This window comes from Mesoplodon densirostris, chromosome 15 (genome assembly GCF_025265405.1).
Source record: "Mesoplodon densirostris isolate mMesDen1 chromosome 15, mMesDen1 primary haplotype, whole genome shotgun sequence".
In the NCBI taxonomy this organism is placed as follows: domain Eukaryota; kingdom Metazoa; phylum Chordata; class Mammalia; order Artiodactyla; family Ziphiidae; genus Mesoplodon; species Mesoplodon densirostris.
In genome coordinates, this window is record NC_082675.1 from 50,810,671 (window position 1) to 50,882,759 (window position 72,089).

General features: G+C 46.0%; 1 protein-coding gene across 1 annotated transcript; it reads right to left on the reverse strand.

Annotated features, from left to right (window-relative positions):
- Nucleotides 1-35,004: 35,004 nt before the first annotated feature.
- INO80C (INO80 complex subunit C) lies at nucleotides 35,005-57,454 on the reverse strand. The gene is made up of 5 exons (XM_060119071.1): nucleotides 57,179-57,454; nucleotides 42,270-42,380; nucleotides 41,192-41,303; nucleotides 40,368-40,435; nucleotides 35,005-35,364 (listed from the first exon to the last, which is right to left on the reverse strand). The coding sequence occupies exons 1-5, from the start codon at nucleotides 57,332-57,334 to the stop codon at nucleotides 35,233-35,235; spliced, it is 579 nt and encodes a 192-aa protein (XP_059975054.1). The 5' UTR covers nucleotides 57,335-57,454; the 3' UTR covers nucleotides 35,005-35,232.
- Nucleotides 57,455-72,089: the final 14,635 nt, after the last annotated feature.

Genomic DNA, 72,089 nt, shown 5'->3' on the forward strand with positions numbered 1-72,089 from the left:
CCTGATTCAGTCTTGGCAGGTTGTGCATTTCTAAGAATTTGTCCATTTCTTCCAGGTTGTCCATTTTATTGGCGTAGAGTTGCTTGTAGTAATCTCTCATGATCTTTTGTATTTCTGCAGTGTCAGTTGTTACTTCCCCTTTTTCATTTCTAATTCTATTGATTTGAGTCTTCTCCCTTTTTTTCTTGATGAATCTGGCTAATGGTTTATCAATTTTTTTATCTTCTCAAAGAACAAGCTTTTAGTTTTATTGATCTTTGCTATTGTTTCCTTCATTTCTTTTTCATTTATTTCTGATCTGATCTTTATGATTTCTTTCCTTCTGCTAACATTGGGATGTTTTTGTTCTTCTTTCTCTAATTGCTTTAGGTGCAAGGTTAGGTTGTTTATTCGAGATGTTTCCTGTTTCTTAAGGTAGGCTTGTATTGCTATAAACTTCCCTCTTAGAACTGCTTTTGCTGCATCCCATAGGTTTTGGGTCGTCATGTCTCCATTGTCATTTGTTTCTAGGTATTTTTAAATTTCCTCTTTGATTTCTTCAGTGATCACTTCGTTATTAATTAGTGTATTGTTTAGCCTCCATGTGTTTGTATGTTTTACAGCTCTTTTCCTGTAACTGATGTCTAGTCTCATAGCATTGTGGTCGGAAAAGATACTTGATACAATTTCAATTTTCTTAAATTTACCAAGGCTTGATTTGTGACCCAAGATATGATCTATCCTGGAGAATGTTCCATGAGCACTTGAGAAAAATGTGTATTCTGTTGCTTTTGGATGGAATGTCCTATAAATATCAATTAAGTCCATCTTGTTTAATGTATCATTTAAAGCTTGTGTTTCCTTATTTATTTTCATCTTGGATGATCTGTCCATTGGTGAAAGTGGGGTGTTAAAGTCCCCTACTATGATTGTGTTACTGTCGATTTCTCCTTTTATGGCTGTTAGTATTTGCCTTATGTATTGAGGTGCTCCTATGTTGGGTGCATAAATATTTACAATTGTTATATCTTCTTCTTGGATCGATCCCTTGATCATTATGTAGTGTCCTTCTTTGTCTCTTCTAGTAGTCTTTATTTTAAAGTCTATTTTGTCTGATATGAGAATTGCTACTCCTACTTTCTTTTGGTTTCCATTTGCATAGAATATCTTTTTCCATTCCCTTACTTTCAGTCTGTATGTGTCTCTAGGTCTGAAGTGGGTCTCTTGTAGACAGCATATATATGGGTCTTGTTTTTGTATCCATTCAGCCAATCTGTGTCTTTTGGTGGGAGCATTTAGTCCATTTACATTTAAGGTAATTATCGATATGTATGTTCCTATTCCCATTTTCTTAATTGTTTTGGGTTCATTATTGTAGGTCTTTTCCTTCTGTTGTGTTTCTTGCCTAGAGAAGTTCCTTTAGCATTTGTTGTAAAGCTGGTTTGGTGGTGCTGAACTCTCTCAGCTTTTGCTTGTCTGTGAACGTTTTAATTTCTCCATCAAATCTGAATGAGATCCTTGCTGGGTAGAGTAATCTTGGTTGCAGGTTTTTCTCCTTCATCACTTTAATTATGTCCTGCCACTCCCTTCTGGCTTGTAGAGTTTCTGCTGAGAGATCAGTTGTTATCCTGATGCGGATTCCCTTGTGTGTTATTTGTTGTTTTTCCCTTGCTGCTTTTAATATGATTTCTTTGTGTTTAATTTTTGACAGTTTGATTAATATGTGTCTTGGCGTATTTCTCCTTGGATTTATTCTGTATGGGACTCTCTGTGCCTCCTGGACTTGATTAACTATTTCCTTTCCCATATTAGGGAAGTTTTCAACTATAATCTCTTCAAATATTTTCTCAGTCCCTTTCTTTTTCTCTTCTTCTTCTGGAACCCCTATAATTCGAATGTTGGTGCGTTTAATGTTGTCCCAGAGGTCTCTGAGACTGTCCTCTGTTCTTTTCATTCTTTTTTCTTTATTTTGCTCTGCAGCAGTTATTTCCACTATTTTATCTTCCACCTCACTTATCCGTTCTTCTGCCTCAGTTATTCTGCTATTGATCCCATCTAGAGTATTTTTCATTTCATTTATTGTGTTTTTAATCGATGCTTGATTCATCTTTAGTTCTTCTAGGTCCTTGTTAACTGTTTCTTGCATTTTGTCTATTCTATTCTATTCTAGAATCTTGGATCATCTTTACCATCATTATTCTGAATTCTTTTTCAGGTAGACTGCCTATTACCTCTTCATTTGTTAGGTCTGGTGGGTTTTTATCTTGCTCCTTTTCCTGCTGTGTGTTTTTCTGTCTTATCATTTTGCTTATGTTACTGTGTTTGGGGTCTCCTTTTTGCAGGCTGCAGGTTCGTAGTTCCCGTTGTTTTTGGTGTCTGTCCCCAGTGGCTAACGTTGGTTTAGTGGGTTGTGTAGGCTTCCTGGTGGAGGGGACTAGTGCCTGTGTTCTGGTGGATGAGGCTGGATCTTGTCTTTCTGGTGGGCAGGTCCACGTCTGGTGGTGTGTTTTGGGGTGCCTGTGGACTTTTTATGATTTTAGGCAGCCTCTCTGCTAATGGGTGGCGTTGTGTTCCTGTCTTGCTAGTTGTTTGGCATAGGGTGTCCAGCACTGTAGCTTGCTGGTCGTTGAGTGAAGCTGGGTGCTGGTGTTGAGATGGAGATCTCTGGAAGATTTTCACCGTTTGATATTATGTGGAGCTGGGAGGTCTCTTGTGGACCAGTGTCCTGAAGTTGGCTCTCCCACCTCAGAGGCACAGCACTGACTCCTGGCTCCTCAATTTGGGATGATTTGTTGTCTATTCATGTATTCCACAGATGCAGGGTACATCAAGTTGATTGTGGAGCTTTAATCCGCTGCTTCTGAGCCTGCTGGGAGAGGTTTCCCTTTCTCTTCTTTGTTCTCACAGCTCCCGGGTCTCAGCTTTGGATTTGGCCCCGCCTCTGCGTGTAGGTCGCCGGAGGGCGTCTGTTCTTCGCTCAGACAGGACAGGGTTAAAGGAGCAGCCGCTTCGGGGACTCTGGCTCACTCAGGCCGGGGGGCAGGGAGGGGCACGGAGTGCGGGGCGAGCCTGCGGCGGCAGAGGCCGGCGTGACGTTGCACCAGCCCGAGGCGCGCCGTCCGTTCTCCCAGGGAAGCTGTCCCTGGATCCCGGGACCCCGGCAGTGACGGGCTGCACAGGCTTCCGGAAGGGGGGCGTGGACAGTGACCTGCGCTCGCACACAGGCCTTGTGGCGGCGGCAGCAGCAGCCCCAGCGTCCCACGCCCGTCTCTGGGCTCCGCGCTTTCAGTCGCGACTCGCGCCCGTCTGTGGAGCTCCTTTAAGCAGCGCTCTTAATCCCCTCTCGTCGCGCACCAGGAAACCAATAGGGAAGAAAACAGTCTCTTGCCTCTTCGGCAGCTCCAGAGTTTTCCCGGACTCCCTCCCGGCTAGCTGTGGCGCATTAGCCCCCTTCAGGCTGAGTTCTTGCCGCCAGCCCCAGTCCTCTCCCTGCGCTCTGACCGAAGCCCGAGCCTCAGCTTCCAGCGCCGCCCTCCCCGGCAGGCGAGCAGACAAGCCCCTCGGGCTGGCGAGTGCCGGTCGGCACCGATCCTCTGTGCTCTGTGCGGGAATCTCTCCGCTTTGCCCTTCCCAGGTACGTGGGGAATTTCTTGCCTTTTGGGAGGTCTGGGGTCTTCTGCCAGCGTTCAGTAGGTGTTCTGTAGGAGTTGTTCCACGTGTAGCTGTATTTCTGGTGTATCTGTGGGGAGGAAGGTGATCCCCGCGTCCCACTTTCACTTTTTTTTTTTTTTTTTTCTTTTTGCGCTATGCGGGCCTCTCACTGTTGTGGCCTCTCCCGTTGCGGAGCACAGGCTCCGGACGCGCAGGCCCAGCGGCCATGGCTCACGGACCCAGCTGCTCCGCGGCATATGGGATCCTCCCAGACCGGGGCACGAACCCGTATCCCCTGCATCGGCAGGCGGACTCTCAACCACTGCGCCACCAGGGAGGCCCCCCACTTTCACTTTTGAAGGGTAGTTTTGCTGAGTATGGAATTCTTGGCTAACAGTTTTTTCCTTCAGTACTTTGAATATGTCATTCCACTGCTTTCTGGCCTGCATTGTTTCTGATGAGATTTAGCCATTATTTGTATTGTTGTTCCCTTACATATGATTAGTTTTTTTTTTCTATTTTCAAGATTTACTCTTTGTTTTTTGCTTTGAAGAGTTTGATATGACTAAGTGAAGGTCTCTTTGTGTTTTTCCTACTTGGGGTTCATTGGTATTTTGGGATCTATGAATTAATGCTTTCATCAAATTTGAGAGGTTTTCAGCTTTTATTTCTTCAATTTTATGTTTTCTGCTCTTTTTCTTTCTCCTCTTATTCCAGGACTCCCATTTTACAGTTGGTATGCTTGGTGTTGTCCCACAGGTCTCTAAGATTGTTTGCTTTTCTTCAGTCTTTTTTCTCTTTGTTTTTCAGATTGGATAACGTTCTATTGATCCATCTTCAAATTCACCGGTTTCTTCTGATGTTTGAAATCTACTGCTGATCCCATATAATAAAGTTTTCATTTTGTTACTGTATTTTTCAACTCTAGAATTTCCATTTTGGCCCTTTTTAAAAAATATTCTATTTTTTGTTGATATTCCTACTTGTTGAGTCATTTTAATAATATTTTCCTGAAATTTCTAAAACATGGTTTCCTTTAGTTTTTTGAAATACTTCAAATAGCTTTGAAGTCTTTGTCTGTTAAATTCAACATCTGCACCACTCAAAAACAGTTTCCATTGACATTCCCCCCCACCCCAAGTATGTCACACTTTCTTGTTATTTTGCATGACATCTAAATTTTTGTTGAATATTGGATATTATAGATAATATAACAAATCTAGATTCTGTTTTCCTTTTATCTTCTGAAATTCTTAGTTGTTACTGTTTTTTGTTTGTTTGTAACTTGCCTGGACTTGATCTGCAGAATTAGTCACCCCGAAGTATGCATCTGCTGATGATTCAGCTCAGTTTTTTGTTTTTTTTTCAATTCTTATTTGTATTTTTTCTGTGGGGGCCTGGCTTCTTTGGGGTCATCTCCGTGTTTGCATAGCTTAAGTCACTCAGTGATTGGTCAGAAGTTGTGCTTAAACACCACCCTCTGCTGGTGGATCTGTGTTTGAATTGGGGGATGTATTCAAATTTGGCAGTTTTCAACTCTGCCCTAGCTGTTACTTTAACACCAGGCCCTCTCGGGTCTCCACTGTGCATGTGCACAGGCTCCCAGACAGCCAGGGTTATGTCAAATGCTTACCAAGATCTCAGTGGCTATCTCATTTCCAGGATCCCCTTATTCAATTTCTGGCCAGTCTTATACTGCTCATCCCAACCAGGGTTGCAACTTCAGGCTAGGAGATCTGCAGACTTTTCTCATTTGCTGCTGGCTGTGGGTTTCCACTCTTCACTCCAGATCAAGTGAAGGCCAGTACTATCCTGGATGAACAGGCTGACTGGGCTGAGATGGAGGATGGAGTCAGTCCCAGGCAAGAAAGCCACATATCCCCACTGTTTTTACCTGTATTCCCACAGTGTTTCATGATTACATGTTTCTTAATTTGTTGTTTGCCTGTGGTCAATTTCCAGAACCCTGAAATGATTGTTTTTTTGCAACTATGTCCAGTTTTATGGTCGATTTTAGTGGGGAGGATTTATTGATCTCTACTCCTAGCTGCAAGTCCAGCCACATACAATATATTTTTAAAGAAATGCATTTTATTATTTTTAAGCATGTTATATTATCATTTTAGCTATAAATGAGTACTAATAATAAAGCTAAATTTAGAAAAACAGAATCATTTCTCAGTCTTTTGGCTAAGATCAAATGTAGAAAAATTGTAGTTCACAATAATGTGACTTTGACATTTTATGATCAGAAACAGGAAAACTTTTCAAAAGGCATTTTGAAATAATTCCTAAGTTTTCAAGTCTTGGATTAAAAATTCTATCTGAATAGCAAGAGTCTCATATTTTTACAGCAGGAAATTATTTCAAACTTTTAATTTAGCAACAAGCATATGAATGAACTGGAGTCTAAATTGAAGAATTCCAAGTGTATCCCTGTCTTGGTTGAGGCATAATATGAATATTTTCCTGGTGTCTTGTGGGGGCGGGGCAGTCACGATTTACATACTTGCCACCCTCTTTTAAATGGATTCAGCTATAATGTCTATGCATCAGGAGAACTTAGAAGTCTGCCTGTAGGCCAGGATTGTGGCCATTTCAGGTGCTCAGCCAGACCACCCTCCCCCTGGGTTCTTTCCAGCTCTCCTCCTTTTCAGCCCATTCCTCTTGCCCCTGCTCTGGATGGGGACATGGGAAGGGGGCTGCAGGATCTGGAGGACATCCAGCCCTGGTCTCAGAGGCCACATGGTCCCCTGAGGGGACTGAGACATTCCAGGACCCTGGAAGCAGGGCAAAGAGTCATCCATGAGGAGGGTGAGAGGACATCTGCTCAGGGCTGGATGGCTCCCTACTGCCTACCCAAGCTAGTCCAGGTCCTGGGTCTTCCATGACCTGGCCTGGCCTTATCTACCCCACTGCCCAGCTGGCCAGTGTGATGGCCATGGGGTGAGGGACAGGGAGAAGAGCAGTCATTCAGGCCTGCACGACCATGACTGCACCACTAACAAAAATCAAAAATGCCCTAGCCTTAGGAGCATAAAAATTCTTTTTACTTGAAATCATGCAACAGAAGCACTCAGAGTAAAGTGTATTTTTAAGGGTATTAGTGGGAGTGATTCAGAGTCAACAGATCCAGGGTGTGAACGTGAGCTCAGAACGACATCTTTGGTGCAAGATCTGTGACTCAGTTCCATGGCTGCCCAGTCCTTTCTAAGCTCTCTTTCTTTCCTGGCATAGCATTGCATTGTGGGTTAAATGTGTGCCCCCCAACGTTATGCTAAAGTCCTAACTCCAAGTACCTCAGAATGTGACCTTATTTGGAAGTAGGGTCATTGTGGAAGTAATTAGTTTGGATGAGGTCCTTAAGGTGGGCCCTAATCCAATATGACTGGAAGACGATGTGAAGACAGACACACAGGGAGAACGCCATGTGAAGGCACAGGACACACAGACACACAGAGGGAAGACAGCCACGTGAAGATGGAGGCAGAGTGAAGCTACCATGAGCCAAGGGGCTATGAGAATCTGGGAGAAGCAGGGAGGATCCACCCCTAGAGACTTCAGAGAGAACAGGCCCATGCTGACAACTTGACTCCAGACTTCTAGCCTCCAGAACTGTGAGAGAAGAACGTTCTGTTGTTTTAAGCCACTCGGTTTGGGTACTTCGTTACAGCAGCCCTAGGAAACTGATAAGCATGGTATGTGTACTTTGTCAAATTTGCTTCTCTCTGTCTTCACAGTTCCCACCTCTGTTCCCAGCCTGGGACACCAGCCCAGCTGCCAGGTCCTCTTCTGGGCCACATGGTCATGCCATGTGTGGGTCAGTGGCTTTGGGAAGCAGGCTCATTTTATAGACTTGGATTTTTAAAAAGACTGTCTTTTTATTATTCCCACAATTTCTCACACTTACCAGCATCTGGTATGTTATAGAGGAGAGTATCTTTCATGCTCACTGTGAAATCACAGCTGTTTCTTGGGCACTACTGAAGGCAGGCCTAGTTGACAGCCTGCATAGAGAAATGGCAGGAGTGTGAGGCTGGTGTCCGGGATACGGAGTGCTGTCCTTGGGGGAGGCCAAGCAGGGACTGGGCTGAATGTTGTGATGCTGGGGCATGACTGCATCTCTGGACCCTGTCCCACCTCCCTGGTTCAGGGCATTCACACAGGCTGCTCCCTCTGCTGGGGACTCTAACTGGGCTCCTAATCCTACTGTATGTCTCAACCCAAGTGTCACCTTCTTACCTAAGGGGGCACTATTGTCCCCCTCCCCATACATATCCTCCCACATTCTTTGCTTGCTTCATAACCTTCATTATGATTTGTCACTATTTTACTTATTCGTCTGCTCCATTGTTTTTGCCATGGTGAGTATAAGAGCTATGCCAGCTTTATCCTCCGCTGCACCCCTGGTACTGGGCACCGGTCCCCAGCACATATTAGGTGCTCAAAACCTCCTGTGGAATGCATTCCTACTTGGAAGGAATAGTGACATACATGTAGACACCTGGACACCACCAAGGGCTTTTTTGGTTTGACTATTCTAAACCACTAGGCTCCAGACCTGCCTCCCGCAGGCCCCGAGGCTCAATGAGTAAGTTGCAGCGTGAGGTTCCTGTCCTTAGGCAGCCCCTCATCTTTACCTTCGTGACCCTCATCCTCAGCTGTGTGATGTGCTCTCTGTGGGTCCCCAGTGTAGACTGGGGGTTTGGGGGACTAAGAAGCTCCTGCACACATTACCAAAGATCTGCGTGCACACATGCCCAGGAGAGTCACAGCCAGGGACTGCCAGGGTCGGGGAAACACCAGGGGTCATCCGGGGTGCCTGCAGCAGCCCCCTCACCATCTCCTTGCTCCTGCCTGGGCCCCTACAGTCTGGCTCCACTCAGCAGCCAGAGAGGTCTGTTACAACGGAAGTTGGCCCGTATCACTGTGCTGTTCAGAACCATCTGTACCTCCCCTGACCGCCAAGAGTGAAAGCCCGGGACCTCCCCGTGCCCAGGAAGCCCCAGCTCCCCCTCGGACTCACCTCCTGTGCCCTCCTCCACACCCACCCTGTCCCTTGGTGAGGCCCCCCTTGAGCATGCTGCGTGCTCTTCTACAGTAGGGCGGGCCTCTGCTGGCGACAGTGTCCACCCAGATAAATGCATCTCTCCAGTCAAGTCTTAGTTCAAATGTCAACTTCTCAGTGGGCCCACCTGGACCACCCTATTTTTTAAATTAAACTTTTTATTGCGAGACAACTGTAGATTCACACATAGGTACAAGAAATAATACAGAAAGATCTCCCATGTCCTTTACACTGTTTACCTGCAACGGTGACATCTTACAAACCTACAACACATTAGCACAACCAGGATGCCGACATCGACACAGTCAAGATACAGAACATTTCCATCCCCACAAGGACCTTCCTACTGTCCCTTTCATAGCCACACACACTCCCCTCCGGTCCCATCCCCTCCAGATCCCCGGCAACCACTCATCTGTGCTCCATTTCTATAACTTTGTCATTTCAAGAATGTTCTTTAAATGGAATCATATAGTATGTAACCTTTCGGGATTCACTTTTTCACTTGGAATAATCCTCTGGAGACTCCTCCAGGTCGTTGGGGATATCAATGGGTTGTTCCTTTTCTTTGCTGAGTAGTAGTTCCATGGCGAGAAGGTGCCAGTTCATTTGATCATTCACCCAATGAAGGACAGCTGGGTTATTTCCAGTTTGGGACTATTACAAGAAGGGCTGCTGTGGAAATTCATGTATAGGTTTTTGTGTGGACACAAGTTTTCATTTCTCTAAGAGAAATGCCTGAGAGTACAATTGCTGGGTTGCACACTAGTTGCATGTTTAATTTTTAAAGAAACTCTGGCCGTTCTATCCTGATCTGTAAAGTCCCTCCCCACACCCAAAAACATCCAACACCTTTTATCCCTGCTTTACTTTTATCTTTTCCTCAGCAGTTCACTTTCTAATGTAGTATATAATGGGTTTATTCATTTATTAGGTGTATTGCATTTGATCTGTCTTCCCCATCCCCCCAGTGTCATGCCGGGCCAGGGCAGGCATAAGGAGCCCCTGTGTAGGCACGGGCCTGAAGTCAGCCCTCTGACCGGTGCCCTGCACAGGGGAAAGCTGGCTGACATCTTGAGTGCACAGAAACACCAATGTGCCCACGAACCTCCTAATGTGGCTGTGATGACCAGGGAGACTGTGCACGAATTCCCCAGCTAAAGCAGTCTGCTAGGTTTACAAGCAAATCACACTGAGCTCAAAAAACAAATTAGTGCTATCCCGAAATAAAACTTACTGAGCAGGAAAGTTTGAACTCAGAAACTCTCTTGATTTATGACCTGACCAAGCAGAGCTGTGGTCCACACAGACCCTCATGCCCCCAGCAGTGCTTCTCGGCATCACCAGTTCCAGGGAAGGGAGTCTTTTTTGCAAATTAGCAGAAAGGATTCTAGTTAGAAACATTCAGAGAGCCCCAGAGGGAGGAGAAGCAAGACAGGACTGTATTTCATGCTGAAAAGTGAAAACCAAATAAACAAAGCTGCCTGTGATGGCAGCTGGCCAGCTCAGCTGTGTAAGTGAACAGCAAAAACATTCCTCTGCCTTGTGGAAGCCCCTGGAAGAAATCCAGAACCTTGTGTACTTAGCCTGACTGGGGGGTTGTTGTTATTATTGTCATTACCATAAATTCATTTATTCTTAATACATTGGTTTCTTTCATTTTGAACATTTGCTTGACATTTGTACTGATTAGGTGAATGCCGGAAGAAATGATTAAATAATATCGTAAAATAATGCTTTGGCCTGACTCAAAGTGGAAATGTTTATAATGTTCTCATTAACACCAGATGATGTCAGCCTGACTATTGTGCTGCTTTCTCAAAAACACACAGGGCTGAAAAAAACCTTCACAAACAATCCAAAATGAGTCAAGGCTCTCAAAGACGTTTTCTCCACAAATACCCTCCTGTGCTATTTGGCCTGTGAGGCTGTTGGGAGCGCCGTGGCTCTGAGTGTTGGGAACTCATATGTCTCGTCATCCGAAGTGTCACCTGGAGAGGTGACTCAGGTGTCACTGTGTATCAGTGCTGCCTGTGTCCCCTCTCAGCCTGGCTCTGTGGGATCTGACGTCTCTGTGCTTTGATCCCGTGACTTCTACTCCCCACTTTTCTTCCTAACCCTTTGTTCTCCTCCACTTTATCCTTCCTCTTCTTCCCTTTCCTCCCCCCAACCCTAGGCTCAACCAACTCAGTTAACCAACTAACTCAACTAGGCCTCGGCCCTGAAGCATCAGTGTCTATAATAGAAATACAGCTGCGGGTAAACTGCCATCCTCACCTGGGAACTGCAACTTCCCAGTTGCCCTGGGCAACTGGAAGGAGGTGTCGAGGCCCAGGGCATGGCTTGGGCCAGGGGGCAGTCCTCAGTGTTCCCCTCCAAGCAGACCAGTCTGTCTCTGCCCAAGCCCACTCCATGCAAGTTCCACCTGGCGGCCCTGGGCTTCCTCAGGGCCCCAGAGGGACCATGGGAACCACAGGAGACAATCACTGTGGTCTCCTAACAGTGTCCTGGGGTGGAGAGAGGGTTCTGAGGAAGGAGGCTTTATTGCCGGCTTCTATATGATCTCTAGGGAAGATTAGCAACTTGTGGGAGAAAAGCAAAACCCATTTCCAGGGAGCCTTCAAAGGCTAAACTATAAATGCTCAGTGAACACTGCAAGCCATGGATGGGAGAACAGGCAGGTGCCTGCCCAGGCCTGCAGCTCTAGGTCAAGGAACCACAGTAGGGACCATTGTCCTCAGAATCAGAGGCCCCAGAGCCTGGATCCCTGGACCAGGCCATACTGGCCAATCTCATGGTGGCTCCTGTATTAGTCTGCTCAGGCTGCCATAACAGAAGCCCATAGTCTGGATGGCTTAAAAAAAAGAAATTTATTTTCTCACAATTCTGGAGGCCAGATGTCCCCAAGATCAAAGTGCAACAGGGCCAGTTTCTGGGGGGCCTTTCTTCCTGGCTTGCAGACAACCTCTTTCTTGCTGTGTCCTCACATGGCCCTTCCTTGGTGCATGCACACAGAGAGCACTCTCTAGTTGTCTTCGTAATGGGACATTAATCCTACGGGATCGGGGCCCCACCCTTCTGACCTCATGTAACCTTAATTACCTTCTGATAGGCCCCATATCTAAATACAGTCACATGGGGGGTTAGGGCTTCAACATATGAATTTGGGGGGACACAATTCAGTCCATAGCAGCTCCCTAGGAACGGGGTGTCCCACTTCCCTAACTGGAAGAAGGCCAGGATTCCCCAGCATCAGTTTGGTTCAGGCTTGCTCATGAAGGATGTCTGCTGCTCTGGGTAGGGGCTGGGACCCTAAAGGGATCAGCGTGCCCTGAGTGCCCCTGTCCTGGCAGAAGCTCAGCTGACAATGGAGAACATTACGATATACGAGTTCCTTCCAAATTAAGCTAAGGTGCAAATGTAGGAGCTATGTGCTGGCCCTCAGTCTTGAGAGCTGGACAGGAAGAAGGGTAGGCCATGGTACATCACAGACAGCCCACTGGCCTGCATGTGAGAAGCCAGGCATCCCCTCCCCACTTCCCTCACCTGTGCAGTGAGGATACATGGTGAATGCTGTGCACCCACAGGGTTGTGTGGTGTTTGCACACGCTCACGTGGGTGGAGCCCTGAGAATTGGAGAGGGAGATCTCAGGAGGCAGAGGCAGGAGGAGACTGACCTCCTCACCTTTTCGTGGTGCCATGGGAAGCTGGCCCCTGGGTTGGCCGTCCCAGGTGCCATCTCCCTCTCTGGTACTATGCCTCCCTGGTATCTGTCTCTAAACCTAGACTCTGAGAGAGCCACCATGTGTCTTGTGACAAAACTTAGAGGCCTTCTCCCCTTGCTGCTGTTGATTGAAGAGCAAACCAGAATGTGGCCTGAAAGTGCAAGGCAGCTTGGTGAAACTTGCAGCTGTCATGGACCAGAGGGAGAGCCACCTGCCTCAAAAAAGAGTGTGAAGTGTGCACACACGTGTTTGTGTGTGTGTGTGTGTGTGTGCACGCACCCACTGGAGATGAGGGTCATGGCCATGAGTCCTTCTAGCAATTGGCTATGATTCTGAGGGGCTGGAAACATGGCCCAAGCTGAATCTGTGATCCAGCATGTTGGGTCCTACTATCCCCAAAGCCTGTAGTCCTGGTCTAGAACAAGGCCCCTAGTAGACTGGGGGAGCCACGTGGGGGTGACATGCACTGCAGCAGTGTCTGAGCAGCATGTCGCCAGAGACCAAGGCCCTCCATGGAAGTACACACACATAGGAGTGTGCGTGTTAGGATGGGGCAGGAGGAGGGTTTGCTTGGTGCTGTAACACTGACCTCCTCTCTCTCCTGTCCTCCTGGGAAGGGATAACCCAAGAAGAAGCTGAAACAGAGACTTGTGACCCTCACTCACGTGGGGTGGGGATGGCAGCCCGGCTTCTCTGCAGACAGCTCTCCCAGCCATGGGAGTGGACCTCTGCTTCCACCCCTGGCAGGACAGGGGCAAGAGGACTCATGCTCTTGGAAAAGGTCACAATATATATATATTGTTTTATATTTTATTTTTGGCTGCATTGGGTCTTCGTTGCTGTGCGCAGGCTTTCCCTAGTTGCGGCGAGCAGGGGCTACTCTTAGTTGCAGTATGTGGGCTTCTCATTGCGGTGGCTTCACTTGTTGCAGAGCACAGGCTCTAGGCAGGTGGGCTTCAGTAGTTGTGGCACGTGGGCTCAGCAGTTATGACTGGAGGGCTCTAGAGCGCAGGCTTGGTAGTTGTGTTGAACAGGCTTAGTTGCTCTGCAGCTTGCGGGATCTTCGTGGACCAGGGATCAAACCCATGACCCCTGCGTTGGCAGGCGGGTTCTTAACCACTGCACCACCAGCGAAGCCCCAGGTCACAATATTTTAAAAGAAGATAGGGCCTCCCTGGTGGCGCAAGTGGTTGAGAGTCCGCCTGCCGATGCAGGGGATACGGGTTCGTGCCCCGGTCTGGGAGGATCCCATATGCCGCGGAGCGGCTGGGCCCGTGAGCCATGGCCGCTGAGCCTGCGCGTCCGGAGCCTGCGCGTCCGGAGCCTGTGCTCCGCAACGGGGGAGGCCACAACAGTGAGAGGCCCGCATACCGCAAAAAAAAAAAAAAAAAAAAAAAAAAAAAAAAAAAAAAAAATAAAAGAAGATAAAAATTACTTAGCTGGAGGCCACAAATAGGGGTCAAGATTCTCCCATATAGTGCTGGCAGCCCTAATTTATGTTATATGAGGTATAGCTAGGCCCTCAGTTACCTGAATTGGTCATGGAATATGCTGTTGTCAACGGGATAATATTTGGAAATGTCCACTTCACCCATGTAACAGGTTTCTATAGAACTCCTGGGCTGTGCTGGACCAGTACACTAGAGATGCATCAGTAAGTAAACCAGACAGAGTCCTGTCCTGTGGAACTTGCACTTAAGCAGGAGGGAATAGACCACGAGCCACTAACAGAGTAAATCAGTGAAGTGCACTGCGTACCAGAGGTCAGATAGGTGTCACAGAAGAAAAAAAGAAAGAAAAGGAAAAAGAGGGATGGGCAGTAACAGGATGGGTGGAGCAGGTTAGACCTGTGGTCAGAGAAGGCCTCATGGGGGAAGCGACATTGAGAAAAGACAGAAGAGCAGGGTAGGCCAAGTAGATATGTGGGGTAAGAGCCTTCCAACCAGAAAGAAGAGCCAGTGCAAAGGCCCTGAGGTAGATAAGATAAGTGAGAGTTCATGGACAAAGTTTTCGTGGACCCATAGGCAGAGTGGAGAGAGGATGGGTGCCCACGAGGATCAGGGTCCTCCTCCATGGCATCTTCAGGAAGTCCCGTCACCTCTCGGTTCTCTGAGCCCCAGGTCTACCCCAGGCCATGAGGCCAGCACTTTGTGAAGACAGGCTTTATCACACTGGGCATCCCACTTAGTCTCTGGAATGGATTCCAGTGCCCTAATTTCAGTCCTGAGCACTCTGCTTCTCAGTGGCTCCTCCTGTCTCTGTCGCTGTGGTGCTCTTCCTTTGTGTCTGCTTTACCCCTCGCTCCTGTTGAGGATCATGGTTCACACTCTTCCTCTAGTTACACCCTGCTTGGCTGCCTTCAACCCCACCCTAGGAAAGGTCTCCAGGCTCAGTCCTAGCATCTTGCACTTCAGAACCCAGAAAACACACTCCCACCCCTGGGTTCTTCCTGGACCCAGAGTCAGGGTCAAGACCATCCAGCCCTCACAGGGCATTAGATTAGATGATTCATTAGATCTTATCATGGGTTGGTACTCCTCAATCCTAAGAGAAATCTCTAAAAGTGTAATGCACTCCTTACTGCCTTAGAAACTGATGTAGTAGATACATTTTATCCTTTCTGCAAAATGCCGTCATAATTACACTATATAGTGTAGAATCCTAACATTTTTGAATTGCTCTTTGGGAACATTTGTTGTCCTCTTCTACAGACAGACAAAGGGGTTATAGGATTATATGTGTCCTGGTCCCAGGAGAGACCCTGACACATACCTGCTTGCAGAAGCCTATGCGTTCAGCTTGTTTTTTTTGTTTTTGTTCTTGTCATTTGACTTGTTCTGAAAACAGTAGAGTGAAGACCTCAGTTCTCTGTCCCTCTGAACAGTGTTATCTAGCAAAACTCATTACTGATTTAAAGAGGCTGTTTTCTCTCAACAAATGTTCTTCCCCATAGTAACTTTTCTTCACTGTTACCAAAACTCTCTGAAGTACACTTGAATTCACACCTTGTATTGTCTTCTGGGCTTCCTGCCTACAGAGATTCTCCTTCCAATTACTCTCCTTTCGTGAAAGAGCAGAACATCCTGAATCTCTGTGTGTGTCCTCTATGGCACTGAGGAGCTATGACATAGCAGGCCCTCAACAGACTTGCTGAACTAACTCTAAACCATTCCTTATGTTCCTGTCAGAAGAGCCCAAATATTTCATCACTTCTAGGGGCCTGAACTCTCAGGCCCCACTGAACAAAATGTCCAAGTCCCACAGCAGAGTTGTACAGAGTTACATTCTTTTTTTTTTTTTTTTCTTTTTGCGGTATGTGGGCCTCTCACTGTTGTGGCCTCTCCCGTTGCGGAGCACAGGCTCCGGACGCGCAGGCCCAGCGGCCACGGCTCACGGGCCCAGCCGCTCCGCGGCATATGGGATCCTCCCAGACCGGGGCACGAACCCGTATCCCCTGCATCGGCAGGCGGACTCTCAACCACTTGCGCCACCAGGGAGGCCCAGAGTTACATTCTTTGTGTGGGATTTGTACTGACATGTAGCTTTGCTGTAAAAGCAGATACCTGCAAAATCTCTGTGGCTTAAAAGGACAAAGTTTTACTTCTTGCTTGTACTCCAGGTATACCATGGTCAGCTGGGGGCTCTGCTTTGTTCTGTGTCACTCACTCAGGAATGCAGGCTGACAGGCTCCCCAAGTTGGAGCATTGCTGTTGTTGGGACAGAGCGTATTCGTTTCCTATTGCTGCTGTAACCAACAATGCAAATTTATTGCCTTCCAGTTATGAAGGTCACAGTCTGAAATGGGTCTCACTGGGCTAAAATCAAGGTGTCGGCAGGACTGTTCTCCTTCTGGAGGCTCTCGGGGAGAATCTGTTTCCCTCTCTTTCCAGCTTCTGGAGGCTGCCTGTGCGCCTTCCTCCATCTTCACAGCCAGCAGTGGAACATTTTCAATTCTCTCTCTGTTACCTCTGCTCCATCGTCACATCTTCTTCCACTCTGCCTCTCCTGCCTCCCTCTTGTGAGGATCCTTTTGATTACACTGGGCCCACCTGGAGAAGCCGGGATAATCTCCTTATCTCAAGATCCTTAATCACATTTGCGAGATCCTTTCTGTCCTGTGAGGTAACATATTCACAGGTTCCAGGGATTAAGAGGACGTCTTTGGGGGGCCATTATTCAGCTGACCACACAGAGGGAAGTGATGGTGTCCAATCACACGCAGGCTTAAATATTCTGCCTAGAAACAGTCACACTTCACTTTTCATTGGTCAGTCAAGTCACATGGCCACACCTAACTTTTATGAGGCAGGAAGTACAATCTCTCATGTATCCAGAATGAAGGGAATAAGAATAAACACCCTGAATTCTTCTTCAGGATTAGGATGAAGGAGAATGCAAAAGGCCTTCACTACCATGATAACAACAAAATAAATCTACAGGAACGAAGAATCATACTTTTCTATTTGGTGAATAGGTTGTAGATGCAAGGAAGCCCTGATTAACTGAATTTCAGGTAGGAATGAGCCCCCCATGGTTGAGCCAAAAGCCCCAGCTGAGGCAAACACCTAGTCTGGTATAGGTAGATAGAAGAGCAGGCCTGCTCTAGAGGAAGACAGTGTGGGCAGGAGGCAGCCAAGATTTACATGGCTAAACAAAAGAAAACAAATATAAACCCCCAGAGCCAAGAAGATGAGCAAGTCATAAGCAGAGTGAACATAAAGAAGATCACACCCAGTCACTTTGTAATCAAAATGCTGACAACAAAGTTAAAAAAAAAATCTAAAAAGGAGCCAGAAGAAAAAGGACATATTATACACATACAAAATTAACCTGACATCTCATCAGAAACAATAAGGCCAGAGACAATCTTTAAGTGCTGAAAGAAAAAAAATGTCTGCAACTTAGAATCTATAAACTACCAAAATATATTATAAAAATGAAGGCAAAATAAAGGCATTTTTTGATAAACAAAAGCTGAGAGTCATCTCTAGCAAATTCACACTACAAGAAATGCTAAACAAGTTCCTTGAGGTTGATAGAAAATAACAACAGATTGAGTAAGTTAACAAGAGAGAAAACACACATTTCAAACATCAGGATTAAAAGGGGGTTATTGTTAGCAATTCTGCAGAGATAAAGGATTAATAAAGGTGAATAAAGGGTTTTTGAACAATTTTATGCTAAAAAATACTAAGTTAGATAAAAAGGACAAATTCCTTGAAAAACACACTTACCAAAACTGACACAGGAAGAAACAGAGAATCTGAAGATCCTCATGTTGATTTTAAAAATTGACTGTGCAATTAAAAACCTTTTGCAAAGAAAACTTCTGTCAAAGATAGTTTCACTGGTAAATTCTATCCAACCTGCAAGGAGGAAATTATACCAACTATACACAAACTGTTTCAGAGAATAGAGGAGAAAATCATTTCCCAATTTTTAAAACTTTTGGCCAGCCCCAAACCTAAGACCAAAACCAGACAAAGACATTACAAGAAAAGAAAACCACAGCCCAATATCCCTTTTGAACATAGACACAAACATCCTTAACAAAATGCTAGCAAACTGAACCTAGCATTTTTTTTAATGACCAAAAACTAGCGTTTTTTTCCTCAGGAATGTAAGGTTGTTTCATTTAAAAATATTAATCAATATAATTCACCATATTATCAAAATAAAATGGAAAAATCATATGACCATCTCAGTAGATACAGGAAAAGCAGCCTACAAAATTCAGCACCTATTCATAATAAAAACTCTCAGCATGCTAGGAATAAAAGGAAACTTTCTCAACCTGACAGAGGTAATTAAAAAAAAAAACCTATACCTAACATCATATATGATGATGAAATATTGGAATTTTCACCTTAATATGGAGAGCAAGGCAATGCTGTCCACTCTCATCACTTCTCTTCAACATTGCACTGGAGCTCACTATTCACTGGGACAATAGGGCAAAAAAAAAAAAAAAAGGCATATAAATTGGAAAGAAAGAATTAAAACTGTCTAGAACTAATAAGTGAATTCAGCAAGGTCTCAGAATACAAGGTCAATATACAAATATAAATTGTATTTCTATACACTAGCAGCAAAAATTAAAAAATTAAATTAAAAAAATACCATTTGACAAATTGGGTCAGATTGAGGGATGTTGGAATTATGTTTATGGCGTGTTGGAATCATGCATATGATGGTAGTAATGAATGATCTGAAAATAAAATGAAGAAAGCAATTCCATTACAGTAGCATAAGTAGCATAAAATAGAATAACATACTTAGGAATAAATTTAACCAAGGAGGCAAAAGACTTGCAGGCTGAAAACTACAAAACATTGTTGAAAGAAATTAAAGACCTAAATAAGTGGAAAGACATCTCATTTTCATGTATTGGAAGACTTAATATTGTTAAGATGACAATACTTCCCAAAAGCAACATATAGGTTCAGTGCAATTCCTATCAAAATCCCAATGGCATTTTTTTTACAGAAATAGAAATGTAGCCTTATATTCAGATGGAATATTAAGGAATTCCAAATCACTAAAATAATCTTGAAAAGAACAAAGTTGCTGGACTCACACTTCCTGATTTCAAAACTTACTAAAAACCTGTGGTAATCAAAATTGTTGTACTGGCATGAGAACAGATATATACACCAATGAAATGGAGTAGAGAGCCCAGAAATAAACCCTTACATATATGGTCAGTTGATTTTCAACAAGGGTCAAGACACTTTAATGTGGAAAGGACAGGCTTTTTAACAATTAGTGATAGAAAAACTGTATATCCATATGCAAAGGAATGAAGTTGGGGCTTTACTTTACACCATATACAAAAATGAACTCAAAATGGATTAGACACCTAAATGTAGGAGCCAAAACTATAAAACTCTTAGAAGAAAACATATAGGAAATGTTTTCATGACATTGGCTTTGGCAGTGATCTCTTGGATATGACACCAAAAGCACAGGCAACAACAACAAGAAAAAATAGATATATTGGACTTCATCAAAATTTTATAAGTTCTGTGCACCAAAGAACACTATCAAGAGAATAAAAAGACCACCTACAGAATGGGAGAAAATATTTGCAATTCATATATCTGATAAGGGTCTAGCAATCAGACTATCTAAAGAACTTTATAACTCAACAACAAAAGACAAGAACCTAATTTAAAAAATGGGCAAAGGACTTGAACATTTTCCAACAAATATATACAAATGGCCAATGAAAAGATGCTCAACATCATTAGTCATTAGAGCAAAACCAAAACACAATGAGGTATCACTTCACACCCACTAGGATGGCTAAAAAAAAAAAAAGACCAGAAAATAAGCAAGTGTTGGGGAGAATATGGAAATATTGGAACCCTCATACATTGCTGGTAGGAATATAAATTGCACAGCCACTGTGGAAAACATTTTGATGGTACCTAAAAAAGTTAAACATAGAATTACCAAATGATTCAGCAAGTCTACTCCTAGATATATACCCCAAAGAACTGAAGACTATTCTAACAAAAACTTGTACATGAGTGTTCATGGCAGCACTATTCACACTAGCCATAAGGTGAAACAACCCAAATGTCCACCAACTGATGAATGGATAAATAAAATGTGGTTTATCCACACAATGGAATATATCAGCCATAAAAAGGATTGAAGTACTGATACATGCTACAACATGGATGAACCTCAAAAACATGCTAAGTGAAAGAAGCCAGATGCAAAAGATCACATATTACATGATTCCATTTATATACAATATCCAGAATAGGTAAATCTGTAGAGACAGAAAGCAGGATAGTGGTTGCCAGGGGCTTGGGAGAGGTAGAAATGGATACTGTTAATGGACACAGGTTTCTTCTGGGGGATGATGAAAATGCTCTAAAATTAGATAGTGGTGATGGTTGCACAACAACTGGATTGTACACATTAAAAAGGTTTTTACTCTATGTAAATTATATGTCAAAAAAATTCTATGCAACATAGGACTATACACCAAAAAGTGAATACTGTCACTATACACCTATTAGAATGGCCAAAATCCAGAGCACTGACAGCACCAAAAGCTGACAAGGATGAGGAACAATAGGAACTCTCATTCATGGGGGAGAATGCAGAATGGTACAGCCACTCTCGAAGACAGTTTGACAATTTCTTACAAAACTAAGCGTACTCTTACCATACGATCCAGAAATCACGCTCCTTGGTATTTACCCAAAGGAGTTGAAAACTTACGTCTACACAAAAACCTGGGTATGGTTGATAACAGCAGCTCGGTCCATAATTGCCTAGACTTGGAAGCAACCAAGATGACCTTCAGTAGGTAAGAAGATAAATTGTGGCACATTCAGGCAATGGAATATTATTCAGGGCTAAGGTCATAGGAGCTAGTAAGCCGTAAAAAGACATGGAGGAAAATTAAATGCATATTAGTAAGTGAAACAAGCCAGTCTGGAAAGGCTACCTCATGTGTATGAGTCCAACTGTATGACATTCTAGAAAAGGCAAAACTATGGAGACAGTAAAAAGACCAGTAGTTGCCAGGGGTTGGGGGGGGGGGGGGGGAGAGATGAATAGGCAGCACACAGAGGATTTTTAGGGCCTGAAGATACTCTGTGTGATACTATAGTGATGGATGCCTGTCATCATACATTTATCTAAACCCTGACATCACACTCAAAATAATTAATTCAAGATGAATAACAAACTTAAATAGAAAAGGGAACCAAAATGCTTTTAGCAGAGAGCATGGGAGAATATCCTCATGACCTTGAGGTAGGCAAAGATTTCTTAGAACACACAACAAAACCCCACTAACTGTACAAGAAATACAGTGATCAATAAAAGGGCAGCAAAATTAAAATTCAGTTCATCAAAAGATACCATTCAGAGAATGAAAAGACTGAACAGCACTGATGAGGATCACAGCCTGATTAGTGACAGAGGGCCTCAGCACTGCTGCTGGCTTCCCACTCACTGCTTCAAAGGCTTGGAGCTTTGCAAAGTCCTTATCAAGTCCTACCCATCTTTTCTCTCGCTTAGATTGATAGATGGACAGGTTGTGAAGGTTGCATTTGGCCCTGACCAATTCAAGAGCTTTTTTGTCTAACAACAAAGCCTACACCTCTACTAACATTTCTGCAAATACCAATCGGCCATGGTTTTCTCAACTTTCTTTTTACTATTCAATTGGTAGCCAAGTGGCACGGAAGGCCTTAAGAGTCATATTTTTAGCATCGTAACGAAATTGACAGTTCTGAAACTGCCTGCATATTACCTCAGCCTGCTCGGAAGCATCTCTGTAAACTTTATACCGTGAATACTAAAGCACTTCATATCTGTAGCACCTCGCAAAGCACATTTACGTGAAATTTCACATAAGCTCCACAACACACAGGGATTATTACCTTCATTTTCAGATGAGCACATTAAGATTTCTGAGCATTCCTGTTAACCTATCCTTTACGTATCTAGTAAGCAGAGGTGTGGAGTGCAAACCCAGATCCTCGGCCTCCAAATCCAGACTTCTCACCTCCTTGTCAGGCCTGGCCCTGGGACATGGTAGAAATAGTCTCAGTCACTAACTCTGCTTCATCAGCATGGGGGTGAATCTGTGTGCAAACAACATTTGACAGAATTTACAGAATGGTGATGGAACCAAACAGACAATTTGCCTGTCTTAACATGAGCTTGTGCCCTGTGAGTAGCCAACGTGGAACCGCCGAAGGCTCTGGGCAACTGAAGGTTTTGTTTCATGAAAGTAAGCAGCGCTAGGACCTCCAAGTATGAGCAGACCAGTCAGATTTTGCTTAAACTGGGGATCCTTTGATCACCAGCTACCAGTGGAAGGGAAGTGAGCAAACTGACTAAAGAGACCAACCCAGCAGGCTCTGGATGTAAGCAATGCTCAGAAACGAGCTTTAAGATGTTGAAGTCATTCAGTTGCTTTGCAGCTTTTTGATTGGCTGATTGTATTTTGAGCCTTCTAATCGTTGATTCGTTTTGAAATGCCAAAGCCCTTGCTAACTAAACGAAACAGATGGGGAGGATCACTTGACAGAGGACTGGGCACGTAGGGGACTCAGTGGAAGTTGTGCCAGCAGCCCCCTGCCCTAACCCTTTTGAGCCAAGTTTTCTGTCCCAACCCACACAGAGTGGAAGGGTATGAAACCAGGGAGAGGCTGGCAAAGTGTGGAAAATGGGTGCCAGGACTGAGGTGTGAGGAAGCCCAAAAGACTAGAGAGCTGAATAGATGGTAGGTAAAACAAAACAGGGAGGTGTTCAGATTTTAGCGGTGGGGCAGGACTGCGTGACAGGGTTCATGGTGCATATTTCAGTTTTTCAAAGGCATTTGCCAGCCCGTTGATTTTCCATTCAACCGAGTCTGCCATAACTTGATTCCATAATGGTGTCATAATGTGTTCTGTGCCACACATAGGCAAGCCAAGGCACTAGTATTGTTTGAGATATTTCTTCAGAGAACAAGAAAAGCTTCTCCCCAAATTTCCCCTGGATAACATCTTTCCCCTTCTCAAATCCCCCCATTCCCCATAAAACAACAACAGCACAAGAAATAAATGAGAGATGAAATCAGAGTAACAAGTACTTATAACTTCACAAATTACTCCAAGAAAGAATGGACCAGACTTCACATACGCACAATAATATACAGAATCTTCTTGCTTGGGGTGTATGGCACCTCGCTATTACCGGAAATTACTGCTTTGTTATCACAATTCCTACAAGGTAGAATGTGGTGGAGTCAGCATTCTGAGTCATTTCCAAAAATGCTTTTATGGGAAGTTTGCAAATAATACTATTTCTTATGGGAGAAAGAATTTTGGCAACAATGTCTTCTTTTCAAGTCATACCATGTAACATATTACTTTCTGAATCAGAAATAAGTCAAACCAGAATTATTTTTTAAATATTTATTTAGTTAGTTAGTTTTGGCTGCGTTGGGTCTTCTTTGCTGTGCGCGGGCTTTCTCTAGTTGCGGCGAGCGGGGGCTACTCTTCGTTGTGGTGCATGGGCTTCTCGTTGCGGTGGCTTCTCTTATTGCAGATCACGGGCTCTAGGTAAGCAGCCTCAGTAGTTGTGGCACACGGGCTTAGTTGCTCTGTGGCATGTGGGATCTTCCCGGACTGGGGCTCGAACCCATGTCCCCTGCCTTGGCAGGCAGATTCTTAACCTCTGTGCCACCAGGGAAGTCCTCAAACCAGAATTTTTAAAGGAGATAGTAATAGTAGTTCTAAATTATTATATCTAGAATATATAATAGATATTTAAAATAGCAGTAAAGAAGGCTAAAGTGGGTGAGTTTTCACTTGGTAACTAATGATACTTTATCATGCCTATAGTTTGAAAGGCAGCATTTAGGATCCACAAGTAAGATTTTCTTCAGTGATATGGGATTCAGCAGTTTCTGCTCTATTGGGTGTTGTAGAATGACTTTTCAAAAAAAGCCATTTTTTTTAAAGCCAACATTTTTTTTTAGAACAGTTTTAGATTTACAGAAAAGGTGCAAAGATAGTACACAGAGTTCCCACATAGCCCACACCCAGTTTCCCTGATAATTAACTTTTTATGTTACATTTATATATATTTGCTAGAATTAATGAACCAATATTGATACATTGTTATTAACTAAACTTCATACCATATTTCAGATTTCCTTAGTTTTTGCTGATGTCATTTTCTGCTGCAGGATCCCATTTAGGACGTCACATTACATTTCATCATTATGTCTCCTTAAGTTCCTCCTGATTATGATGACTTCTCAGACTTTCCTTGTTTTTGATGACCTTGACAGTTTCGAGGAGTACTGGTAAGTTATTTTGTAGAGTGTTGCTCAGTTGGGATTTGTCTGAGGTTTTTCTCATAATTAGAGTGGGCCTGTTGGGTTTTGGAAGGAAGGCCACAGAGGTGAAGTGTAATTCTCATCACATCCTATCAGGGTACATGCTAGCAACATGACTTACCACCAGGATGTTAATAGGATGATGTTTTACTTTACTGGAGAAGCAGGGAGCTCGCAGAAGGATGGGCCAGAACCCCAGCCCCAAAGCGTGTGTAGGAGAGGTTGTAGGGGGAGGGGCCTGAGCTCCAGACACCATTACAGAAGGAAAAAAGCAGAGAAACCTGACGAAGCAGGGACCTGTTCCTCTTGGGAAATCCTGGTGGTTTACACTGCCTAGTAATGAGATTGCTTCCAAAGCGGGAAAGCGTGCCCTGTGCCTGGTCCCATCAGGGGCCTGGTGAGTGGATGCCCTTTGATGCACAGGAAGGGTTTTGACGGTGCTGCAAGGAAGCCCAGGGATCCTCTGTGTTTTGGGGGGAGAGGGGTGTGGGGGTTCAGGTGAGAGTAATTTATGAACAAGGATATTTGCTTAGCGGGCAGGGGCTATGTTTAAAATGTGAGCCCCCTGAAGGGAGCATCCTAAGTAAATTAAGGCACAAGCATTATACAGATATGGCACAAAACCAGCTGGTAGGAGAAACAAGCCTGAGGTTTGAATCCAAGTGTTAGAAGGCGCAGAGCATGGGGACATCCCAGGCTAGGCTGAAAAGGGTTCAGCACAGCTCAGGGCTGCAAGGCTGGAAGGCAGGAGCCAGCTGTGTCTGTAATGAAGCTAGCTGCACAGCACACTGGACCTCAGCTGTGCTTTGCTCCCTCTCTCCACCAGGCCTTGGTGATGGAGGGTTACATCTCTACTCTTTTCCCCTTGTTCACATTCCAGGACTCTGCCTGGCATAGGGGCTGGAATTCTTTCAGGCCCTGGGTTTCTACATGAGCTGCTATGTGGAAAGTTGCCGGGCTGCTCCAGAATGTCCTCTGCTGTGCCCCATCCTGTCCTCCTTATCACAGCTGCAGGCAGCCTGAGCCACATTCCTCCTGCCTGAGTCATTGCCCCAGGCCCCAGGCTGCCTTTCCTCCAGCTTGGCCTAGGGGCCAGCCCCTGTCCATCCCATCTTGTTGCTTGTCCCTTTATTCGTCAAGAATGCTACAGATTTATTTTTATTGCCTGTATGGAATGGCAGTTATTAGCCAAAGAAAATTTTCCATACGTTAAGTTATTCCCTTTCCTTTTCAGCATCCTTCTCAGCAAGATCTAGCCTATCTCATCCCTACTGGGCCCTACTCCTAATCACAGCATTATCTGTATATTTTTTAACTTAGGTTTCCATGACGGTTATAACACCATTTGATCAAAAGTCTAAGCTATGCTTTTAGGTTTAGCCTGTGCACTCCCATCCACCCACTGGTGGACTTCTGACCTCCTCCTTCTTGCTTGTTGATGTCTCATCCCCTAGAGCACCTTACTAACCCTCCTATGGCAGAAGGCTTCCATTCCCCACATGAATGGATGAATGAATGAAAGGGAACAAACACAATGTTGCCTAATGTCTAAACCAAGTGATTTTGAATTTGTTGAATTAACTGGAAAATTTGACACCAGGTGGATCTTATTTATCCTAGATAATTGGCAGTCCCCTGGAATCCTGTCATATTTAATTTCAAGTTTAAAATACCTCTAATACATAATTTGGGGCTAAATTTTGTGCTAATTACTAGATTCTAGATAAGCAACAAGACATTATGGTGGTTTTGGAAAAGGTATGGAAGGAAAACTTAAAATTGAAAACATTCTCTTCATGGCCATTGACATTTTTACCAAGAAATTACAGTGAGACTGTCTAGTATCCCCACAGCATAACTTAAGTCAGGGGGTATTTATTCTGAGCACAACCCTCTTACTTTTAAGAATTATTCTATAATCATTGAATGCCCATTATGTATCACGCAAGTAATTGATTAGTAATTTCTAGTCATTTTTCCCTAAAAGAGGAAATATTCCCTAGTGTACTCACTTCTACTCTCTCCATGGTTTAGTCATCAGATGTTTACCAAGCTCTACCATGTGCCAGATGCTCTCAGTGTCAGGCTCCCTGCCCTTAAAGGGCTCAGCCAGGTGACCGTGCAAGGCATCTAGCATGGAGCCTGTGGACCACCAGAGCTAGCGGGTGTGTGTGTGTGTGTGACAGGGAAGGGACAGGGAAGCTTTCTGGAGGAGGTAACTGCTAAGCTGAGTGCTGAGGGATAAGAGAACTCTCCAAGCTGTAGCAGACAAGGAACGAGCTCGCCACGTTGTGGGAAATGAAATGTTGTGTTGGACACAACTTATTTGAAAGGAGACATTAGGCCAGAAATTTAAATGGGAATTAAGAAGCAGTCTTCCATATCCAGGACATAGTTCTGCGGTAAAGCCAGGATGCCAAGTCTCCATCCTTTCATCAGGATCTGCTCCTCAAGAAGTGGTGAGGCTTGGTGAATGAGGATTCCAGAAAAGCCAGGGCACATCCTCCCAGACACCTTTCTCCTTCCCGGCAGCCTCATGACCAGCTTGGACCATGACTCCTGTGCAGCCCTGGGCAGACAGCCCAATATCCCTGGGCCTCAGTCTCCTTCATTGTTAAGATTGGAGCAGTGGTGCTCCCCAATTAGGAGCTGTTTTTCTGGGTTCTTCTCCCAGCTCTTGTAAAATGCAGATACTGCTAGGCACCTAAATGAGTTCGTGCTGGTCTCAGCGTTGTGTATAGGTAACAGGAAGTGTTTGCCCATGGTGAGGGTGTATGTAGACAGAATGGGGTTGGGCCCTTCCTTACAGAGGGACCTGCACATGGGGTGGGAGGGAGAGGAAGCAGTGCCTGGCTTAGAGCTTTGCTTCTGGCCCCGCCAGTCCCCATTTACTCTGATTTAAAAGACAAAACAGAAGCTATAGTTTCTGGAATGATCCTGGGTCACAGACTCTTCAGAAATGGAAGGTACCTCACCACTCATCACTCCCACCCTTGATTTAGTCCAGTCAATTTCTGTTCTTTTCCATTAGATCCAATGACTTAGACAGGAACAAAGCAGTAGTTTAAATAAATATCATATCTGGCAAAGCCATGAAGCATTTTCCACCTAGTTGTTGGTTCTCGCTCAATTACTGGTGAAGCATGTAAGTCACGCAAGCCTCACTGCTGGGTGTGGTGATGGCAGTGAAAGGTAGTTTAGAAGAAATGTGTCCACCCAGTCTTCTCCTTTAGAGAGAGTGTATTGGCCCGGGTTCTCCAGAGACACAGAACCAGTTGGATGTGTGTATACATGGAGAGAGAGAGATTTATTTTAGGGAATTGGCTCACGTGATAGTGGGGCTGGCAAGACTGCAGTGTGAAGGGCAGGCCAGCAGGCTGGAGATCCAGGGAAGAGCTGAGGTTCCAGCTTGAGTCCAAAGGCAGCCTGAAGGCAGCATTTTCTCTTCCAGGGCCCTCCATCTTTTTCTCTGAAGGCCTTCAACTGACTGGATGAGTCCCACGCATATTATGGAGAGTAAAGTGCTTTACTCAAAGTTCACTGGTTTAAATGTTAATCTCATCTAAAAAATACTCTCACAGTGACCTCTAGACTGCTGTTTGACTAAGTATCTGGGCACTGTGGCCACCAGGTTGCACACAGAGTTAACCGCCACGAAACAGTTCTGGCACGGTCATTTCGGCGTTCTCGTGGTACATCCAGGCAGAGTCCCTGTGCTCCGTCTCACCCTCCTCAGGTAGCTCCAGGCCAGCCTTCTGCCAGAGGAAGCAGGGGCTGAAAGGACCCCTGGGCCTGGATGGAGGGGCCTGGCTCACTGTCCTCGCTGCCTCCTGGTAGCCATGCAGTTTCTCCTCTTGGACTTCAGGTTCCGCAGGCGTAAAGTGGACATGCTGCTCTACCCGCCTCACAGGAGCGTCGTGAGCGTTAAATGGAAATACCGTTTGCATCCCGTTAAGTGCAGTCATTGCGCTGTCAGGAGAAGCCAGCAGTCCTGACTTGGAGCGGGGCAGAGAGGGTCCCTCACGCTGATGGGTGGGGTGGGGAGGTGGGGACTTCCCTCATGGACCGAGGCAACATGCGGAGGAGCATCCACCCTCAAGAACGAGCCTGAGCTCTGCCTGCGGGAAATAACTCCCAACCCAGAGCTCCTAAATTGAGCTTTTTGCTCTTTTAAAATTACTATATATTCTTTCCAAAAATTCCAAAATTTCAGAGTAAAAACTTCCCCTCCTTCATCACTCCTTCCCCAAATCCACACCCTTCTCCAAAGGAGGCAACTGTTAACTCCTTGGCATGAATCATTTCACACCCCTTCTCACTGATTTCTTTTGTCACTACAAAAATGGGGTTTGTCTATGGTTTTGTGATTTTTAAAATTCACTTAGCAATATACCATATGTGCTTTTTCATGTCTATATCTGACTTTTTGTATAGTGGATTGTTTTTTCCCTATTCACTAAATTAGAGAAAAAAGATAAAGAAGAAAAAAAGGTAAATTAAAAGGCTTCTTACAAAATAAAAGATGAACCTCACTGTAGACCTAGGACATCAGCTGTCTGAGAGAGCGCCCACTGTGTTCTCTGCGGAGGGCCCTGGCCAGGCAGTGCTACCGCGAGGGCTGCCTTTGCCCCCAGACCCTCTGACGCCTTCCCTCCCTGGAGTTCTGCCTTGCCTTCCTCCTCTGCCCCTGTAGCCGTGTTTGCCTCTGAGGCTGAGCCACACGTTGGCCCTCCGCCACTCCATAAGCAAAGAAATAGCGGCGTCGAATTTCAGAGAGAATGGTAATGAGTGGGCACACTTCGGGTATTGTTTCTTTAACAAAACCTTCCAGGCAGGCAAGCAAGGAGTTTGGGGGAATTGTGCTAGTGTGTGCTTTGGGGACACTTCACTTTCAAGGTCTGGTATTGAAAAGACCAGAAACTCTCTTATCTTTATCTCTAGTTAGCAGTTTCCTCCCCAGTTGTTATTAGGGGAGAAATCGGTCACCAAGGCCTCAGCTGGATCCCTGAAAAAAGCCCTTGCAGTATTCCGCATTGCAAAAGCCCAGGACATTGCTGGGAAGATCCGAGGCTCTGAGTCCCCCCGGCTGGTGGAGGTGACTCATCTTCCTGACCCCAGCAGAGGAGACCGGCATGTTTGGTGCATACTGTGCGCCTGTCAGCACTCAGCATCCTGTTGGCCAGGAAAACGCTGCCCCTTCCCGGGAAAGCCTTTGTCTGCAGTTGGAACACAAGCACCAGTGGACAGAGGCCACGGAGTCATGGAAGAAAACCAGGTTGAATCCAGGGGCTCCGTGTTCGTAGTGGGAAGAGAGATGCCCCCATTTTCCCACCGAATCCTGTCACCAAAACAAGTAGGCAACTTGGCCTACTTTTATTCTTGAGGGTTTCCCGGCCCATTATTACAACAAACAGTGGTAGCAGACATGGTGGATACCAAGGAAGGCATAAAGCAAGAATGGTTTGGAAGAGGTCCAGTGAGTGGTTTCTATCGCCCCCTTCCCACCTGAGGAGCTCGCTCATCAGAATCCTCCCCAACCCCTCCCCTGGCCTCAGCCACGGATCACTTATTTACTTAGCTAGTGATTTACCCCTTCCCTTGCTCCATAAAAAAGTTGAGACAGCTTATAAAAATACACAGAATAAAGGATGGACTAAATGACCACGATAAGTAAGGAAGAAGACAAGGAAAATAGCTGATAGAGCGGCAATAAGATGAGCACTCGGGAATGTCTGTCAGACGATGCTTTTCAGTTACCACAAGTGGGCTGCAAATTTGGACCTGAGAGTCCTAGAAGCCAAAGAAAAGAGACAGAATAATCAGGCAGAAGGTGCATATCGGCAAGTCAGAAAAAGATCCACCTTTTTAATGTAGAGACCAGGGAGAGGTGAGGAATCACAGTTCACGGTTTGCATGTGGGCCAGGGACTGAGTTAAATGTTCTTCTGACATTTTCTCATTTGATCCTGGCAATCATGTCAGATGGATAATATTATGGCACTCATTTTACAGATAAGAAAACTGAGAATTTGAGAGTAAGTTAGTAGTTTGCCCAAGACCAGAGAGTTAGTCAGTTGTAGAAATGAAATTCAAACCTAGACTATCAGGCTCCATGTCTAGGTGCCAAACTAGGAGGCTAACCTTGCAGGGCATTGGGGGGCCCTCAGGGCTATTTCTGCAACAGATGCAACAGGGATTTCTGTAGGACTGTGTCTCCTCACTTCTTTCAATACAATTCCTAAATATAGGCACAGAAGCACGAATGTAGTTAAAATTCTGTGAAAGCAGTTCCTTCAACTAAAACAGTTTGTCCAGGTGCTTAGTTCTTTGAAGACCTAATTTTCTTCTCTGTATAGATGTATAAACATTGCAGATTCTATCAGGAAGTAGATCAACAGGTATTTTCTCAAACCACAGTCATTTTAATGCATCCCAAACCCACTCTAGTACGTTTTATTTATTCCTCAGAAGGAACTAGAAGCTGATGTCTTTAGTCTCTCTACTCCCACGCCTACCCCTACATGGGAAATACTCTTATAGCCCTCCAGGACAATGGAACTCACAACGAAGACCTCTCTTAACCAACGTCTTGAGGACAACTTCACCTGACGTGTTGTTCTTTTCTTCCAACCTATTCTTTGTGAAATGCTTTGGGAATTGGGTATTCCCTCTAAGACCATGTACCATTCAGCAGCATTTCTCAAACTTTCAGCTTCCATAAGCCCCTTTATGCTCATGCAGACCACCAATTTTAGGTAAAAATTCATCACAATTTTTAGTAGTAAAATCATCATATTCTAAAAAAAACCTTTTTATTATGAAGAAATTCAAACACCTATGAAAGTAGAACAGTGTAATGAACCTCTGTGTACCCATCACTCAGTTTCAACAGTTACTGGCCAATCTTGTTTCAGCACTACTCACACCGACTTCCTCTTTCTCATATTATCCTGAAGCAAATCCCAGATAGCACATCATTCCATCCATAAATATTTCAGTATGTGTTTCTAAAAGATATGAATCCTCTCTTTTAACATGACAACACCATTATCACAACTAAAAGTATTCATAAGAGTTCCTAAAAATCATCAAATTTCCCATTGTTTCAAAAATGTTTTAATTTCTTTTCGTTTGAATCAGGATCCAAATAAGGCTTGCACATTCCTACCAGATAGAACATTATTTTAAATATCACTAATCATTTCATGCATTTGCAAGAGGACATCATTTTCAGTCTCTTCCCAAGGTATCTGTCCTCTTTGTTCTGGTTTCTTTACTCTGTACTCCAGCAGTTTCTTTCCTTACCTTTTGTTTTTGCTAAGTTAAGCATTCCCAACTCACAGTTATAGGTTGCTGGAAACAGCATCAAGTATCTGGTATTGCTTTCTGATGGCCATGGATTCAGAAGTGAGACATTTCTCATTGAAAATACTTTTAGCCCAATTACAAAACACATTCAAAATCCAGATGGATGCGTGCTTTAACTTGGGAGATGGGGACAAAATGGGTCCTTCTCATCCACACAGACTGCCCTCAGCTCTCGAAAGCATTTGTCATTACAGGTAGTTAGTTCTAAACTGTTCCCAATAGTAGATTGCTTTCTTCCTATTAAAGACAAGTATCAGATATTGGGAAAGAGTCAAACTCCACTCAAGAGCAGATTGGACCTCAGTTTGGTTTTATGAAAACAATCTGGTTTTTCAACTGTTTTCCCTTTTAAAGGACCGAGTTCATCCTTTGGATGCTACAGGTCAGCGTCAGAAATGACAAGGTATCTCAGACAAATCACCAGTGGATGTGCCGTGACGGGCAAAGTCAAGTTCATCCAAAGTTGTGGAAAGGCCCTCTGAGAGCAGAGGGGAAAGCAGAGGGGTGGGGGTCGGACTGTTGGAAAGAGCACCTAAGAGGACACTGAAAACATCCAGACAGGAAGTGAGGTCAGGCAGGAACAGAGCTGAAAGAAGAGAAAGTATCAGTGTGAGAAAAAGGGGGCTTGGGTCGGATTGAACATGAGGGATGAATATGGAGCAGGGAGGAATCTTCAGTGACATTTGTGTTTCTGACTCCAGTGCTGGGGAGCTGTGTAAAAAGGAATCCTAAATAGACACACACACAGGCCTGCACACACACACACACACACACACACACAAACACACACACACACACACACAGAGGAACCCCCTTCCAAACTGCCCATGAGCCTGGGTGTACAGAGCCAGCTGATCTGTGAATTAGAAAACATACCCCCCTGGGCTTCCCTGGTGGCGCAGTGGTTGAGTCCGCCTGCCGATACAGGGGACACGGGTTTGTGCCTCGATCCGGGAAGATCCCACATGCCGCGGAGTGGCTGGGCCCGTGAGCCGTGGCCGCTGAGCCTGCGCGTCCGGAGCCTGTGCTCCGCAACAGGAGAGGCCACAGCAGTGAGAGGCCCGCGTACCGCAAAAAAAAAAAAAAAAAAAAAGAAAACATACCCCACGGGAAATATTCTCTTTGTAGTTGCAGCAAGGGTCTCAACACTGGCTGCACATCAGCATCATCTGGGGAGTTTAAAAAATACTATGCCCGGCAGCACGGCCCCTGCCCCCTCCCAGCTCAGGCCAGTTGAATCCGAATCCCTGTGTATTTTGACACCTCCCTCTACACCCCTCTGTCTCCCTGCAGAGGTGATGCTAACATACAGCGGGGCTGAGAACCGCTGGACCAGGCATGCACAGCGAGGGCTGTTTCAGCACCAAATTACCTGCCTGTTCAGAACCTGTAGGACTCCTTCTTGGAGCTGCTCACAGCTCGAAGCTTAGTTTGGCTCAGGCTGGATCCCTGTTGCTTGGGGTGAGAGAAGTGACCTGACCTTCAGAACTCAGCTCTCTGGCCAAAATAAGGGCTGGCAAGGAAGGCCTGGCAGGGGAAAAGGAAAGAAGGGAGCCAGGTGTCCAGCACACGTGCTTCCCCTCTGCCTGCGGAAGGCGGCGGTCTCAACCTCCTGTGCGTCACAGGCACGCTGGGATACTTGTCAAATGCAGATGCCTGGGCCCCACTCCCTGCATTGATTAGAAGGTGTAGGGTGTGGCCCAGGAATCTGCATTTTAACAGGTCCCAGGTGACTCTGACGGAGGGCTCTGGTGCACACCCACCCCCCTCAAACCCTGAGAGGCCTGCAGGGGTCTGTGGGAACCCCCGGTGGCCGTGTGCCAGGCAGGGATCCTTGTTCCTCCTAGCCCTGGCCCAGGGGAGTCTGAAATTAGGACTGAGGTAGCGGCCACCAAGCAGTGTTAGAAATGATTACAATTTCCATTTCTAGAAATGGTTAGGGTCGTGGGGCATGGTCCAAACGGGGGGTCTTCCCGGAAGAGAAGTGCACCTGCCCCAAGTGTTCTTTGTGTCACAGAAGGTGGAAGCAAGGCAAGAAGGGCCCTCGACTCCCTCGCTCCGTGGGGGTTTCCTAGGCTGAGTGCAGGCAGGGGACGCAGGAGCGAGAGTGGGAACCCAGGAAGCAGCCTCTGGTCCTGCAGAGAACTTCCGTGTCAGCAGTGGGTTTCAAAGTACGGTTCCTGGGGCCAGCAACATCAGAATCATTTGTTAGAAATGCAAATTCTCAGGCCCCACCCCCGATCTCTGGATCAGACCCTTGGGGGATGGGCCCCTGTCTGTGTTACAGCGGGGCCTGGGGTGGTTCTGTTAGCGCTGAGGCTTGAGGACCCCACGCCGCAGGCTCCAGTGCTTCAGTGCTCACGGGCTTAGAGAAGGTCCTCGCTCTCCTGGCCATCACCCCAGTCCCTTTCCGTGGGGAGGGAGAAGCCACACCACACCCCTCCCACTCTCCCCACCAGCTACTGGGAAGGGGCTGAATGACACACGGGCTGCTGCACCTACCCGGAGGACAGGAAAAGCCAGGTTCCCGGCAGCCGGCAGCTGCCACCTGCCCAGCAGGCTGGCCCCCAGCTGACTCTCGGCTTTGTTTTTCTGTTCTCTGTGCCCAGAGGGTTGCAGGAGGGGCTTTCCCTCAGAAAGCAAAGGCACCTGGGGGCCTAGCCCACCCAAAGCACAGGCAGCTCTGGCCCAGAAGCCCCAGGGTTTGGTTCCACTGTCGCCCCCGCCAGAGACCTGTGGGAATGGGGCTCAGAGAAGCTTGGAGTACGTCTCCTTCTCCTGGCCCATGAGCACCTCCTCTTCTCGGAGGATGGAAGGCAGGCCCTGTTCTGGAGCAGACAGCATCCTGTACCAGGACAGACATCCTGCACCAGGACAGACATCCTGCACCAGGACAGACATCCTGCTTGGAAGGGGTGACGATGGTCATACCCCACACCTCCAGAAAGGGGCCGGAGCTGCTGTTTTAGTCAGCTCGGGCTGCTCTATATGCCACAGACCACTCAGTGGCTTAACTAACAGACGTATCTCTCTGGGTTCTGGAGGCTGGGAAGGGAAGAGAGGCTGATTCAGAGGCCAAGGCCCAGAATGAGGACTGACCCAGTGTGACAGGGTGAGTTCCTCAGCTCTCTCTTCTCCAGCCCCAATTCTGGACCTCTTCCACGCATTCCGATCAGGGACAAATTTGAACATGCTCAGAGAGGGAGTCCCCGGGATCAGGAATAATTCAGCCTCATTGTCAGGACTCACTGTCGAGTCTTTAAACATGTTACAAGAGTCCATAGCTTTGAAGCAAAAGTTCGAGGACTTACTTGGGTTAAATTAAAGGCACAATTTTATATTTTCTTGTCAAACAACTTTACTTGGGGCAACAACTGAAGTATAATTTAATTCAACAGGAAATATCACACTTGGAGGGAAAACAAAAAAACCTCCTTAAATTAAAGCCAAACATTCTTTCCAAGGTCCAACACTGACATTTCCAGATTGACAGAATGAGTTTGTTTCCATAAAACAAAATCTTGACTCCAAAGTCTGCCTCTGAAACAGTTTTCCACTTCATGCTCCGTTTCTCCGGGCTCAGGGAACGATGCTCGTGGCCTTCCTCAGGGCCAGATAGCCCGTGACCACATCGGACGGCAGCCGCCGAATGTAGGAAAACTCTTCGATGGTGCTGAAGCGCAGCTTGCTCTGGGGGTCAGTGTAGCTGGCCTGGGTGAGAAACAGGCACAGAGAAGGGCAGAAAGTTGTGGTCGGAGTTGAGCTTTCAGATCAAGATAAAAATTATTTTTCTGTTTTACTGAAACTGAAAAATGTCTTCGTCATGTCTGACTCTGTCACCAAGAATGCTAAATCGCTCACCTTGGCAAAGACACATTAGTCTTCCCAGACGTGAGAAAGGCTTCAGGGTATGGACAGGAGGAAGGGGGAATAACCACATCAGACACCGGGACTCTTCTGGTTGGTGCCTCAGGGCTACCAGCAACAGGTCCAAACTGAATTCATGCTGATCATCCCTCCCTGATCCCTGCCTTCAGACTCCACCTGCTTCAAACAAATGCTCCGGATCTGTCACCCAAGGCCGGGGGGGGGCACCCCGGGGGGGCACCCCACCCCCACACCACCTACTCCCAGTGCGCTCCCCTCTTGCTCCCCCTCACCGCCCCCAGGTCACTTCCATGGCTCCCTGGGCTACCCTGCAGTGCCGGACTGGCCACCCACCCTCCTCCACTGGAAAGGGCTGCCATCCGACACCTGCAGCCAGGGGCATCTTTACAACCTTTAGCTCCGATCATGTCTTTTCTCATGAAACCTCTCAAGGGCCCAAGTCCGCAGCACAGCTCCTCAGGCCCTGCCTGGGCCCCTCCTTCCGAGCCTCTGCATCAGCCACGTGTCCCCACCGTCCGGTTCCAACCACCCCGGCTCTAAGCGCCTCCCTCCCGTCCTGCCCATTTGCCCTTTCCTTGCCCAGTAACCACCTGCTCATCCCTCAGGACTCAGCCCCGAAAGTCGCATCATCGGGGAAGCTTTATCTGCCCCCATAGGCAGTCAGGACCCTATCCTCACGTTCACCTCAGCACCCCTATCTCCGGTGGAATGCTTATCTCTGTTGCTCTTACATTTATTATCTGTGTGACTCTTTGCCTGAAGTCAAGGCTGTGAGTCTCCACGAGGCAAGAACCCTGTGGCTTACTTATCCCTGGATCCTGGCTGTACTGTCTCCTAGTGAGATGCAGAGCACACAGTGGGCCTTCAGCTACCATGAATGAGGGATGAGTGAATGAACAAACAAATGAACGATGGGGAGAGTCACAGAAAAGAGAACTTGTTTCCCACTGATATATCAAAATTCTCTTTTGGTCTGTTCTCCCCATGTGCAGAGTGGAGAAAATATTCACTTACTATCTACCTCAAGGCACATGGCTCCTACACATTTTGAAACAGAAAACATGAGGGTGAGTCATTTGGAGCTCCTTTAAAAAAATTATAAAAGATGCCATTAATGTCTAGACAGAGAACAGCCAGTTACTCAGGTGTGGATTGTCTGCGCCAGTGCTGGTTGTCTCTGCATGGACCCAGACGGCTGTGATCTAAGGAGGGGGGGAGGCTTGGTGAAGAAGCAACAAGCTGAAGGGAACTTAGTCACGGGTTTCTCATGCTCTAAAAAGTCTTCAGTTCCATCACTGGGGCTCTCCCTAAGGTATTTGAGGTCTGTGTGTCAGGAAAATGAGATTATTCCTAAAAAGCTAAGATTAATTAAAGTTCTATATAAAACAAAACTTTGATCCTTTGGCTTAATCTAGATATTGCCTTTCTGTACCACATTTCCTTTCATGCCACTCATATAAAGGAAGGCTTAACTAGAAAAACAGCAGCAGGTCCCTTCCGAGGGCTCCTGGCCATGAGGCAGTTAGATGTACTAACTGGCAGGGGAGCTGCCCTGCAGTTCCGAGCAGGGGTGCAGGCATGTGCATCTGGCTTTGATTATCTGGCCTCCATGGATGAACCAGCCCTGGCCTGGTTCCATCTCTGTGGCTGCCTCACTCCCACCACCAAACTGTGCCAAGCCCGCCCGCCCAAGTTCAGGCCTCACTGCCAAGAAGGCTGCTGAACAAATAATGCAGAATACAGAGAACTGTTGCACTAACAAAGAGGTCAAACAAAAACTTGCATGGACCAGACCTGACCTAGTATTCTGAACAGAGGGAAGGAGGCTGGGTGATACCTCAGAGATGAACAAGTAAAGAACTGGACTCCTGCGGTCTGCCCTTCTCTGGGCTCCGTCCCTCCAGCCTGAATGAAGCAAAGGCCCCCTGCCCAGAGGGCAGGCAGCAAACGGCTTTTAATGCCTCCCTTGTTACAGGGGGACAGGCAGTATATGCTGCTCCTCCATCTCACCCAGAGCTGTAGTACTTTCCACAGCCTTGTAACAAGGGCTAAACACAGGTGTGACCCTGCATCCCTTCCGGCCAGGCCACAGCACAGGGGAAATGGCCACTGGCTGGAACAGATGGGTCAGTGTAAACATGAGCCCGGCTTTATTTTTTTTATTTTTTATTTTTTATTTTTTTTGTGGTATTCGGGCCTCTCACTGTTGTGGCCTCTCCTGTTGCGGAGCACAGGCTCCGGACGCGCAGGCTCAGCGGCCATGGCTCACGGGCCCAGCCGCTCCACGGCACGTGGGATCTTCCCGGACCAGGGCACGAACCCGTGTCCCCTGCATCGGCAGGCAGACTCTCAACCACTGCGCCACCAGGGAAGCCCCTGGCTTTATTTTTTAATTACGTAAGTTTAATTTATACAAGTAACAGGTGAACGTATTCTCCTCTAAAAAAAAGAAAACATTGCAAATAAGACTAAAGTCTCCTTTTACTACCATCTACCATCCAGAAGTCCTTTGTCTTCCCCTGAGGAAAGTGCTGTTAGGTGGGCACCCTTCCAGACCTTGTTTATATATATACCCTCACACACACATACAAACACACCAGAGAAGTGCTCAGTATTTTTTGTGACTGTGTTCTGAGTTTTACTGAAGTGGTACCATGCTACTTATCCTGCTTTGCACCACATCTTGGAAGTTTACCCATGTTGTTACCTATACATCAAGCTCACAGAATAGTATGAACTCCCCAGCCCTACCCCACTGGTTGAACTTTATGTTGCTTCCAATATTTTGCTAACACATTTTCTCATAAGCATTTCTGCATGAAGCTCCTTTTACACAATATTTCTCTAGGGAGCTGGCTGGAAGGCAAATTGCTAGGTCATAGGCCTCTACCTTTTTGTCTCGATAGGTCGTGCTAATCGTTTTCCTGAGAATGTGTACCAATGTGACTCCCACCTCAAGACAGCCATGTAGGAGGATGTCCATTGTCTACGTTGGTGACAAGGTATATAACCAAATGTCTTCATTTCTTTCCTACCTGATGAGTCTTTTTCCTAGTTATCATTGAGATTGAACATCTGCTCATTGGTCATCTGTATTTCCTCCTTGTAATTGTCTATTCATATTCTTTTAGCTGATTCTTCTATGGGATTGTCTTTCAATGATTTGGTAGAGTTCTGTTTATTCAGAATGTCTTAATTCTTACACACAGTGGGGCAAGAGGTTAGTTATGTATAACATGACAAGTCCTTTGCCAATGGCATAAAGGGGCCTGGAACAATGCTTCTCAAAATGATTTTCATGCCTCCTAATGTGTGAAAACCACTCCACTAGCAGATGAGCTGCCTGATAGTGGTAAGGATAAAGCTACATTCTAAGGGGCCACCCTCCAAGTCTGGCCATAAACCATGGCTTCTACAAGCTTAGCACAAAATGGTACAGGGAGAAATTTCCACTTTGGGCCATAACAGAATAACTTGTGCCAGATGAGCCCTCCTTCCATAAACAACTATTAAAATGGGTCAAATATATGAGGCAACTATTTTCAGGCAGTAGACAAGAGATAGCATAAGACTACAATATTTTTCTCAAATGGAAGTCCTCTCAGGGGACCTTTCGAAAAAGATACATGCCCATGAATGGACACAAAAAGAAGAACCCAACACACAACACAGACACACACACACACAGACACACACACAAGTCACTTTATAGTGCTTCTACTCTCCCTATTTTTTAGGATCATTATATTTAAGGTCTATGTTAACAAGTCTGTAGTACTCTGAAGAGTGTGTGCTCTCTGGAGGAAAAGCTAAAACATATGACTAACTCAGAGAGGAAAACTAACATTATTTTCAAAAACATAATAAAAAATTTTTCCCAATATCATTAATTTAGTGTGTTACAGAAGTTGGAGTCACACATTTTCATAAAAAGGTAAAGCATTTAAATGATGTATATGAGCTTCAAAAAGTGAGGTTTCTCATTATTTCTAAAGTTATGAAAAGAAGCCCATCTTCCAAATTTAATAATAATGAAAAAGGATGAAGAAGGCGAGCAGAAAATTCCACACTTCATCCACATTCTGCAAACAAGGAAACGAGGTTCTCTGGGGTCGCTGAGGTTCAGGGACTTACCCAAGTCCCACTTGTCCAACTGCACTGCTGGTTTTCAAACTGTGTTCCCTAGAAGCACCGTAGGGGTCCCTGGGGTGGGGAGTGGGGGGAAGGGCAGAGGACCAGATCCACATGGGGTCACAGTGGGCAGGTGGGCTCCAGGGGATTCTGTAAAAGATTTCATTTGGAAAAGGGATTCTGATGCTTAAAAATAAATTTGAAAATCACTATCTTTACCATAGTGCCTCTTTAAAGAAGTTTAAATTTTCTTTTTTAAAGTATTGGGTTGGCCAAAAAATTTGTTCAGGTTTGTCCATAAGACCTTACGGAAAAACCCAAACGAACTTTTTGGCCAACCCAATACAATCATCTCTAAATTGCAGGATTTTTTTTTAAACTTCAGCAATAAAAATGGGAAATTGTTGTTTCTTTCATGTTCTGTCATATAGTTAACAAGCAGAGGAAGGGAAACTAACACTCAGGTCTCCTGCTTTCGGGAGCAACCCTCGCTCCAGGCTGCCCACATGGATGCCCCAGGTTGCAGCCGCTCTTAAATAACTGAGTGAATGCTTCCGCACAAACCCATTACCTGTTCAGAGTACACGGTCTCTGGCAGGACCAGTGTCAATATCCAACACTTTCTAAATAGACATTACCGTGAAATCTCCTTTTCAGTTCAATGTTGTAAGACATAGAGATGTAATTATACTCACAAGAAGACCTGAAACATCAGAATACTTCTTAGCTGGTTTAAAGGATGGAGGAGCATCAATACTGAAGTCTGGGGGAAAAAAAGAAAAAAAGAAAATAACTAAACTGGCTTTAAAACATTCAGACCCTTCCCCCCCCCCTTTTTTTCCCCCTAAAATACTGCTTGATAATATTCCTGAACTTTTTACTTTGTGATTCAGTACTCAGAGAATTCTCTGGGGAAATAATGCAGGATGTCATAGACCAAGTGCAGGCTCCAGATCCAGCTCTGCCCTGTCCCCAGGGACCCCCCACTCCAGCAGAACCACCGGAAAGCTCATCTGCCCACAAGCTACTTTCACTGTCTCCGGTTACATGGACTGATGTGATGAGATGCCAAACAACCCACTAAATGGATCTGAGCATCCGGACACTGGAATGTCCACACCCAGGCGACTGACTAGTTCACTTGTCACCTGTCTGAGTCACCCCCATGAAAGACGTGCAGTGGGGCAAGAGATGGAAGGAAGTTCGAACCTGTACTTTCCATGGAAGTTGAGCAGAACATATAACACAGACTTGGAAATACTGCAGCATACTACTGCTGCAGATTGAAACGTTAACAGTGACACTAAAAACCACACATCCATGACAACGCAAACACACAGATTCAACACAGAATATAGCTATGAGGAAGTATACACATAATCTCCCTATATGGATGCCACTGTAAAATTCCCAAGCTAAAAATTGTTTCTACATGAATGCAAACACAATAATGTGGGTTTGTTATAAGAAAGTTCCTAGTCTGACATTATAAACACATCGGAGGTTCTAGACAGCTCACAGTTAGGATCATTCAGTTGCCATGGCAGTGCCCTTTCAGAAGCCAGAATCTGTTTCAGGTTCTTCCAGGTTCTATTCTTCTTGCCAGCCGCTGCGCCACCATGGCCAGAGTGCTCGAGGCGAAAGCATGGATTGGAAGAAACAGAAATCAGTGGAGATGATCATTTCAGTATCTGACATTTATGCATATTCATAACTGTAATAAACTCCTCATTCAATCAGCAGTCAGTGTACCCTAAAGCTTTTTTAAAAAGTATTACACCATACACTTTAATCTTACTTATAAAAAAAACACAGCTTTTGGATTGTCAAAACATATGAGTTAGTTGGTGATGGAGTAGAAACAAAAGGTTATTTTTTTTTTATATGCACATAGAAAATCACATCCTTTATTGGGTCTAACTTTATGGAATTCACTCATGAATTTCCTACTACTTTAAAATAAATTCACTACAGAGTTAGATTTAAACTCATGACCACATCTCCAAACTCGTTTCTAAGGGCCAGTCTCCACCTTGTAAATTACTGGTGCTCCAGGAAAACCCAAGGAAGCCTCAATCATGGCACAGCAAGCCTTCTGGAAAATTTTTTTTCTTTGTTGTCTTATGACGATGACAGAATAAAATGGAAGGAATACAAAAATCTGTCACAGGCACTGTTAACGCTGTATTTTCAAAGCTAATTAATGAAAAATAAACTTCAATGGTATAGTCTGAATCATGTAATTTATCCTACCCCTCAAGCACTCCTCTTTTAGTTAATTATTTCAAGCCTCATCTAAATCTTATGAAGAAGGAAGGTGAGCAATCATCGTGGAAGTGACCCACTCTCAAAATGGTATCCTTTAATGAATTCCACAAAGGACACCAAAATCCTTGGGAATTAGCACACTGGGAGGTCAACAGAAAGGGCTTTCTTCTCCTGCCCCTACCCCTCCTACAACAGCCCACGGTGGCGGAGGTGGTGACTTGGGCTGATGGAGACGGGGCACCAGTGCTGCCTGGGCTGCAGGCCCAGCAAGATCGGGGCCGAGGTATAGTTGTTTGGTTTTTTATTTCTAAAACACCTTAGATGCTTACCACAAAGTTGGGATCCTTAAATGGCAAAGGTTTGGCAGCTTTTTCAAGAGGTCCTGTGCTAAAATCAGAGGGCACCATTTTATTCTCACTCACGCCTTCCATGCTGATACCCTTAAAACATAGTAAGAATAGTACGGGGTCAGTGTCCTTTAGCTGAGCTTCCTAACTCAGCTCTCAACAAGATGTAAGATGACAGGGCCTCCCTGGTGGCGCAAGTGGTTGAGAGTCCGCCTGCCAATGCAGGGGATACGGGTTCGTGCCCCGGTCTGGGAGGATCCCATATGCCGCGGAGCGGCTGGGCCCGTGAGCCATGGCCGCTGAGCCTGCGCGTCCGGAGCCTGTGCTCCGCAACGGGGGAGGCCACAGCAGTGAGAGGCCCGCATACCGCAAAAAAAAAAAAAAGATGTAAGATGACAGCACCGGACACGCGAGGGGAGACGGTGCACCCAGAGCCCCAGCAGGCAGCCTGCACTGGGGGAGAGCCTGGAAGCTGCACCCGCTGTGCAGAAGCCACAGCAGAGGCGGCCAGGACCCCAGCTGCCAGGCTTCCTGGCTCCCCTGAGTGCCAAGCACAGGTGTCTCACTACTACAAGGTGGGTGCTATTATCCCCAGTTTACACAGAAGAAAACTGAGGCTCAGATATACGGGTTCAAGGCCACACAGGGATTACCTCTGGATTCAAACCCAGGTGGAGGCAATTCCAAAGGCCTCACCATCTCCGTGACACCACATGGCCCCTACTCCTGCCCATCTTGTCAAATTGTGTCTTGAAACATTAAGACAAAAAAGGTCCAGCCGCTTTAAGGGTCTCATCAGCTGGGGAACCCAGGATGGAGCTGGTATGCATAAGGGCACAACAGGATGTGGGCATTCTGAGCACGGAGAATAAAGGGAGAGCAGGCTGGGGGCCACGGTCAGCTGGCTGCGGCAGAGAGTGCCCTGACAAGCAGGCTAATGCACTTTAAAACAAAAAACCTTTGAAGCCAAGAATCAGGAGGAAAAAAGATGCCAAAGGAAGAAATCACTTCTGATTTGTTATGCTACTTCCAACCTTCCCAGACCGCAACAAACTGTTTTTTAATTGATATATAATTTATATACAGTGAAATGTGCAGATCTTAAGTGTAGGTTTCATGAGTTTTGCCAAATGCTTCCACTTGTGTAATCCAGGTCCCCAACGAGGCAGAATATTTCCATCATCTCAGAAAGTTCCCTCATGCCCCTTCCTAGTCAATACCTTCCAACCTCAGGCAGCCACTGTTCTGATTTCCACCATGTTACCTTGGCCTGTTCTAGAAATTTATATGAGCGGAATCCAACAGCATGTACTGTTTGCTGTGTTTGGCTTCTTTAGCTCAGCATAAAGTTTTTGAGGTTTGTCCATGTCGCTGCATAGATTGGTAGTTTGTTTCACAGAATTTGGATACCACTCAGCAGAGCAGTATTCCACTGTATGGATGTACCACAATGTGTCTGTCCATTTTCTTGTTGATGAAATGTGGGTCATTTTCAGTCTTCAGCTATTATAAATAAAGCTGCTGTGAACATTCTGTACAAGTCTTTATGTGGACATGTGTCTTTACTTCTCCTGGGTAAACACCTACTAGTGGAATGGGTTATAGGGTGAATAAACTTTATGAACAACTGACAGATCATTTCCCTAAATGGCTGCACTCTTTGACACTCCCAGCAGCAGTGTATGAGAGTTCTGGGGGGTGGGGGAGACAGGGACCACCCACCCTGCTGCAATAGTTCCCCAAACAGTTTCTTCTCACACACCTTCCGAGACTCCTCTCCAGGGTCTCTCCTGTGGGCCTGTGCTCCCTCTCCTCTGCCCATAGCCCCTCTTCTATCTGGACTGCCCCTCACCTTATCCTCCCCCTATTCACGGTCTCTCCTAACTTTTCTCCCCTCCAAGGCCTAACTCTCTGAGAACTAAGACGCCTCCAATTTCTCATCCTTTTCCCACCATCTGTAGCCACAGTTCTCTCTCTCTTTCTTTTCCTATCCTCCCCTCCCTCCCCAGTCCTTCGCCTTTATCTGGCCCTTCCCCAGCTCTGGGGTTCAGGGGAGGGCCTCAGAAGCACACATCTTGCCCTCTCCGTTCTCTACAGCACACTCAGCGACACACTTCTAAATGTAAACTTGACGTAACTCCCCTATTTACAACTCATCAGTGCTTCCCACCGCCCCGGGAATTAGGCACAAGTCTGGCCCCCTGGCCTCCTCTCCAGCCTCCCCTCTTGCTCCCCCTCCCTCCTGTGTTTTGTATTTTCTGGTCCAGAATCCATGGAGTCATTCTCTGTAAGCATAAAGAGTTTCCATTTTTTCCTTTTTTATTTACGCTCCACTAAAATTTCCATTGGGATTAGTCCATGCCAGTTTTACTTTTACAACAAAGATTAGATTTAGCATTTTGTACATAACCAACTTTTTAGTGCCCTTGTGATTTTTCCTTCATGGTCATAGTATTTCTGCACATACATGTGTCCTGGGAGACCCAATCTGATGAGGAAGATTTGATTTTTCCCATCACATTTAATCAGTAACCAACGTTAGCTTGAGTAGTTCTGGCCAGTTGTCAATGTTATTTAGTGTTGACTATTTGTAAGAGTAATATCATAAATTGGATACATGACTGATAGTTAGTATTTAAGTCTTGGTTAGTCACTGAAATAACAACAGCTTTGTGAAACAGGTAGGGAACGACAGACCAGAAGAAGGAGAGACACAGGAGAGAGGTGGGCAGAAGAGGGAAGGGACAGATTCCAAGGGTGAGCAGGCACAGGGGGTCAGAACAACCTGCTTCACCACCTGGCCCCGTCTTCCGAGCCCTGCATCTAACCCAGTGCCTGGCACAGAGTGAGCCCCAAATAATCACTGACTGATTAACTGATTGGAGTTAAGGAATAAGACAACGCAGTGTCACTCCATGCCAGCATCGGTCTTTGAGATGTGTATGCTCCGGAGTTCACTGTAAGGAATCGTCTCTGGATGGGATGCAGTGGCCAAACCCAAAGAAACACAGGAAGGATAATTCAGAAACGACTGGGCTTGGTTACCTATAGGGCACAAGGGAACAGGGTGGGAGGAAGGGGAGATGGGAAGGGACGAGAGAGGAGTAAACTTCTCCAAGTATAGTTATTTGCAAAGTTTTGACCTTTTGAACCATGTTAAAGTTTCACATACAAACAAACAAATAAATAAAACCAACCAGCAAGGATCGGGCAGCAGATAGAGAAAATGGAATACAAACAAAAACAGACCAATTTAACTGAGGTTTGAATGAATAACACAACCACACTGAAGGGGAGGAAGGGAGAGATAACGTTAGTGACGTGAACATAGTATTCTGACCATATAACCTAAGGTTAGAGGCAAAAAGAACCAGGAACAATTGGTAGGTTTGTTTCTCACAAGGGTACCAGTTAATAATTCTGAAACTACACACCTTCTAAGATGAGGCCAATAAGGAATGAGGGGCGGCTAGAATGAACCTTGTGCTATTGGATGGAAATCACAGGTTAGTAATAGGAATTCATGGTTTCTAACATATATACAGACAGATAAACACAGAAATGGATACAGAGGCATTAAGTGATCCAGGCTCAGTGTTTCCTGAAACTCATATCCAATGGCACTGGAAAGTCCAGATATCACCTACTGTTATGAAAACATAAAAAAAACAATAACAGAAGACTGGGAACTTCAGAAAGAAAGGGGGAACAATGGAATGAGTGAAAAATGGGGTAAATATAATAGACTATCATTAGCCTCATGAGTTTCTTAAATTCTATATGATGTCAAAGCATGGGGGGCGCTTATACACACACACACCTACATTTCCTAGCTCTTCCATGGAGATGGCTGGGAACAATAAACAATAGGGACACCAGGTATAGATCCTGGTTTCTAAATATTGTTCTCCAAGAACTAGTAATCTTTGAAGAAATGGCTGATTCCAGGGCTGGGGCAGGAAAGTACAAGATGAGCCTTGTGGTGCCAGAAAGTAAGAAAATGCTTGTATCAGTTTGCTAGAGCTGCCTAACAAAACACCACAGACTGGGTGGTTTAAATAACAGAAACTTATTTTCTTACAGTTTTGGAGACTAGAAGTTCAAGATCAAGGTGTCAGAAGGGTTGGGTTTTCCTGAGACCTGTCTCTCTCTCTTTTTTAAAATTATTTTTTAAAATTTTATTTTACTGAAGTATAGTTGATTTACAATGTTGGGTTAATTTCTGCAGTACAGCAAATTGACTCAATTATACATATATATACATTCTTTTTCATATTCTTTTCCACTACAGTTTATCACAGGATATTGAGTATAGTTCTCTGTGCTATACAGTAGGACCTTGTTTATCCATTCTATATATAATAGTTTGCACCTGCTAACCCCAAACTCCCAACCCATCCCCCGCCCCGGCAACCACAAGTCTGTTCTCTATGAGATTATCTCTTTGGCTTGTGGATGGCCATCTTCTCACTGTGTCCTCACGTGGCCTTTCCTCTGTATACACGCCCTCCCCACCCCACCCCTTTCCCCCTTCTTATAAGGACACCAGTCATACTGAATTAGGGCTCCACCCTTGTGACCTCATTTAACCATAATTAACTCTTTAACGGCATTATTTCTAAATACAGTAACATTCTGAGGCATACTGGGGGTTAGGACTTTAACATATGAACCTTGAAGGGACACAGTTCAAGTCCATTACAGCACTCGAAAAGTGATGGGCGTAAATTAAAGGACATAGGAGTCAGTTTGAAGAGGTTCCCACTGGCCAAATCTGGACAATTTGCTCAACATCATGAGTCAGTAGGGAAATAGAAATGAAAACCACAATGAGATATTACTTCACACCCACTAGGATGGCTACACTCAAGGACATAATAATGTGTTGGTGAGGATGTGGAGAAACTAGAACCCTCATACACTGCTTGTGAGAATGTAAGAGGGTGCAATCACTTTGAAAAACAGTCTCCGGGCACTATTTACAACAGCCAGGGCATGGAAGCAACCTAAGTGTCCATCGAGAGATGAATGGATAAAGAAGATGTGGCACATATATACAATGGAATATTACTCAGCCATAAAAAGAAATGAAATTGAGTTATTTGTAGTGAGGTGGATGGACCTAGAGTCTGTCATACAGAGTGAAGTAGTCAGAAAGAGAAAAACAGATCCCGTATGCTAACACATATATATGGAATCTAAAAAAAATTATTTCTGATGAACCTAGGGGCAGGACAGGAATAAAGACGCAGACATAGAGAATGGACTTGAGGACACGGGGGTGGGGGGGCAGGCGGGTAGAGGGTAAGCTGGGACGAAGTGAGAGAGTGGCATGGACATATATACACTACCAAATGTAAAACAGATAGCTAGTGGGAAGCAGCTGCATAGCACAGGGAGATCAGCTCGGTGCTTTGTGACCACCTAGAGGGTTGGGATAGGGAAGGTGGGAGGGAGACGCAAGAGGGAGGGGATATGGGGATATATGTATACATATAGCTGATTCACTTTGTTATAAAGCAGAAACTAACACAACATTGTAGAGCAATTATACTCCAATAAAGATGTAATAAAAAAAAAACAGTCTGCTGGGTCCTCAAAATGCTAAACATAGAATTATCATATGACCCAAAAATTCAACTCCCAGGTATATACCGAAGAGAACTGAAAACATATGTCTATGCAAAAATCCATATATAAATAGTTATAGAAGCATTATTCATAATAGCTCAAAAGCATAAACAACCTAAATGTCCATCAGCTAATGAATGCATAAACAAACTGTGGCTTATCCATACAATGGAGTATTATTCAACTGTAAGAAGGAATGAAGTACTGATACATGCTACAACATGGATAAACCTTGAATATATTATGCTAACTGAAAGAAGCCAGACACAAAAAGCCACATATTGTATGATTTCACTTATCTGAGGTACCTAAAGTAGTCAGATTCATAGAGGTAGAAAGTAGATGAGGGGTTACAGGATCTGGCAGGACAGGGGAATGGGGAGTGACTGGTAATGGGGAGGGGGTTGCTTTGGGCGGTCATGGAAATATTCGACAATAAGATAGTAGTGATGGTTGCACAACTCAGTAAATTTACTATAAACCACTGAACTGTACATTCTAAAGGCGTGAATTTTATGGTATACAAGTTATATCTCAATAAAGCTGTTACAAATAAACAAACAAATAAATGTATGAAAGACTGAATGAAGAAGGCTAGTAACGGATTGTAACCCAGAGAACAAAATGAGAATGGATGAATACAAACACTGATTGTAAGAATGCAAAGGAAATGGGAGAGAAGAGAAAGCTCTTGCTCACAGCAGGATTCTAACTAATAACTGTAGAAGGAAAGAAGGAATTAGAAAATCACTGTTTGGCAACCACCACTATAATAACTGCTGCAGGCAGGAACCATCAACAGACACTAAAAGTGGCTGGCAAAAGTGTGAAGAGAAACAGGATATACACAGTCTCAAGACACTGATACTTTAATACAAACAGGAAAATAATAACTTCATAGTGGAGAAAACTGGCAGACACTAACTTACTAAGTGCTCACAGACACATCATCCGCAACGGGATGGATCGACATCAGGTTCCACGACATGAAGCACGGAGAAGGGAACAGCCTCCTTCTCTACTCCTGCCAAAAATGTATCACCCAAATCTAATCACAAGGAAATATCAGACAAGCCCGAACTGAGGAAAAGTCTACGAAACAATGAGCAGTGCTCTTCAGAAGTGTCATGGTCCTGAAAGATAAAGACAGAAGAACTGTTCCACATGACAGGAGGCTAAAAAGACACAACAGCTAAGTGCAAAGTGTGAGCCTAGGCTGGATCCTGGACCAGACAAAGGACGAGAATAAGGTCTGTATATGAGGTATCAGTGTCGTTTCAACGTTCATTCCCCAAAGTTGACCACTGTACTGCTGTTATATATGTATGAGAATGCCTTTGGTTTTAGGAAATCCACACTAAAATATTTAGAGGATTAAAAACATACAGTGGCCATGTGAGACCCTCCCCCGCACACAGCCAGCTGCCAACCTAACAGCGAATGAGCCACGGGCCCTGGGGAGGAAGCAATGGCTGGCGTGCAGATGGAGAAGAGTGACAGGGACCCGCTCTGTCAAGAGGTGGTGGCACGGTGCTGAAGGGGGAAGCCCAGGCCCACTGGCTGGAAGGCCTGTGAGGTGAGCAGGCCACCTGCCAATGTCAGAAGAAGGATAGGGGCTGTTTTCCCCAGGAATCCGACAGTTCACAAGGGCACAGCAAGACACCGGCGAGGTGCAGGCTGGTGGGTGGGGGCTGCCAGGAGGCTGGGCCTACAGGGCAGCCTAAGTTAAGGGAGAGAGAGAAAAACAACCCTGCTAACTCTGCAGTGAGCATCACGTCAGAGCAGAAAAGCCAAGCCAGCCAGGGCCAACTCAGGAAAAACAGGTGGAATGTGAAAGAGGTTTCCCGGGGCCAGATTCACTGTAAGTTTCAACTTCGTTTGAGTTTTTCATAAAGAAAATGACTGCTTACATAATGTTGTTTCCATCTGGGAGAAAATCAACAAACGGAACTGTTCAGAAGCAAAGAGGAGATGCTAGAGAGAAACGAAGAACCAGGCCCCAAGGCCTCCTGTGGTGATTCCAGAACAACCCATGGGACACGCCCGGCTTGCAGGCCACCGTCCTCAGCAGGGACCTCGGCTTTTTCTCGTGGGCCAGAACAGCCTGCGTTCCTCCCTCTCTGTGTCTGCTTGTTCCCCGACTCCTAGTGGGGGTCTCAAAGGCGCCGGGTGCACAGTGAAATCCCGGGAGGGAACAAGGGCATCCTTATGCTCCCAGGCCCCGGGACACCCAGGAGGATGCAGCAGGAACACCTCGCTGGACTTGGGCAGGGGTGCGGCCCCAGAGGCGGCGGAGGAAAGCAGGTGCCTTGCAGCCCACATGGGTTGGGAGGTCTGGGCGCCCGCCCCCGGGAGAGGACATGCCAGCAGACAGAGGACAGAGGACGGGAGACAATGGGAAGTGAGGGTCGGGAGTCTGCATCAGCGGCTCCAGCAGCAAGAAGAGGGTGAGGGTGATGCGCTCAGCGCTGACTTCCAGAACCGAGCCCTCCTGTTCGTCTGGTCACCCCATCCTCATCTCCTCCCTCGTCAGCAGGCCGAACCCCCGCTGAGGAGTCGCGCTGAGGATGGGACAGGAAGGGACGCCATCCTGACACCGACTAGGCCACGTCCGTCTGGGGCACTAGGCCACGTCCGTCTGGGGCCGCTTGCTGCCTCCGCAACAGTGAAGGCTTGCTTCCCTCTCTGACCGGATGCAACAGAACACCCGACTCTGGGCCCTGAGCGGGGCTTTCTGCTTTTCTTTCCTCTTTAAACCCACCCTCCACGGTGCTGCGCCCTCGTTCCTCCCTTCTCCTGGGCTTCAGCCAAGCTGGACGCCCGGGGCTGTTAGAGATGGGATGAGAGGGAGAGACGTACCGTCAAGGGGAGGATCAAGTCTGTGAGGCTGGGCTGCAATCAAGTACAATCTGAAATGATGTATAGCTTCCATGTTACTCAACCATTATTAACAGTAAGAGACTTTAGGAGCTGAACTGTCCCGCCCCAAGACACAAAAGCCCTGAGATCAGAGGAAAGGAATGACGCCCGGCCCTAAGGGCTGTCCCCTCTTTGCAGCACGAAAAGAGCTGATGAAGTCCCAAGGAAGAGGAACCCGGCCCGCCATCAAAGGACTGCTCCAGAGTCAGCAAGGCCTCAGCTCGCCCGACCAGAGCCCACATGCACCACTTCGTGTCTCCTTGGCAGCCTGCAGGGCCCTGACTCAGACTGAAAGGGGGCCTTCTGTCTGTGGTTACACAGAAGGGAGACAAATATGCTCCGTCTTACCATTCGAATCCAATGCCCAGTTACATCTATCTAATAGTAGTCTAGATTCAAATACCTGACCCTAGTCTAAAACTGCAGGGTTACTGTAGGGTTACTTGAAACACCAAAAAAGTGAGATGCAACCTAACATTCAATCAAGTCAATTAAATAAGAGCACTTAATTCCTTGAGAAGACTATCAACATAGAGAAAAGGTCAAGAAACAGTGCTAAGTGGGACTTCCCTGGCGGCCCAGTGGTTAAGACTCTGAGCTTCCCGTGCAGGGGGCGCAGGTTCGATCCCTGGTCGTGGAACTAAGATCCCACATCCCATATGTTGTGTGGTGCAGCCAAAAACAAACAAACAAACAAACAAAAAGAAAACAGTGCTAAGTGAAAAGCAGGGCATGCAATGTTATACACCAAATATAGTTTATGACAAATTACATCAACACGTAGAAAACACAAATTATAATAATTGTGGGGGAAGAAGACTGGCTGACGTTTTGTGTGCACTTTAAAAAGAGAAAAAAGAAAACTAACATTATCATGATTTTTTTAAAAGTGGGGTAGGATGATTATTTTTTAGATGAACAAATCCAGTCAGTCCAGTGTTCTCTGGATGCCTCCACTTACAGAAGGTTCTACCCTCACCTGCGCTCTGCACTAACCTTCTAAAGAAGCAACTGCTGCTTCTCAACTTATTTAGATGCTTTGCTAACTGCTTCACCATCACAGATCAGCCTGTTAGGTAACACTCAGTCTATAGGTCAATTAGGTTTCTCTGTAGATTTTATTAACTTGAATAGGCACTTGGAAAGTCTAAAATGCCCTGTATTGAACTAATAAAATTCCCCCCTAAAGCTTTTCTCTGCACCTTGGATTTGGTTACATTAGAGATCCAATTACATCTTCTAAAGTAGAGACTGGTAAGAGTGATATTAAGAGAGGCTGTCAAGAAAAAAAAGGTGGACTCTGGACGGTCTGTCTGGGTCCCAGTACTGACCCTATGACTTGTTAGCTGTGTGACCATGGAAAAGTTACTTAACCTCTCTATGCTCCTGTCTTTTTACCTGTAGAATAACAATTCACAGAGAATTAAATGAGATAGTACTTAGAAAGTGCCTAGAACAACATTTGGTACACACTAAATGCCCAATAAATATTATTATTATTTATCATGACTTCTTTCACTTTAGCACAGCACAGTGTACTGCTCTCCAACCCAAGTTAACACTAAACATTTTCAAAATATCATGACCAGAATGGATGGGAGATGGCGCTTTCCAGATTATGATGTAATTAATCAATAACTATATTACTTATACTGAAAATATAAATCCAAACACAGAATTGTAATTCTGTGACAATGTGTGCAAGCATAAACACCAATAATTTCTGCTGAACTAAAGATTCATCTTGATGGAATAATAAAATAATATTGTTTTAGTCCTATTAAACTATTTAATACCATTTTCTAGGGCTGACATAAAGGAGACATCTATAAATGCTTTGCTCAGAATACTTTTAGATCAAAAATATTCCCTTCAACCCCTGAGGACTTCCAAGCAGAAAGCCCTCTAAATTTCATCTAGTCACTCAATTTTACTTTAGAAATAGCATGCACATTCTGGAAAGTAAAACCCACCTTAAGAATCCATCGAGTTATTTTCACCAATTTCAAAAAGCACTCTAATGTCTCTGTAAATGTCCTTTGTAAATTTTTAAATCCCATGAAAGTTTTACAGACACTGCTTTTTTGTAAGACACAAAATAGTGGAAACTACTGAAATTTCGATACTGAAAGATCTCTAAAGTCCCTTTTAACTCAAGAACTACAATCATTTATATTTAAAAAACCACTCATTTCTCACTGATGAAACCTTGAGCAATCTGATACATGTACACGGTGCCGACTCTGGAAGGCCTTCCCCATCCATACCCACCACCCCTCAAAGGCCACCTCTAGTCCCTCTTCTCCCTCCCCACCTCTCCTTCTCTGATGACCATCACCTACGCTGAATCCTCATCTTCCTGTGTCCCACCACTAAGGCACCAATACCAGAGAAGACCTATAATTGGCTTTGGGACATAGTTAGAAATGATGAGATTTTCCTAACTGTTTCAGATATGTGATAGGTAGAATTCAGAGATGGCCCTTAAGATTCCCGGCCTCTGGTGTACACACACCTTCTCCCCATTTTTAAGCAAACGCACCACTAATGTACATACCACTGTGAAGGGATCTGAGATATATTTAAGGGATTTGCAATATATATCTTATATTTGACATATAACTACAGTCTCAAGTCAGCTGATCTTAAACAAGAGACTATCCTGGTGGGCCTACCCTAATCACACAAGCTCTCTAAAGAGTCAGAGTCAGGGGCTTCCCTGGTGGTGCAGTGGTTGAGAGTCTGCCTGCCGATGCAGGGGACACGGGTTCGTGCCCTGGTCCGGGAAGATGCCACATGCCGCGGAGCAGCTGGGCCCGTGAGCCATGGCCACTGAGCCTGTGCATCTGGAGCCTGTGCTCCACAACGGGAGAGGCCACGACAGTGAGAGGCCCACATACCACACACACAAAAAAAAAAGAGTCAGAGACAAGAGAAGTCAGAGACATTTGAGCTGTGAGAGAGATTAGACACAAAAGAGATTCTCCATAGCTGGCTTCACATATAAAGAAGATGTGGTACATATATACAATGGAATATTACTCAGCCATAAAAAGGAATGAGATTAGGTCACTTGTAGTGACGTAGATGGACCCAGAGTCTGTCATACGGAGTGAAGTAAGTCAGAAAGAGAAAAACAAATATCGTATATTAAGGCATATATGTGGAATCTAGAAAAAGCGTACAGAGGAGCCTATTTGTGGGGCAGGAATAGAGATGCAGACGTAGAGGATGGAAGTGTGGACAGGAGGGGGTGGGGGGAAGGGGGGTGGGATGAATTGGGAGATTGGGATTGACATATATACACTACCATGTGTAAAACAGATAGCTAGTGGGAACCTACTGTATAGCTCAGGGAGCTCAGCCGGGTGCTCTGTGGTGACCTAGATGGGTGGGAAGGGGAGAGGGTGGGAGGGAGGTCCAAGAGGGAGGGGATATATGTATACATATAGCTGATTCACTTCGTTGTACAGCAGAAACTAACACAACACTGTAAAGCAACTATACCCCAATAATAATGAATAAATAAATAAATAAAGACGGAGGAGGCCATGTGGCTAGGAATGTGGACAGTGACAAATCGACAGCAAGGAGAAAGGGACCTCAGCCCTACCACTGCAAAGAACTGAACTCTGCCAACAACCTGAATGAGCCTCAAAAAAAGATTTTCCCCCAGAGCATCCAGGCAACAAACTAGCCCAGCCAACTCTTTGATTTCAGGTCGGTGACACCCTGAGTAGGGAGCCAAACCAGTCTTGATGTGCCAGGACTTCTGACCTACAGAACCAGGAACTAATAAATAGGTGTTACTTAAGCTACTAAATTTGTGGTCATTTGTTATGACAGCAATAGAAAACTAATACAATATGTGTAGGTCATTCTCTCCTCCTAGAAGGATTTTGGGTTGGCAGGGACAAGCTATAATCCCTTGAAATGTCTTAAGCATACTGCTGGAGACTAACAGAAATAAATTCTTGCTGACTGAGCTCAACTGAAAGGCTGAGGTGGGGACACAGATAAGGATCAATTCAGGAAGATTCCACACAGCCCTCAGGGCAGCATTGCGCAAATGCCTGCATTTGCTGTGGAAAAGAGAACTAGGATGGAATGCTATGTTAGAGCAGGAAAAAAAAAAAAAAAACACTAAGACTCCTTTCTGGAGATAGAAGTCAAGTTTTTTTCCTTCTTCATGAGATGCTGAGGGTGGGAGTCAGGTAACTGGCTGTATACCTCATTAGTTAAATGCCAGCTGGGAAGAGAACAAAGAAAAGAATTCACTATTCCAGGGAATGCCCTTCTCTTTCTAGCCTGAGGACTCGCTAAGGCCGATGAGATGGAGAAGACCCACAAGGAGTACCTAGGCAGCCCGTCCCCTCACTGAGAGCTCTAAGACCACCAGAGTTGTGATTTCCACCAAGCTGGATTACTGGGAATTCCCAGCATCCTGAAGGCATTCGTCCACTCTCTGAAGCCTGCTGTGGAGGAGTTGATGATCAATGCTACCTTTAGGGTCAAAACAACCATTCTTCCCAGTATGTACTGACTACATTCCTTGGTCTCAGCACAGCTGGATATCAACATGCACCGTGCACATACTGGGAGAGAGTACTCGCAATGCATATATCTGGCAAATGACTCCAACCAATTATATATAAAGAACTCCTATACAGTAACAATTTAAAAAAAACCAAAAAACAACAACACAATGAGAAAAAAATCAGGCACTTCACAGAAGATATTGGAATGGTCAAAAGCAAATTAAATAGTGATGACATCATTAGTAATCTGAGACACAAATTAAAACAAAGAAATACCATGGCACAACCATCAGAATGGCTAAAATTAAAGACTTGATGCCAAGTATTGTTGAGGATGTAGAGCAACTGGAACTCTCATACTCTGCTGCTCAGAATGCACAATAGTGCAACTACTTTGGGAAATACTGTTTAACAATTTCTAAGTTCAATGTGTGTCTACTTTATGATCCAGCAATTCCACTACTATCCATTTACCCAAGAGAAATGAAAGCATGTATCTCCCCAGATTTTTAGGAATGTTCAGAACAGCTTATGCATAAGAGCAAAAACTGTAAACAACTCAAATGTCCATCAGCTGTGGTATACACAATATACTCTATGTACTGATACAGGTAATAACATGAATGGATGAATGAATAACTCTCACAAACATTTTTTCACAGAGAAATCCAAAGAGACACAAGAGAATATGCTCTGTATGATTCCATTTATATTCTGCTCAAAAATGCAAAGTCTATCTATGGTGAGAGATGTCAGAGTACTGGTTACTTCTGGCAGGGAGGGAAGAGAGTACTAACTGGAAAGGGTCACCAGGGACTATTCTGGGGCTTTTGGAAATGCTCTCTATCTTAATCTGGATGGTGGCCACATCGGTGGATACATATGTAAAGTCATTGATCGGTACTCTTAAGATTTGGGCATTTTACTGTATGCAAATCATACATCAACAAAATATTTTAAAAGGAAAAAAAATGCACTACCAATTATCGACGGAGGAAGCCAGAGACAGTTAATATCTCTAGAATGTCGTTCTGGGTTTAGGATGCCACGCCATGTGTTGGAGAGCACAAAATAACACACTCCATCTTTGCTTTCTCATTGCTTTAAATAAAATGCAGCAGCCAAGAAAAACACTCATCAACCAAGCTACTCTTCTGCTGAAAATTCTTTGCTGGAATTGCGGAGCCCCGATTGCCCAGATGCTGTGAAGTCTGTGCCAGGCGCTGTGCTCAGGGCTTAGGACCATGGTCTCACTGAATCCTCATAACAACCGCATGAGGGAAGACCAAACCCACTTTGGGACAGGGAAACTGAGGGTCAAAAAAGCACTTTTCTGAGGATGAGGGAAATCATCTGTATCAATACATCTTTGTGTTCCTCCACACCGTTCATTAGGGCGCTCTGCACCTCACAGGCACTCGGTAAATGTCTGCAGAATGGACGAAGGTGAGACAGGAGAACCTCTGGTTGACTGAAACTCACATAAAGAAAAGTCCCGAGCCTCGCTCTAATCGCGACCCCGACGGGAAGGGGCGTCCCTACCAGTAAGGCAATAACAATCTCCCCACCTCCCCAGTTCTCCTCATGGACTATGCAACGCGGGTCATTCTTTAACCAAACTCCACGTATGCAAACTAAGGGGAAAAAATGTTTCATTTGCACCAGACACCTGCGTTTAACCAAGAGGTACGACTGCAGGGCCCCGCCCACGCGAGGCGCCCCGCCTCCCAGTGCCCGGCCCCGCAGCCCGGCGCACGCGCTCTCCGCCCCGGCAACGCGCAGACTAGGGGAGTGACTGCGTACCTGCGCAAAGCCAGAGGCGGACACCTTTTTCTTCTTACTGGCGGTATAGCCCCCGGCGCTGCTGCCGTTGTGGAAAGGACTGGCCGGCCTCTTCTTGCTGCTCCGGGCTATCCCCGGAGTGGAAGTGGTGGCCACAATTGGAATTTGAGCCGCCATTCCTACCCCGAGTCTTCCTCCTACCCCCCTCCCCACTTGGTCCCAGTGCAGGCCCTGGAACTTCCGGCCCGCCGTTACTTCCGTCTTAATGCTTTTGAAAACCCGGCCTGGACTGCGAAAGCTTTCGTTGACTTCTCTCGGCCAAATCTAAAAGGCGGAGCTCGGAGCTGTCTCTTCCTTCCGGGCGGGAGGGCGTCTGGCGGGCAGAGTGCTGCTGCTCACGCGCTCGGACCCGGGCACGTGCTTGGACGTCCCCAGGGATTGAGGATTAGAACATCCCGTGATCTTTTTAAAACAACTGGATTTTTAAAAAGTTAATCACCACGTTGTCTCTTCTCACGTTAAGTCAGAAGACTGATCGCTTTTGATGTCTCTAAGTGTAAAGGTAAGGTCATTCTCTGTGGACTAGACAGACCACCAGACTGCCAGCATTCCCCTTAGTCGCGGCCTTGTCGCGCAGAAGTTTGTGTACCCTGGTGCCCAGATGGATTCGAAGGGTAGAGTGGTTCTTAACCTTGAAGGGGTTATGGACCCCTTTGAGCATCTCCGCTCCCCTTTCTGCCCCCCCCCCACATTATACAGGCACAGACAAAATCTTACATACAGATTTCAGCAGTTCACAGATCTGCTAAAGCCTATTTATGAACTTCAGTGGAACACCCCTCCCTCTTGTTATTTGCCACATGATACTCTATACTTCTTCAAATCTTCATGACGTAAATTACATGGTTTATAATTGGTTCATTTCTTATTTGGTTTCTGCTAGAAGTAAGCTCTAAAAGGGGAAGGCCAGTTATGTTTTGCTTACTTTTCTTTTCCAGGTTCACGAGTACCTTGCAAGTCGTTGGTACATTATAAGTATTTTTTTAAGTGAAGTAATTAAAAAATGAAAACCCCTTGCAGTAATTGGTTGAAGCTTCTGTGTTCTGATACAGGAAAGTAGTATTTATGAATCTGGATACTTGAAGGAAATAGGCTGCAGAATGACTTACAGGTGAGAGAAAGAGAATAGGAAACCAGTAATAATGTTACTGACATCTTTTCTCCTTTGGAGAAAGGAATAACCTACCAGTGTTGACATGTTCCCTCCTGTACTCCAGTCTCCACCCCTATCTTCCCCTAAATCCAGTCTTCCTTATTCCTTATCTCAAAGACTGACATCTCCCACCAACTACTCACCTTGCCAGAAACTAGGTGTTGACCCTGGCTTCTTGGGTCCACTCTCTTCTCATTCCAGTCAGCTACCCACTCACTTCTCTTCCTATCCTGGTGAATCCATCACCCCTCATCTGGATCCTTGCAAGACACCTCTTGCAGCCTCTTGTTTTGTTTAATTTCTTTTTTTTACTTTAATTTTTATTTTATATTGGAGTATAGTTGATTTACAATATCGTGTCGCAGCCTCTTGATGGAAGTTTGAGCCTCCATCTTTTCCTAATCCTCCCTGACCCCAGGCCATCCTTCACATTGGCTGCCAGAATGGGCTAACTAAATCACAAATCTAATCGTGCCACTTACTTTCTTACGTTCTTCAGGGCTCTTTTACCTTGGCATGTAAGGTCCTTAATAACTGGGCTCTGGCCCCTTTTCTTGCTCCATTCCCAACACTTAAGTCCCTACAGCCAGGGACTAACTCTTGCCTAGAGAGTACATCATTCTCTTAGCTCATCATAGTTTTTTTTCCATTATTTCCTCTCCTAGGAGTGCTGCAGTTCAGATGCTCCTTCCAATGAAAAGCTCCCTGCCACCTGATGCACCTTCCTTTCCCTCCCCTTCCCCTGCACCCACCCTGTGCATGTGTATATGAGGGCATTGAACACAGGGTGTTCTGCTGGGCACCTTTCCATAATCCCTTAGTAAATTTTTCTGAGTTCAAACAGCAATCCCCTACTACTGAGGAATCTGACAAGTGGGTGTCTCACCATCTGGCTTCCCAGTGCAAAATTCAGTCCTGATTTTGCCTAATCCCTTTCTTCCTGAACTCCTTCCCTTGGGATCTGGAACATCACCATTCTTTTATTTTCCTTTTTCTAACCACTGATCCTTTCTTTGACAGTTTTTTTCTTCTGCCAAATGGTTTCTAATCATACTATAGTTTTTTTCAAAACATAGGTTATGTGGGACTTCCCTGGTGGCACAGAGGTTAAGACTCTGTGCTCCCAATGCAGGGGCCCCGGGTTCAATGCCTGGTCAGGGAACTAGATCCCACATGCATGCTGCAATTAAGAGTTGGCATGCCGGAATGAAGACCCAGCACAACCAAATAAATAAATATTTTTAAAAAAGAAATGATAATGAATAAAATTAAAAATATATATATAGGTTATGTAGACACCTCCTCCCCAGCAGATATACATTTTTTAAGTTTCCCGGGTGATTCTAATGATCAGCCAGGCTTGGAACCAGCTCTTCCTTCTCAGTCCTTACATATCGAGGGTTCCTTGTTGCTTGGTCAAAGGCCCTCTGCCCTCCTCAGTTTATACTTTCCCCAGACATTTCACCAACTCACGGGGCCTCAGGTACCATCTAAATACAGATCAGGGACTTCCCTGGTGGTGCAGTCGTTAAGAATACACCTGCCAATGCAGGGGACACAGGTTCAATCCCTGGTCCGGGAAGATCCCACATGCCGTGGAGCAACTAAGCCCACACACCACAACTACTGAGCCCGTGCACTCTAGGGCCCGTGTGCCGCAACTACTGAGCCCACCTGCTGCAACTTCTGAAGCCCGCGCGCCAAGAACCCACGCTCCGCAACAAGAGAAGCCACCGCAATGAGAAGCCTGCACACCGCAACGAAGAGTAGCTCCCGCTCACCACAACTAGAGAAAGCCTGTGCGCAGCAACGAAGACCCGAGGCAGCCAAAAATTTAAAAAATATATATATAAATGCAGATCACTTCCAGATTTGCATCTCTTATCTGGATCTTTCTCCAAAGATGCATAACCAGATATAAAATTCCCTGCCTAGATATAAATTCAGGTGCTTATCACACTCAGCATCTCACACTCAGCTCGGCAAAAACAGAATTCATCCTTCTCCTTGCTCCTCCAAACACACTGCTCCTTCAGCACTTCCTATCTCAGCAAATGCCACCATTATTCACCAGTTGTTCAAACTAGAAACCTGGGTGTCATCCTTGACTCCTACCCTTCGGTCACCTCCGCACTATAACCCTACTCCAGCCACCGTCATCTCCCTTGAGGACTCCTACATTGCCTTTTTATCTTTCTGGTTCACCTCTGGTCCCTCCAACCCAGTTCCCACATACAGTTCCATATGACCTCTTCAACAGTACAGATGTGCAATGTTTAGATCGTGCCCTCTATGTGAAACCCTTCAGTGGCTTCCCATGTTCCCTAGAATGAAGTCCAATGGATTTACAGGCCTTCAGAGAGCTGCCCACCTCTCCAACCTTGCCTCTCACCCAGCTCTCTGCACTCCAGTCCAGTTTTCACTTTTGTCAGTTCCACCAACCAGCTGTGTTCCCTCCTCCCTCAGGGCCTTTACCCATGTTGCTACTGCTTCTGCCTGGAAGCTGCTTTTCTCCCCAAACCACCCTCCTGGGGTCTCATTTATTTCCACCCACTTTTTCTGTCTTGGCTGACATGCTATTATTTTAGCCTTCCCCATCCCTCTGGTTTGGTTAAAACTCCTGTTCCGTGCTCCCATCACTCTTAGTCATCTGCTGTCAATTAAGCAGTTGTAGTATGCCCAGCCCCGAGGATAGAGGCAAGGACAAACAAAACAGAATAGTCCCTGCTCTCAGGAAGCCCCCCGTCTAGCAGGGGAAGAGAGACAATAGATTTGTCTTTTCCGCTGGACAGAAACTCCCCGTGGGCAGTTGCCAGAGTCATCCAGGATTGAGTGGCAGAGCAGCAACAGATGATTAGCAACGAAGAGGGTGAGAGAAATGCGGGAGCACATCCGCTCAAGGAGGAGAAGCTTTGGGCTGGGGAGAAACGTGTTCCACGTCCACCTTGGTGGCACCATCCCTGCACACCGCGGGCACAGGCAGGGACTCCACACGCGCTGCCTCAGGTGTGGCTCACATGCTTCCATATCTATTGCTGGAGATAAATTAACAGCGTGGGTCCACTTACACAAGGATTTTTTTCAGTCAATACATACTACAGTACTATACAATCCTCTGCTGGTTGAATCAACGGATGTGGAACCGTGCATCTGGAGGGCTGACTGTAAAGTTATACGCAGATTTTCAGTTTTATGTGGGTGGGCCCCCAACCCCCATGTTGTTCAAGGGTCAACTCTAACGTGCTTGTTAAGCTACCCCATCTCACCTGAGATGTAAAGCATCTACTCAATTGTCTCATCAATTTCAGGAAAAGTAGTGGGTATTGGGGTCATGCTATTGGATGGAAGACACGCTGCCCCCTTCTCTTGGTAACTTGTGTGAGGTACGATGGGCGTTGCTCACTGTATGAACAATAGCTGCTCCAGTTGGTATGGGACTCCTCGATGATGCAAAGTAACCCTGAAGCTACCGTCGAGACCCTCAAAATCCCCGACCCACAGCTGCCACGAGAGGAGCAGAGTGTGCAGGGCCTGTTCCCTAGGGATGTGCAGGCGAATTAGCCCCACGACAACCAGAAGCTGACGGAGCCCCTCAGAGACGATCACAGTCTTGTCTGGATTTGTTCTTTGGACATCACCTCTCAGGAACCTTCTCTGATCTCCGTTCCCACCTTTAAACCAAGTGCGACGTCCCTCAAGGAGGCGCTCCCAGCGGCCTCTTTCCTCCATCACAGGACACGTTATGTAATGCGGATTGTAGGCTCACTTGGGCAGAGGCAGTTTCTTCTCCATCACTGTTTACCCGAGCCTTGCGGGGCCCTAGTGATGATTGTGGAGGGCCTTATTGTTTAAACGATCCTTGTCTAGGAGAGAACTCAGGCCAGAGAGGGGTGGGGAGGGGCCCTGGTTCACACAGTTGTTGGCTAATTTTTCACCTGACAGATGCATGGAAATATTTAAAGGCGGGAAAGAGAGAGAAATTGAAAATAGGCCTGACAGTAACATTTTCAGAGTCCAGGGCAAGAATACAAATGGAGGCCTACTTACCATGTGTCTTGCTATTTACATGCACAAATCAAGCTAATGAACTGTAAAATAAAATACCTTCTACCCTTCTACCTCAGCAAACATACCTTCGGAACTCAGAAGACCAGAGCTCAATTTAGAATTCTCAGATTCCATGGAGTTCTGCTGCAGATGTGGTGGCATGGGGACAGCCATGCCAGTGCGGGCCCCCTCCCTTTCACCCCTTGCTCCACTGGGCGTCATGAGGCTACACGTGTGCACATGTGTGGAAACCTGCCCATCTTCTCCCCGACCCTCACAAACAGCCTCCTCTTTACCACGCCTGGGCCTGGGGGTGTACACGTGGAACCCAGGGACGAGGCCCACAGAGGCCATCTGGGGCCATTTGGGCAGGAGGTCCTGGGGTCCCCGGTATCCAGAGCACGTTCAGGAAGGGGGGGTGGCGAGAACCAAGGTGGACGTGTGTCCCTCCCTCCACTGGGAGCAGAAAGGCATGGCCAGGAGAGGGCCCTCTTGTGCAGGCCAGGGACTCACCTGCTACTGCGGTCTGAGTCCTGAGCAGGCCTCGATGAGGAGCATGAGTGAGGGGCAGGTGCTGCTGCCCCTGAAGCTGGGGGGGGTGGGGGGGAACGACAGGCAGAGGCGGGTCCAGGTGGAGAGCCATAGTCAGATGAGGCGGCAGGGAGGTAACGTGCTTTCCATCCTTTAGCCAGGGTTCCTCTGGGAAGGGGAAGGTGACATCTGCTCGGTGGCGGGTGGGGGCCAGAGGCTTGGGGAAGGGTCATAGGAAAGTTTGGAAAAGGCAACCTTCAATAGTATCATGAGAAAGGACAGATGAGGAAACTTTCAGAAGAAACTGGCCCCGCCACGGGCCTGCTGCGGCTGCCACGTACCCGTGGGCAGGCTGCGCACAGCTCAACTCCAGATGCACCTTTTACATCGACGACAATGTGATGGCGATCCCTCGAGTCGGGCACTGAGTCAGGCATTGCACCTCCCGCGCAGTCACACCTGGCGGCTCCAGGCTCACGCAATCTCCTCTCTGAATTTTGACCTCAACAGTTAATATTGCTTTGCAGAGTCTGAATGAGAGAAAATAGTTTTAAGGGCCCCTATGCTTACTGGAATTACTCCGGAAAGCCATACCTATTCTATAAACACTAATTTAACATTACAAATGTGGCCCCCAAACGCTGACAAAGTTCTCCCCGAATAGTGGGGTACTTCCCTTTAATGCTGAGAGCCAGGATCATGCTCCCGTGATGGTGTTTTCCTCATGCTTGTTGCCCCTGTAAAGCCCCTCTGAGCACTGGTCCTTCTCTTGTCTCGCGAGGCCCCACCCATTACTTAAAATGAATTATTATTTTAGCATTTACTCTTCGTGCATATTATAGAGAAAGAAAACAGTTATAATTACTATAATTCTGCCATCTCTGAGGTTCCCTCCCTATTTTGCTCTCTGCAAACCTCAACTTTGCTAATCCCCAGGCTGTGACAACACCTCCCTTCTTAAACTGTCAGCCTGCTTCAATTTTTCCCCCGTATCATTGTTCCTAATTCTGCCGCTACGTTGTTGAGTTTTGTTTGCTTTCATTCACACATGACATTTTTTTTTCCGTCAGCTGTACTTGTACTTTGAGATAGTAGTGGAGACAGTCCAAAAGCTTTGGGGACAGTTGGTTGTGGAATAAAACAGTGCTGGTATGGAGACTCGGGGATGTTCATTTTCTAAGCTTGCAAAGAAATCCTCAAAAGACTGAGGAGCTGAGGCCTCCTCTCAGGTCCCTTTTGTTCCACGTCTTCACAAGTCATTGCTGCTCCTGCCCCAAGGCAGGTGAACCAGCCAGCCCAGGTCCCAGAGTGTGCCCAGCCCTGGGGACAGGGGCAGAGCCAGAAAAGGGCATGGCTGGCAGAGGGAGGGAAACCCATTCCAGGCAAAGGAATAGCATCGGCCACCTTCCTCATCAGTGGAACACTGGGGAGGCCCAGAGGCCTGTAGGGCACAGAAGCCTCCACCCCAGCCTTGTCCAAGGAAGCCTGGCTTGCTGATGAGGCTTCCACCTGCCATTATTTAGAAGAGCAAGAAATGGAATGTGTAATGGCGCTCACAATTTTTTAGAAAACTATACATTCTATAAAATATCAAACTACCTATGATGCCCTATGACCGGTCTCATTATCTTTTCTTTTTAACTCTTACTGGGGCACCCTTGAATGTTGAATGGATCCTGACCAAGTCCAGCTGCCCTGGCCTCCATCTCGCTTCTCTCAGGGCTCCTGGATGCCCTCACCCTACACCCCCCAGCTCTGCCATGGCTGCTCTGAGCCCATCCCTGGACCTGAGTGCAGAATGGCTCCTGGCCTCTTGCCTTAGCCCGTGTTCACCTCTGCAATTCTCTGATCCTGTTGTGGAGCAATTTCTGAAATGATCTATTTGGTTCTCCACCTACTACACTAAGGATCTGAACTTTTTGTAAGGATTGGGAATCGTCAGTATGAATTGAACATCTGAACATTTGTACTCTTCTCTAAGACAAGGAACTTCTCATGAATTGTAGCTGGTGTATAAGGCATTTTCCCTGTACTAAATGGCCCTGACCAATATGCACTTGGAGTTCTTGCCTTCTGATTTTCATTTCTGCCATTAAAGTGTTGGCTTTAGACTTCTCTCCTAGCACATCCATACACTTAGCAGATTTTCTGTTTTCAATATGCTGTGGACTAAAGTGACAGATCCCCAAAGGTGTTAGAAGTATGTCTAAAATCATCACAGATGCCCGTGAGTGAGGCCTTGGGTGAGCATTCAGGGACCAGGGCCATGTGCTTCAGTGTATGGACTTTGATTTAGTTTGGTGAATCAAAGACCTTTTTTCTTTTTTTTAATCTTATAAATTCTTTTGGCTTCATCTCTAAAATGGGTTAACCAATCTTGTTTACCTGGGTTTTCAGAGATTTTTAGAAAATAAACATTTTTATTAAAGCATAACTCACATAAAAAAGTACACAAATCATAAGTGTACAGTGAGATGAATTTTTACAGGGTAAACACCTGGTAATCCTTCAAGAAGTAGAACATCATCAGTGCCTCTAAAGCCGCCTGTTCTATGCCCATTGCCAATCCCCTCTACTCCCCACTACTCAAAGATTCATCTCTGAGTCATGTAGCCATGCTTCATTTTCATTGCTGTATAGTTTTCCATTGTGAGAATACACTACAATGTATCCATTCCTCTGCTGGACATTTAAGTGGTTTCCAGGATTTGGGAGTTCTGTTGGATTACACTGCTATGAACATTGTACATATCTTTTTTTTTTTTTTTTTTTTGCGGTACGCGGGCCTCTCACTGTTGTGGCCTCTCCCGTTGCGGAGCACAGGCTCCGGACACACAGGCTCAGCGGCCATGGCTCACGGGCCCAGCCGCTCCGCGGCATGTGGGATCTTCCCAGACCGGGGCACGAACCCGCGTCCCCTGTATCGGCAGGCAGATTCTTAACCACTGCACCACCAGGGAAGCCCTGTACATATCTTTTGATGCACTTATGTTCACATTTCTGTCGTTAATCCCAAGAATGGAATTGCTGGATCATAGGCTATGGCTTAATAAATCCTGCCAATACTTGTGGCAAGTGATTGTACCAATTTACCTTCCCACCAGCAGCAAATAAGAGTTCCAATTACTCCAAACGATCAAGGAACTTTTCATTGAACTTTATAATGAATTACTGTGTTTGCCAAATAAATGCCCCTAGTAGGAAGCAGTGGAGTGTGGCAGAAATCATGCTAAAGGGAAACCTCATGTGAAGCGTGAAATCCTTCTGGACCATGATGTCCTCATTTCTGAAGCAGAGCTGACCTCTAAGACCACATTCATCTTTAACACTGTTGGCTCATTTTGTGATTCTCGCAAGAAGTACTTCATTCGTCATGTACTCTCTGGTGTCTCCCTGTACCAGGCCCAGGACACGCTCTGGGTGGATGCTAAACAACAGATGTATACATGTGGGCCATTGATGCCCGGCTTCAAGTGCACAGGTTAAACTGGAGCAAGGACGCTGACCGCTGAAGCATTTAGGAAGGGCGGGTGGCAAATGAGCAAGAGACATTTGCAAGAAGAGTTCTTGGGCCCAGAGTGGTGTTATTTTGTTCCAGGCAGCACAGCTGAGCTACCAGAACAAACGGTCTGAGTCCAAAATGAGCCAAGGACGAGGCAATGCTTGGGCCACTGTGGGCGAGTCACCTCACTGCTTGGCAACACACACCAACCTCCTCTATGCCCGGGCAAGGCAGGTGGCTGCTGTCACCTCGGTCAGCCTCCTGCCTTTGACGCTCCAGTGCATCAAAGTCTGAGCTCGGTCTTTGGGTGGATGGAGCCTGTGGCTGTACTCAGGCCTGAGCTGCAAGAGAGACTTGGAGAATGAGGACCTGGCATTTTCAGTTTCTGTGGAGGGTAGGGGCCCCCAAGCTCAGGAAGGGGTTTGGATATTGGACCACTAGAACTATGGTTACTGATGATAACAAGAGCTGAAGCAATTATCAGTTGTCATCCTTCCTGGAGTTTTTAAAAAAGATCACAACCAAAGAGGATTAAAACACTCTTTTATTCCTCGTTGTTTTCTATAGTTAAAGCTCCCAGGATCCACACCTTAGATCCACGCCACAACAGTCACATGTTCAGAAGTGACACAGCTTCTCAAAACCATGCAAGGGGGCTTCCCTGGTGGCGCAGTGGTTGAGAGTCTGCCTGCTGATGCAGGGGACACGGGTTCGTGCCCCTGTCCGGGAAGATCCCACATGCCGCAGAGTGGCTGGACCCGTGAGCCATGGCTGCTGAGCCTGTGCGTCCGGGGCCTGTGCTCTGCAATGGGAGAGGCCACAACAGTGAGAGGCCCGCGTACCGCAAAAACAAAACAAAACAAAACAAAAAAACATGCAAGGTATGCAGGAGGACTGGCCGAGCTGAGTGGTGGACGGATCAAGGCCCTGCAGCTCCCCGCTGTTGGAAGCAGCTGTCTAACAGGGCAAGGGTTTGTTCCCAGATCTGGAGCACAATGGTTCATGATTCCTCGATTAAAGGTTTGTCTCCTTCACACAAAGACCTGATCGGGTGCTCATTCTAGGGGCGATGGAAATCTGCTTCCTCCCACCTGCCCAGATGCTCAGCTGCACACTGACAAATGCACACATGCTGTAAACATGCCAGTGTCACCCTCCTTAGCCCCCGGCCCTCCTGGCCACTCCCCTGTGGCTGGGCAGCCTGGCTGGCTTTTGTATCACTGAGTCCTCCTCACCCGACCAGTTATGGATGGTGAAACAGACACATCTATCCTTCCTCTCCGCATCCTCACCTTTGCCCTTCATGGTGCTTCCTCTGGCTAAGTTGCCTCATCCTCTCCTGAGGTCTCTTCCCCTGGCCCCTGCTACAGGGCAGGCAGGCAGTCAACTCAATCTGAGAGGAGGGGACTCGGTGCAGAAGAATATGACCTAAAATATCTCATGGGCAGGAGCCCAGCCCTCGCCCTCCCCACGCTCCTGGTGAGTCACTTCAGGCACTGCCTTCATCCTGGGGCTCTTTTAAAAAGCAGATGCTCCCAGAAGAGGTCAAGTGTTGAGTCACCACCCTTGGTGTCCCACTGTGGGCTATTTTCATCAGACCACTTTCCTCTGAATTAGGAGGAGCCTCTAGGGGTCGAGGGAGCTTCTAAAGGTCAGCAAAGGGAGCCGAGCAGTAAGGAAGAGACCTGCTAACAGATCTGATCCAGGGCTCCGGAGTCCCCATCCCTTCCTCCCACTGGCCGCCATGCCCCACCCCACCCCCACCTCCCAGGAGAAGAGGCACAGCTCCAGCTGGCTGCCCCAGAGCCCGCTCCTGTCTGGGCCCACACCTCTAGCCCCAGCCCTTCCTACTCTACACTTTGCTCCTCAAGTCCCAAACCCTCACACCTACCAGCCTGCATTCTTAGCAGATCACATAGTTCCCCTTGCTACTCAGCATGAATGTAGCAAAACCAGATGCTGGAGTGGCCCTTTGCAGTTTACGCATATGCTTATTCCATTTAGTCTTCACAACAAATCTGCAGTGGGTGGCTATTATGCCCACCCCATCACTTAGGAACCTGAAGCTCTAAGAGAATTAAAAATAAAATGAAATAATATCCAAAGGCAGAGGGAGGGGAGGGAGGGGATGCTTTAAGGTCTCACAGCTACATAGTGGCCAAGATGGTTTGAGTCAACAACTTATCAGGTGTCTGGTCGTGTGCTGGAGGACATCAGAGGCATTCCTGGAGGACCCAGTCCCTCTTCCAGTGTCAGGTCTGAGCCACTCAAAGCTTTGATCCTTCTGTCTTGCTTATTGCACTGGCCAGAATCTCCAGTGCAATGCTGAACAGAAGGGATGAGAACAGACGCCCTTGTCTTTTTCCTGATCACAGGGGGAAAGCGTTCATCTTTGATCATTAGGTTTCATGTTAGCTGTGGGGTTTTCATAGCTGCCATTTATCAGTTGAGGAAGTTGTCTTCCATTCCTAGTTCACTGAGAGTTTTTAATCAGGAACAGAAGTAGGATTTTGTTAAATGCTTGTTCTGCATCTACTGAGGTCATCATATAGTTTTTCTTTTTAGGCTGGGCCTAAAAAGATTGAGTACTTTTTGAACGTTAAACCAATCTTGAATTCCTGGGTTAAATCCCACTTGGTTAGGATGTGTTATCCTTTTAGTATATCGTTGGATTTGATTTGCTAAAATTTTGTTAAGAATTTTTGCCTCTGTGTTCATAATTCGTCTGTAGTTTCTTTTCTTGTCATTTCTTTGTTTGGTTTGGGTATTAGAGTAACACTGGCCTCATAGATTGGGTTTAGAGGTATTCCCTTCTCTTCAATTTTCTAGAAGAATTTGCGTGTTATTTATTCCATAAATGTTTTGTTGAGTTATCTGTGGCTGTTTTGATACTTTTTGGTTGTGATTAAAAAAAAAAAAACATAATCCAGAAAATGTCAACATCAGGCAATCCCAATTGCTATTGTTGGCATCAGCATCCTCACCCGCAACAGACGGCATCATTATTGTTTATCATCCCTGACATCTCCCAGGAGGAATGAAGCTGGCATCTGAATGATGCTCTAGTGGTACTTTACGGGGCTGAAGTCACCAAGAGCTTCTTTCTCATTTGACCCAAACATTTCAGAAACCAATGGCTTCTGAGAATTAGTACTAACTCTTCCAGACCCTGACCTCTTTTGCACTGTTCAGATTCTTTCCATCCTTCCAGGCTTAGCTGGCATCTCTTTTCACTTCCCTGAGGATCCGTCAACACCCCACCCGGGCCTGTCTTTGAATTCCTGTCACCCTGACAGCCAGAACTACCCAGTTAAGCTCTTTGTGAAGTTCTGCCTCGTGTTATTTTCTGGTTGATTCTTCTATATATTTCTCTCTAGATTATAAGTTACTTGTCTTATATTGCCTCAAACACCTGATGGAAGGTTGACTGACTTAGGGCTAGTCATCCTAGCATATGGCATATGAATTTCTAACTTCACGATGTCTGCTCATTCAGCAGTGGTTCTGCTAGGAAACAAATACGAGGCAGAACATCTTTTCATATACAACTTTGTCTCATAAATGACTGCATATGTTCTATGTCAGTTCTGCATATCTCCTAAACATTACTCGGTTTTCCTATTGGCAAAATGGCGGGCCTGAGTTTTTTTTCTTAATGAAAACTCTAGAAGCATGGATGACGAGTTGGTGTCTCAATATCGGAAGCATTTCTGCCTACATTTCATTACACTCTCCCATGAGGTGGAAAGAGCAAGTCTCATGCTCATCTTGTAAGAGGCCTGTCTTTCCAGCCCTGGCCCCATCCTGCCTCCTCTGAACTTGGCCTCACCACTCACTCCCTGAGCCCCACACCCATGTGCTGTTCTGTACCCCAGGCCTCCCGTTGTGCACTTGGCCTGGAAATCCACCGGGGTCTAATTCAAATATATCCTCAAGGGGCTTCCCTGGTGGCGCAGTGGTTGAGAGTCCGCCTGCCGATGCAGGGGACACAGGTTCGTGCCCCGTTCCGGGAAGATCCCACATGCCGTGGAGCGGCTAGGCCTGTGAGCCATGGCCGCTGGGCCTGCGCGTCCGGAGCCTGTGCTCCTCAACGGGAGAGGCCACAACAGTGAGAGGCCCACATACCGCCAAAAAAAAAAAAAAAACCCAAAAAACAAATATATCCTCAAGTGAATACTATCCACTCCCACCTCCAAGCAGAATTAATTACTCAAGTATAAATTTCTAAAAACCACCTTTTTATCTGCTTCATCACATTCTATTTTTTAAAATCTTTAGAACTCATTAATCAAACTCATTAATAAAATATGCCTTCATTTCAAAAATAAATAGAGAGGTTGATAGTCATTTCCATCATTGGAGAGTTTGTCAGTGTTTCCAAGGGCAGTGAGCATTGATTCTGATGGCCCAAACCCAAGCTCTTAGCAGCTGTTAAAATAAACACGTTTACTACCAAAACCCAGGAAGTCTCTAAGTGCCGTCTTGTCTCGCTGTTTTCCAGCGCCCCGTTTTTCTGACCCTCGTTTCTCCCTGGGTATAGTCTTAAGTGGCTCTTTGTATCTGCTTGTGGTTCTGCTTTGGCCCAGGGCTCCTGGCTATTTGTTTACTCGTCCCTTTTCTTGCCTTTCTTTGTTGCCTTCCTCATTCTTTTACTGTTGTCATAACTTGGACTGGCTGGACATTAGGTCACAGCAGGTCTTGGCAATCAGGAGTCAGGAATGACAGTGACTCTCAGAAACTTGCCTAGCCACAGAGCCCAGCCCTAGTGAGGCTGTTGGGATACGCACCACGTCTTCACTTCTTGCCTCAGAGAAATCCAGCACAACAACGTGTCTGCATAGTTATTCCCTTCCTACCTAATCCCTGGAGACCAGCTGTCAGCCTAAGACTGAGTGACACACAGCAGGTGCCTTGGACCCCTGGATCCTGAGTGTCAGAGCTACTTAGCTCACACACACGCCCCAGGCCCAGTGGGTACCAGATCACAGTGTTGATTAACTGACATTATGTTCATGTGAATTTTATGTGATTATATTTTTGTTCCCATTAGATTGAAATTTAGTTTGAGTTAAAATAACACTTTAGCCTTAAAAGTCCCATGTTGCATTTTTGCAACTCTTCAGTTTACCAGCCACTCAGGTTATTTTTTAGTTTTTCTTTAAGTGTTAACCCCTTTACATGTTACATCCCAAATATGTGTATCTAAAATTGAAAAACACACCTTCCTCTGACAGATGATCTTCCAGGTCCCTCTTCTGCTCTTCTTCCTCCTGCTTTCTTCCCTGGGCGGCTGACCCAGGTCAAGGGCAGATCAAGGGCTCTCTAGCCCTCTGCTGCCCAGGTGGGTTTAGCCAACTGGGAACCAGAGCAGGAGATGGGTGGGGGAGAGGGACCTAGGGTACTTATTCCCCTAGCTCCCTCAGGGCAAGGTCACAGCTCTCAACTGGAGGACCCAGGTCCTCTCAAGGAAGACTTCTCTGTGAAGCTTTCTCCTTGTGTAGCAGCCCCTGGAGCTGCACTCTCCCTTCTGGTTTCCTGACACCCAACTGCGCCTCTTTAAATTCTTCCTTTATTGAATCCTTCATGAGTTTTCCTAACTCGTGTGCCATTGATTTCCTGCTGATAGATTTCAAACAGTG

Excerpts from the sequence above, each read along its gene's own strand:
- INO80C (XM_060119071.1), bottom strand. The coding sequence starts at position 57,334 with ATGGCGGCTCAAATTCCAATTGTGGCCACCACTTCCACTCCGGGGATA. Across the intron at positions 40,436-41,191 it reads GCAACTGAATGATCCTAACT|ACTTCAGTATTGATGCTCCT; the intron begins GTGAGCTGTCTA and ends TTTTTCCCCCAG. Across the intron at positions 35,365-40,367 it reads CTGATGTTTCAGGTCTTCTT|GCCAGCTACACTGACCCCCA; the intron begins GTGAGTATAATT and ends TTTCTCACCCAG.